This window comes from Pyrgilauda ruficollis, unplaced genomic scaffold (assembly GCF_017590135.1).
Source record: "Pyrgilauda ruficollis isolate IOZ18807 unplaced genomic scaffold, ASM1759013v1 scaffold65, whole genome shotgun sequence".
Taxonomy (NCBI): domain Eukaryota; kingdom Metazoa; phylum Chordata; class Aves; order Passeriformes; family Passeridae; genus Pyrgilauda; species Pyrgilauda ruficollis.
The window spans coordinates 4,924,711-4,996,799 of record NW_024528266.1 but is presented as its reverse complement, the minus strand read 5'-3'; positions in this window follow the sequence as shown (position 1 = coordinate 4,996,799).

The following is a 72,089-nucleotide window of genomic DNA, read 5'->3' as shown; positions in this document are numbered from 1 at the left end:
GACTGTGGAATCTCACGTATCCCTGTGAGGTTTCTGTCTGTGGAAGGGAGGGGGGGATGAGCTATTTCTGCCCCTGAGGGCAGAGGACCTCGTGTTCAATGATCTTCTTGCCCTTCAACATGAAGCTGTGGGTCCTGGTCCCCTCTGGAATCCACCTCCACTGGCTTCTGGCTTGTGAGGACACATAGGGCTACTTTTGTGGAGAGAGGGACAGGAACGCCCTCTGAGCACACGTCAGGGCAAAGGAGGTAGCATGCTATGGATCTGCTCTCGCTTGTATGTGCTAACTTATGTGGAAACGCAGTGAAGCCTTAACACGCAATCACCGGGAAACTGAGTGTCTCCAGCCAAAGTGGTACTCGGTTACTGAGGCAGATTTAATCAACAGGAAGCAGTGCTGGAGGGCAGTGACAGATAAGCACAGAAATTAGTCCCAGAGTCATTGTAATTAAAAACATCTGGGTCACGTCAGCCTGCCTAAAAGGACGTTTTCATGAAGAGTTTGTGAGTACTCCTAAACCCCTCATACTAATTGGCAAGAACAAGCCTGTGCATTACCTGCCACCCTTTTTTTTTCCCCCTGTGTGCCTGTGTGCATGTCTGTGCAATATTTATTGGTTTGGATATCCCCACAAATAAAATTTCCCATTTTTCAATGTTGGAAAACCAATGCTACTTAAGAATTTAGAAGGACAAATTGATGGCCAGACTCCTCAGCAGATGGAAATGTTTAACAAATTTCTATATCCACTGGAAAGACTTCCACAGATGTATCTTACACGGAGACTTCAGCCAAGTCTTTATTTGTACATGGGGAGATGTCCTTTTTTTATATGAGAATTTTATTTTCATTGACACCAAGCAGACACAAAGAAGCAGTACCTCTCACCCCCACCTCCAAGGCAGCAGAGTTGGCTCTAGTGGATGCAATTCAAATGGGAAATGGGGAGAGTTCAGCTCTCCTTCCCAGGATGTATGGCAAGGTTTTCAACATCAGTGCCCTTCAATCAGGGAATATGTCCTTTGCCTTATTATTAAATAGGGAGAAGACAAATGGGTTACTTCAGGCCAGCACAGGAGCAGGAGTTTTCCACTGGGACACTGGGAGACTTGAGCTGAGTGCTGGGCATGGGTAGGGATGTTGAGCTGGGTGCTGCTCTGGTTTTCTCCAGCATGGGAAAACAAGGCCACAGAGAAGGAGCGGATGGGCAGGGGACATTCTCATCAAGGCACCACAGTGCACAGGAAGCAGGGCTGACTGCAGACAGGCACCTGTGCTGCCCTTCTGGGGATGGGCAGCTTAGGGACTTGCAGAGGATTTCCCTGCCAGGGAAATCAGCCAGGGCAGGTACAGCCACAGGATGTTTTCCTTTTCCCAAGATCAGTAACACTTTTGATGAGGCAGGACTAGTATGCTTAATGTCTGAAAGGGTTTTTTAATTTTTTTTTCTTGGTTTAATTGACAGCTGGCTGGGATTTTTATTGTTTGTAGGACATGCTTTGCCCCTGCTAAACCTCACATCTTATCGGTTTAGTTAGCAGTCTGAGCAAGAGTCATGCTCAATAATGTTAGCTTGAGACTGTCAAGTAAAAGAGAACTCAGGCCTTTTTCATATGCTCTCCTTGTTATTTTGTGGAATCCAAAGCAGGGGAACGGATGCTTCAGTGCAAACTTGCTGCTGCTGCCAAGATTGGTGTGAGAAGGGGCTGTGAGGGTCACTGAGAGCTGTTGCAAGACATGCCAGTGAAGTGTTACTGACATCTCCATTAGTGAGCTGCTGCAGGAAACTGTAATTGCACTAAAATTAACCTGGGGTATTATTTAAGTATTTTAACAAACTGATCTAATCCGCTTTTGCAAGTGTTCATATCATAACCATAGTTTGGGGTATTTTTGCATGCTACAGAACTCTCTCAAACTCTGTGAACATGTTACATTACAGATTGAGCTTTCTCTGTGTAAGCATCTCCCTGGAGCAGAGAGAGCTCTCCTTGTCTTTCCTGTACAGAAAAGTGGAAGGGTTTTTGTTTTGATGAGGCCACTATAATACATTCCAAGCTCATTGTGACTTTATAATCTCTGCAGCAGAGAACCTCATCCTTTAGTCCCACACTTTCAGGAGCAGCCTCTAACATGGGTGCTATGTGCATCAGGCTGGTTATTCTGGCACTGGCTCACAGAGGTGTGGGGCTCTGCAGCTCTGGAACACGCCCGTGGGCTGAGCACACCACAACCAATTTTTCTCACTCTGTGTGAGAAAAACAGCAGCTGCTGTTTTTCAAACTGTAGGTGTTTTCAAGCTGTAGGTGTTTCAAACAAAAGGGAGGGAAAAGAGTCACATTCTCTGACCTCTTTGCTGCAATGTGCTCACCATGTTATTTCTCCTGGCCCACAGGAGGTCATGTTTACTAAAGTGCACAGATAGCTGTCCCAATAGGCAGAGCTATTTTGAAGACACCTTTCTGTTATTTTTTTCTCTGCCATGCAGTCTCTTGAAAGTACTTCAACTTTCTGCTAAATAGAAAGTAAGTTTTCTTAAAGAGATTTGTGTTGTAGAAGTACACACAGAATGAAACCTGCCATGCATTAGGAATACCTAACTCAATTTGTATTAAAGTGTGTCATCAACCCCATGAGATGAATGGGCTACATCTGGGCAAGGTCAGACATGCTGTCTTTTAACCAAGCTTCAAGAAAGTCATGTGGTGGCAAAGTCCACCCAAGCAAAGAAGCAGTCAGTCAGAGGGAGGCTTGTTGGCAGCTCTGCTGCCTCATCCTGCTCTTCCTTCCCTTGCAGCCCCCAAAAGCTTCCTCTGTGGAGGGGGTGAGACTGTCCTGCCAGAAATGCTGCATGGCTGGGATGGAGTAGAGTTATCATCTGCCCTGCCCTCCCAGAGCTAATTCCCACCATGTGTCCCCAGGCTGACCATAGCGCATTCTAAAAAAACCTGAAGGACACCAAAGGATGCCCATAGGATGGGCTGGGGGAGCTTGTCCAGCTGCATTTGTTGCTGCTCTACCTCCAGAGATGATGAGAGGTGCAAACCCTAACTTTTGTCCAGCTCTAAATCTTTGTAAAACATAATATAGCAGATCAAAGATATCTGCAGCTTAATAGCCACTTCCCTCCTTCCCTCCTAGCTCTTTGCTAAGGCAGTGCCAGGAGCACAAACCTGAACCAACAGGTTGAGACCAAAATCACCTGTTTTCACAGGGAATGACGTTTGTGCTTCATCAACCAGGAGTAAAAAGCCTGAGACCAACAATTTGCTGAGTGCCACAGCTAGTTACTAGGCATGTACAAACCTGAGGGAATGGCTGCTCCCACAGCCTCATGCTCAGCTGGAAGTGGGCAGGGGAGGTGGTGATGCTTTTCCTGCCCTTTGCATCGCTCATCAGCCTCAACCCCCCTTGCTCCAGCAGTGAAAACTGGTGGTACCCGCTCCATTGGGATCCGGGATCTGCCATTCCTAACAGCAAAGCACCACGGGCACTGGTGGTGCTGCACTGAGGGAAAAGAGATGAAACTGCCCTTTCTTGTCCCATTTTAAAATGGGAATACTTGGATTGACTAGAGGAGTCTGTGCTGGTGCAAGGGAGGCAGGGGATCCCCAACAGGCATATTTTTGAGTGAAGTGCTGTCTTTACCCCATGGTGTGGCTCCTGGGAGTGAAATCTATTTCATGCCTTACTGTTTTCCCTACTCCCTTGCCTGAAAATGTTATTTCTGAGCAACTCAGCCTGTTTACTGGGGAAGTTGATCATACCAGCTGGTGCAGATGGTATTGGAAATTAGAAGTTTTAAACTTTGGAATGTCACCAGTATTTCCAGTTTTCTTGTCAGGCTGGGCTGCCCTGAAAACAGTAAATGAAACATCTAATAATTACCTGATTCTTCCTGAAAACAAAGGTGCAGGGCAGCTTAGTCCCTGTCACCTGCAGTGCAAGGTGACAGATCATCATCACAAGAAGGAGATCAGGATTTATGGAATGGCTTGCTCTATAGCAAGTGGGTGAATGTAGTGTGATGCTTCCATGAATATTCATTCCCATTTTAAAAAGGACTTTACATCGGCCATTCTGGGGTAGTTGGTGTCTCTGGAGATGATTACCCACTTAAGGGTACTGGCTAATTTATTTGCCTTGAATTTTTAAAAAGCAAAGGTCCCTTGCAGTGTGTTTTCCAAGTGAGATGTTTTTTACAGAGATGGGAATAGTGAACACTGCCCCGTGGGGTCCTCTCCCCCAGCCTGCCTCAAGAACAAATCTTCCAAATGCTGGGGGGATAAGGAAGGCTTTTTACCATGGCAGTGAAGGGAACTGAGGGTGAGCCAAATTATGGCTGCTACTGTCTTTCTGAATTTGGAAGGAGATTATCTTGATATCAGGTATTTTATAGCATGCCTGAAACTTCCTCTGAATTTTTTTTTTTCAAATTTCATGCAACAAAGTTTTATTCCAAACACGGACATCAGAGTTTAGATTGGTAACAGTGCTGGGTTAGGGCTGTGTCCAAATATTGTGCTGAAGCTGAGTAACACCGCTTTGCTAGGCAGCAGTTTTGCTCTTGGTATCCAGGATTGTGGCAGAAATGGGAGCACACAACACAGGTGGAACATCTGTCTCGGGAGAGGGCTGGCTGCCAGCATGCACAGTTGCAGGTTGCAGCATGCACGCTGACCAAGCTCAGCCTGCACAGGTTGTAGGAAAAGCAGCTCCATCACTGCAGAAAAGCTGGAATTCTTTAAAAGCTAGAGGTGCTGACCATCCTTGGGAGCCCCACCTGGCTCCTTTCCCTGCTCCCACAGCTGCCTGGCAGGCAGTGACAGCTCTGCCAGCCGCCTGGAATACATTTGCTCTAAACACTTCTGAGCTGCTGTTTAGATCGTTAAGAGCCTGTTTGCATTAGGAGAGGGGGAAAGGGGCCATGGAGTGAACAAAAAAGCTCCTGAAAATCTTCCAGTGTTCTCTAACTTCAGGAGAACTGGTTACAGAAAACCTTTGTGTGACTAAAAGCACGGGGCAGCTGCTGTCTGAGACATGAAGGGGTCTGTGGGAGTTGCCAGCCCTGCCAGCATCTCTCCTTGCACTGGTCCTGCTCCTGGATACTGTGAGGCCAAGTGTGGGACCCAGAGGCAAGGATGCACGAGAGGCAGCCCAGCAACCCCCACCAGTGCATTTTTCTTGGGGTAGGTTGGTTATTTAGGTTGCAAATTTTTTTTTCTGTAAAACATTTACTGCATTAATAAAGAATGTTTCACAGGGCTCTGCTTTTAAAAGAAAAGCCAAAGTAACTTTTCAGGGTGTTGCCAGCCCTACCCACTCAACTACTTTTAGCTTTGAAAGACCTTATCAAGTTGAACACAACTGACAGGTCATATTTCGAGGAAGCGAGCCAAAAACGTTTTCACTATTTATTTGGGTAAATTCAAGTGCTGAGCAATTTAACCCCAATGCACCCTCCTCATCTGCTCTCTACATGCATTTTAAAATTGGTTTTGTAAAGGAAAAATGTAGCTTGACTATTTATGCCCTGAACCACAAGTGTGTGCTTTCTGCAGTGTTATAAATATGTGGGTGATCATTTACTAAAAGGTAACCAGGGGGAAGGGGAAGAAAACCCCCAAAGGTGATTTTCATCAGTGCTTCCAGGCTTCAGTTCCACTGTTATGCAATTAAATCCAATTCAGTTGATGCATTAGTTACCCGAAATGGAAAGACAGAAGGTTTCTATCTCTTTCCATTATTATGAGTATGATGAAAGTACCGCAGGACCCCATCCCTGATAGGGACCGCTATTGTCTGAGACACAAAGCTGAATAATAAACACAGTCCCCAGGGGAGATTCTCAGCTGGTGTAAATTATCACAGCAATTAATGTGCTATTTTGAAGTATGACAATTTACAACAGATGATAATCTTCCTCCTGGCCAGGAAGAATTACTGATTTTAGCACACGATTCCATAAAGCCAGCTACAATTGCAAACTGCACTGATTTACACGCTCAGCTAAAAACCACCTTCTCTGTCATGTTCCTCTGAATTAAAAGAATTAAGTGCAACATTTAGGTTCTCCTTCTTCTTTACAACAGACACCTGTTGAGCTCCCACCTTCCAGGTGCAGCCAGTAGTTTTTAGGGATTGCACTTCTGGTGGAGAGTTGTCTCAGCCTCCTGAAGGCAGCCTGGACTTGCCCTGTTAACCTCACCCTGCCTATTATGCTGTTTTCCTGCCTGGTGTTATCAAGGTTTGTTGGTCTAAAGGTGTGGGGTTTTATAGTTGCTGCCTTAAGAAGTCTCTGAAATGCTCTTTGGAAATGATATGGGAATGCAGGCTTTGAAAAGCAAAACAGCAGGCAAAGGTAGTGTGTTTCTGCAGTGGTGTTGTGGCCTGAAGGATAAGCAATGATGAGGTTAGTGAGAAACCCTTGCAGAGCCCTTTCCTTGCCACAGTACCTGCCAGCACTGGCTTCTCTTTGCTTTACAGGCTATACTCACCCAGCACCTTTGGGCATGTGAGTATTTACTGCTATTACTTTTGTTACCCCCTTTGGGCTTTGGCACATGTAGGACACCAACATCACAGAATGAGCTGAAGTGACCCACAGGGATCATTGATTCCAGCTCCTGGCTCTGCACTGGAACAATCCCAAGAGTCACACCATGGGCCTGAGTGTGTTATCCAAATGCTTCTTAAACAGGCTCCACCCTGGGGAGCCTGTTCTGGTGCCCAGCCACCCTCTGGGTGAAGAACCTTTTTCTGATATCTAACCGTGATTGCTGCCATGGCTGAAATACTTCTGTCTCTCCAGAAGACCCTTGAAGAGCACTGCTTTTTTAAAAGACATGCATACAGATTTCCCCCAACATCTAAAGCAGAAATTTTAGAGTCTGGCTGTGTGTTTAGGCACCTAAATTATCTAAACACATCTCAAGCAAGGTTATTTTTTAATTTCCTTTTACTTTGTGGAGGTTGGATCGCTATTGTTTCTTCTGTACATGTTTATTTCTAAACCTATGAATTACATTGTAAACTCACTAGAGTGAGGACCCCTCAGATGTACTTTACACCTAGCACAAATACACACTAGATGGAATCCTGTCTTGATTTGCTTTTTTTAGTGTGGCGATGTTCCAGATGCCAGTGCTGTTACCTGTGTGCAGTGAAAACAGGATTTCTTTATCTGGTTAAGCACTTTTGGATCCTGCAGGATGTAGACATTACTGTTATAATAATGGTTATGGTAATTTCCAAGGTAGGTGATAAATCTATCACTTAATCTATCTCTTCTAATTAGACAGCAAGCATAACATCACTATCTGGGATGGAAGGAGTCTCAAATGAGATCAGTGTTTAAAATCTAAAATTCAAATTATCCTTTCCTTTCTGAAGATGGGGTGGGGGACGCTATTTAAAAATAACTATTTAAAAATCCAGTGAGTTATATGGTATCCTCTTGTCTTATCAAAAAAACTGCAGATTCAAATTGAAAAAGCTTTAGTGGTCCTAATGGAGAAAAATCTTGAGTTTAATCCTACCAGGCATTTTAAAACCATGAGATGATACAGAGCACAGATTTTAAGAGGCAAAATGAAATACTTAATCTTCATCAGTTTAAAAAAAGCCACTTCAGTAACACAGAAGATTATGTAACTTTGAGGAGAGGGTTTAAGTGGTTACTGCAGCCTAAGTAAACTGGGATTGTGGGAGCTGGGAACAGGAGATGTGAGTGGGGGGTTTGGGTTTGACTCACTGTTGGGGGGTCAGTGCATGTGAATTCTAGACCTGTCTGTGTAAGTTGAGATCCTGGCTCACCCAGGGCTCCCGTTGTGCAGGAAAAGTCCAAAATGTTTGAATAACTCGAAGGAGCAGGACCAGCTGTGCATGTCCCTGTGATGCTGCAAGGGCCAGCGCGGTGGCTTGGCTGGTACAGCTCACGTGGGAATGGATTGCTGGTCGCAGTCTGTCTTGCATTTTACTGCCCTCATTTTAATCTGCTAGAAATAGTTCTTTTGGAAAGGTTTTTGCAGTCAATTTTACTGGTTCAAGAAACCTTTCAGGCGCTGGCTTAGAGATCTCCTGCCCATGAACTGGAGCTCTTGTAAAGAGCTCTGTGCTCCTGCCTATGGCTTCTGGATTAGGGCTGTAATTATTGCAGTGCACTTGGCATCAAACCCACATGAGCTGCTTTCTCCAAAAAAATGAAAATAAATTCCAGCTTTTGCGGGAAAAAAAAGAAAAAAGATGAGTCAATCAGTTTTAATTTCACCTAGTGGGTTTGCAGGTGGTCTGCTAGTTCTGTGTAACTTTTTATTCCATGGACTTTTAGTGGGATGCATATGAAGCTGGGTTGTGGCTGCAGTTCATAATTTTTCCTCTTATTTTTACTGCTCTAAAAGTTTTATTTGATTAGAAAAAACAAGGTGCTTCCTACACACAATCAGAATGTTCTGAATGCCTCTGATGTAACAGGTGGTTTTGAGAAGAAAAAAAAAAATGTTTCTATTTAGGGTATTTTTAGCTGATTTGAAGCATAACAAGCGGCTTATGTCTGTGGCCCTAAACATGAGTGGCAGGGACTTGTCACTCATAAAGCCTTATCTGATGCAGAAGTTTTCTTCCATCTGGAGCTTCTCTGTTCTGCCAACTTATATCCTACTGTGGAGAAACTATAAGGATTGGATCATTAATTAATAGTGGTATCCTAAGGATGTTGTCTTAATCTAATGCAGTAAAATGGAGTACTGATTTATTGAGTTGTTTCTTTCCCCTGCCTCAAAAGGCTGAAAAAACTCCTCCCTCCCAAAAAAACCTCACCAAAAAACCAAACCCTGGGACTGGAGTTTTTTATAGTGGCAAAATCTACACACAGTGAAACTGCTGCATGGGTTTGAGGATGGGGGAAGAGGGAGGAAAACCTAATTTTGCTTCCCCTTCTATCAGAAACAAGAGTGTATAAATCAGCTAAAGGAGCTGTTTACAAAGAAAAGCTATTTCTTACAAAGAAAAGCTCTGCAAACAAAGCTGAATGCAGCATTCACCCCTGCCTCAGCAACAGCCTCTGGGATGTCCTGTGTGGCCTTGCTGGCTGGGATGGACATGTCCACTCAGGGTCAGTCTCTGCAGAAGCACTGCTTTTGGAGGAGATGTGCAGGTTAATACCAGCCATGGACCTTCCCCCACCAGCCATCAATTTTTTTTTTTTTAATTTTAATTTGTACTGGCTTAACTCAGATCAAAATTGGGACCACTGTGGCAATAAACCCACGACCAGTGTCCTGATGGGATACGAATTGGTGGCCTTTTACTTAGACCTGCTTTCATTGGTTTCATATACCAACATAATCATCTGGCATTAGCATCCAGATGAGGGTCTTAAAACAGGAAAATTAACATGACATATTGGAGGTGACATTCAAATATAAAGTCCCCATCATTTTCTTGACTAGAATTCTGCAATTATGAAAAAATGAGCCCATTACGTGCTGGAGGTCCTTTCAGACTGCAGGAGAGCCTTGCAGGCAGGGAGTGCAGCAATAACACAAACCAGACTTTGTGTTCCAACAGTATTTGACGGCATTAAATATAACACAGGCTCATCTAACCTTCACGTCTCCATTCAGACGCCTGACAATAGCAGCAGTGTTGTTTTATTGTGGATTGAAGTGCATCTTGACTGGCTTTTCTTTGCCCTTCAGAGCATGCATTTTTGGTGTATTGAAGGAACTGAGGTGATTCTCTTCACTCACACGCCTTTCCCATGGCATGGACAGCCAGCTGTGGGGGCCAGCATGTTTACAGCCCTGGCAGGGGCCAAGCCTCCTGCTCCCAGTTCAAGGGCAGCGCTGAGTATTGGCTGAGTGACAAGCAGCTGTGAGGAAGGGATGGGAAATGAAGGAGGAACAAATTTGCCACACTGGTGCTGTTTGACTTTTCACACAATCAACAGGAGCATGGAGGGGATGTGGGGGTCTGTGGCCATGGGTTAATCTATCCTGACAGCAGAGCTGTCAAGGTATCTTTCCATAATGGGACCTAGAGGTAATTAGATTTAGCACTCAGGGCCAAGCTGTGAACTTCTGGCGTGAAGGGGCTGGTAACTGGGATTATTCCCCGTGGTGGGGTCAGGGTGTCTGCCTGGCCAGGAGGTGGCTGAGGTGAAATATTTGCTAAAGCCCCCCTTGCTTTCTGCTGAGCTTGGGGTAACGAGCCAGAATCCACAGCTCCTTCCTCAGAGTGAAGCTTATTTTGTTCCTCCTCATCTCAGATGACTTTCCTGCCCCCCCTCCACCCTCCAATGGTTAATCTCAAAGGAATATTTTGAGAAAAAAATGTTGATATAAAATCGTTGGGGGTTTTTTTCTTTCTTTTTTTTTTAATTGTGGTCTTATGCAGCATTTCAAACCATCCTTAGGAAGTAATAAAAGTTCCAGAAGTCAGAGTGAAAAGAAAGATGAAACACAATTATGCCAAAACGTAATTTAAAATGCAAATTTGCGTGAGAAACGACAAACCCCTAATTGTGGTGCTCTCTCTTCTCATTGCTTCAAAAGCTCTCTGTGCTCCCTTCCTCCCTCCGGGAAGGGCCTCAGCCGCGGCTGTGCTGCCACACTCTGACCTCTCCAGTGAAATACGGGTGACCCAAAATAAAACCAAGAGGGGAAGGGGGTGGCTGGAGCCACCCCCAGGGGGGTGCCACCCTCAGGGGTCTGCGGTGAGCCCCCCGGGGGGAGCAATGGTTTGCAGGGAATAGTCTGTGAACACATAGGTCTGGAGAACACCAACCTGCTGCCTGCACCTTCCAATCTGTAATGCCAAAAAAACCCCATAACTGCACTTTAAAAGAAGTTTAGCTGAGAAATTTGAAAATGCTGCAGCTGTAGAGATGCCTTTTCACAGAGGCTGGTAAGTGAAATTTAAAAAATTTAAAAAAAAAAAAAAGTTAGTTTTTGAGAAAAATGTTTATAGCTCTTCAAAGTTGTCCTTGGTGGCTGAAATCCCTGGTTGGACTGTGTAGCAGACAGCCTGATGTGCTCCACACACCACCACGGCCTCCAGGAGGGCACCTTTTGCCTCTGGTTGGGTGGCCAGAGGCAGAGGGGCCTCTCCAGGGTCCTCTCCCCTGCTTTTGTGGGCTGCCACTGCCCAGGGTTATGGTAGAGGTCCCAGTGTTGCACATGGACCTGTGGCCATGCTCTGGCCATCAAAGATGCCCTCAAGGACAACACAGAAGTAATTACACCCCATGGTCTCAGGCAGGCTGGCCTCCTGTGAATATCTCCAATCACTTTCTGAAACTGTGTTCTAACCTTTGTCTTAAGTAGCCCCCATAGTTTTACCCCATGGTTTTACCCTGATTCTTGTGTGGCATTGGAGGATCTTTGCCAGGCTCTGTGCTCAGCATCTCACAGTGAATTCAGAAGAACTGAGCATTTATAACCTGTTCAGCCTTCCTGTGGCTTTTTCTGCTTGTGGTCTGTCTCACTTTCTCTTTAGTTATGCTTTATGAGATGCCCTGAGACTAATTGCTGACAGGCAGTGGAATAATTTTGGAAGCTCTGATCACTGTGGGAGGGGCTGATGCCTCCATCTCCCTTGCTCAGGCTGCCCAGGGTGGTGACAAACACAGGGGTGTCACCCTGCCTGCCACAGGACTGTGAGGTTTATTTAGCACAAGGGGAAACAGTCAGATCTCCACTGAAAGGCACCAAGTGGTTGGGGCCTCACAAAGTCTCAGATGGGATTTGCTGGTCATGTACTCACCATGGTTGCAGGACACATTTCCCTTTCCAGTCCTCCCTGTGCTCTAGAGCTCTGTAATTTCCCTAGATTTTGGCAGTGCACTGAGCTGAAGCCCTTGCTTTGTCTTTTCAGTGGCAAGGTTTGTCAGAGGCTGGGGCACATCTGGGATGCAGGTAGGATATGTCTCTGGTGTTTGCCAGAGCCTGAAACTGGTGCGTCTGATGGAGCAGGAGTGGGAGGCTTTTCTTGTGCCTCTGACCCAGCAGGGTGATAACGTGAGCAGTGGAAAATCCATTACCTTTTTAACAGTCCTAGATGGCATTTGGGAAGGAGTAGGTAAAAAATAAGATGCAGGCAGATGTATGACACTGTAGTATGAGGTAGGAGAGCCAAATCAGCCCATTTGGTGACTAATGTTTCAGTTTAAATCCACTTTCATTGGTATTATGGACTCAGATCCTTGCACTGAAATGTCTGAGCTGCGTCCTGCAGGGCTGGCATCCGGGGAGGAGCTGCAGGATGACAAGGACTTGTAGGCCCAGCTTCTGAGTAGCCACATGTAGGACCTGCTGCTGCAGTGGCTCCTCATTGCTGCTTAGTTTTGCTTATCATTGCTCTGCCTTTTGCAGACTCTGGCCTGCTTTTTAGGGTTGCACCCTGCACAGCTGCTCTTCAGCCATGGGGGGCTGAGTTCCCTCTGTGATTCCCCATCAAAGGTGTGTCTGAGCATGAGGATTTCACAGCCTCTGTGCTGTGGGAGCATAGAGGATATGGGATAGAATGGTCATGGTAAGGCATTTGGGATGCTCTAAAACAGTGGGAAAAGGGTTTCTTGGCATGGTTGCTGGTCTCCCCTCTGGGCTTGCACTGTGGGACACCTGTGGCACAGCCAGTCACACACTACTTTAGTCTGCCATGGAGAGGGGACAGGGCTTTGCAGGCAGGCTGGCACGGGTAAAATCACTCTTGCTTGGCACATCCAGCACCATTTAACTGCGTGAACAGCTTGCTGGCAGGTACGGCGCCAGCTGGAAGCACACCTACAAATGTAAGCACGAGGAAGAGGCATTCACATCATCTGAGAATCAAGCCCCGACTCTTAAAGGCCAGTGTGTTGTTTTTCCTGAGCTGGGATCTTGAATTATTCATGCAGTTTTATGCTGGAGATATATATTGGATGTGGACATTTTTGGCATTACCACTTGTTGGTGACATTTCTGAGCTGGTTTTTGCCAATGTTGTTGACTTGATCAGTACTTAATTGATTAGTGTCCTGCCTTTTCTCCTGAAATACTCATACAGTGCTGCTTACCTCGTGGCCTAATGACGTGGTTTAATTTGGCACATCGTTAATGCTGCTGCTGTTAGTGTGTCCTCAAAGCACCACAGCAGTGTCTCAAGCCCTCAGTGTGCCACACCTGGGCAGGAGGGTGGCAGCAGCAGTAGCTGGCTTAAGACCCTAAAGCAGCAAATTAAGTTTCAAAATGAGCTTCCAAATGTTATTCCTGCCCCGAACCTGGGTTGGATGCTGTGCTCATTCAAACACAGGCATCACCCCACTCCTGAAAGCTCCTGATGGCTTTCACTCCAAGAGTCTCAGAAATCTAACCACAATACATAAGAACTAGTTGAAAAGATGTTTCTAAAGCCAAAATGTGGGTCATCCTTAGTTTGTGTAGATGGCTGAAGGCAACAGGCGCTTGCTCTCATGCTAACTGCAATGTGACTTTCAAATTTTGAAGCTGCAGGTTGGCTGCTTACACACAGTCCAGGGAGCTGCAGCCAATGGTTGTGGCTTGACAGCAGCAGAGCTGAGCGAAGATTATTTATTTCCACCTAGCAGAGCCATAATAAAAAATTTCTTGCCTCAGACAGGCGCGGTGCTCACCTGGCTCCTTCTGTGCTGATGGATGGGAAAGCAAATGAGGTTTTACTTGCCTGTGGAAAAAATATTTTCAAAGAAAGCCAGCCTGAGCTCAGCTTGTTGGAAGAGGTGCCAGAGACTTTTAAAGCCATTTTTGGGGGTAGGGCAGTAGTGAAGTAATTATTGTCTGAACGCATACACACCGTAAAATGGGTATGTTTTCTAAATGGTCTCTTAAAGCAAAACTGAGTAGTAAGTAGGAATGCTTCCCTGCAGGCTGGCAGAAGGACACAGTTGGTATCACACATTTTAGCAGCTGGCATGTTAATGAGGCCATTTTTATTGAAATGAGCTAAATACTATTAACATTTGTGGACTCCCAACTGATTTCTGAAGCATTTATTGAACTTCAAAAACTGCCTCAAGAATCAATTAAAAATAAATTTTTAGATTTGATAGAAAGAAGAGGAAAGAAAATCCTGCCATCACATTTATGTTTGTCTGAACAGATCCTACCTTTCTGTTGCTGACTTTAAAGAGTTTCCTTTCTTTTTTCCTTTTTGTGCTTAAAATACCACTGAAAAATATCTCTTTGGAGAAGGTGGTAAGGTAATTTGTAGACAAGATTTTTGTTGGTGAGGGTTCTCTTCTGCACGGAAAGATGGTTGGTGTGTGGTTGAAAATGAACATGAGGCTCTGTTATACAGTGATTGCACTTGGTCATTTTTACCAGTGAACGAAAAGTGTATTTAAATTATTAATTAAAATAGTAAAAAGTTTTAGAAAGGAAGAAAGCAATGAAGAGCTGTCTGGCCTAGCATTGTGGGGGGTTGCATGACAAGCAGTGCTTCCCATGTGTTTTTTCACCAGGCAGATCTGGAGGAAATGCTTGAGCTTTGATATATTTTGGGAAGCCTGAGCAGTCAAGTCTGGGAGCAGTGGTGAGGAGCTGCTTGTCCTCACCAGGGCATCTGGTGGTCCAGCACGCCCATACCCACCATGGCACAGGCAGGTGTGGCCTTGTTGTCTCCTTGGCTGCTTCCCTTGGCTTTGGGAGAGCTGCAGCCCAATACTTAAAACATTGTGACAAGCTCTAGTATCTTCAAGGCAGAGTCAATTATTCGGTGCTAAGGTGAGGGGCTTGTTGCTAAAGACAAATATTAAAAAGAAAAATCAAGTCACATTCTTGAAAGCGACATTAATCTAAGTGGTGTGTCAGCCTGCAGATGCTGCTGGAGTCATTACCCTGAGCTGAAACAACAACCTTTGCAATTTTATTTCCCTTGTTTTGTATTTTTTGTCACAGCAGGGATTCATTGCCTGAAAATCCGTGTAGTGTTCATCAAAGACAGTCAAAGGTTGCTCCAAGCCCTGGCAGTGTGTTTGGGGCGGCAGGAGCCAGGCACAGTGTGGTGGCTGAGGGCACCCCCGAGCGATGGGCTTGGGGTGTCCTGTGCAGCTGCTTCAGGTGGGGGACAACTGGCTGGTTTGTTGGAATAATCTGAGTAAGGGTGGCTGGGCCAGCACTTGGCCTCCCCCCAGGGACTGCAGGGCTGTAGTCCTTCCTTGCTGTCAGGGGTGCTTTATAGCTGGGGCAGAAAACCTGCTCATCAGCAAGGCTCCCAGAAAAGCAAGTTTGCACTGAACGCTGCTGGAGGGACCGACATAAAAAACTGGAGTGGGAATTTTAGTTTTTATCCCAAGTGCATCTTGCCCATTTACTGATGAGTCCAGTCTGTGGCAGAAGAATCCTCTTGGCTCCATTTGACAGCTTTGGAGAGGAAGGCAGAGCATTAGAGTATGATCTACAGTTGCATACCAAAAATACAGGCTGTTAGGTCTGTGTGCGGTGTGTGAGACCACAGCCTGCCACAAATGTGCAGCCATGCAGCAGCTGAAATGAGCAGCATTTCTGTTTCTGTACACCCTCCAAAAAGTTGTGTCATTGCTTCTAATTTTACCTCATATCTAACCTGAAAATTACTAGCCACTAGGATGATGTTTTTTTTTTCATTGGTTTCCTTTTAAAGAAAAAAAGACAACAAAACAAACCCACAAAGCAAGCAAAAAGATCCCATTATGAAAGAACAGCCTGTGCAAAAATAAACCAGTAGGCAAAAAAAAAAAAGAAAAAAAAAGAGAAATGTCTACTTGTTTTATAAGTATGCCTAGAAGTGGTTGGGATTTTTTTTTTCTCATCTGACTTGAATCCTTTCCCAAACTTTAAAAATATCCTCATCTGAAGGAAGGATAATGAAACTAGAAGAAACAGCATTTCACCCCAGTGCCTTTAATAGTGCACCTGTCCTTCCCTAAACTGCCAGGCTGTTGCCCAGCCCACACTTAGGTGGTGGGAGCGTGACACATAAGCAAAGGAGACCAGAGCTCACCCTGAGGTGAAGGAAGGAGCTTCTCCCGCCCTTAAGTATTGGAGATGAGATGTAAGACTGGCAGGCCAGGGCGGTGTGGAGAAGAGCAGGTGAACATCTGTGTTGCAGGCTGGAGCTGTGGCAGCAGCATGGGGCGCTGCGGGCTCACCACAGCAGCAGAGGAGCATCCCTCGCCTGCCTCCTTCACCCTTCCTTGCCAGTGGCATCCCCTGTGTGCTCATGCTTCTGGCTGTTAGGGGAACAAGCTTGAAACACTCTGCATGGAGGTTTCAGGGATCTAGAACATGACTGACAAAGCACACTACAGCTGGAGAAATTACTCAATGTACATTTCTTCACTCTTCTGAGTTCAGTTCTGTCATGTGAAAAAGAAACATGGATGATGCTGTTGCCTAAGTTACTTGCTAAACACTGATCTTTCATTATTTAGCCCTATGGCAAAATCTGGTTTAGCTGCTTGTTATCTCTGAGGCTGCACAGTCACTTCAAGCCTCATCCAGGAAGGACTTTGTCCCTTTGCCGTTATGGAAATAGTGAACTGTTTCTCAGCATGTGAGACAGCCCCCTCAACGCAGTGGGGTGACTTACCTTCTGTGGGGCACAAACACCTGTGAGCACCCAAGATGAGCTTCAACTTCTCACTCTGTCGCTCTCTCTGTGAATGATTTCTGTATTTTTATATTGTATTTATTTAGAGTCCAGGGTTAGTGATCTGTCTGGCATAACAGACACTTTTAAGACACTTTTAAGACCACTTCCATTCTGTTGGTATAGTACACCTGTGGATCTTGCTCACTCTCTTGAACGTGTAGATTCAAAATAATCTTAAAATGCTTTCTGATCACTTTTGACTGACCAGAAAGCCTCTTTCGATTCCTTTGTGCTGAAGTTCACATTACCCACTCAGTTTCCAGGAGAGGGGCAGTGTGCAGGTAATCCTGCTAAATGGAGGCCATGAGCAGCAGTGTGGCAGAAATCCAAGATGAGCTTGTAGCTGTGCTGCAATTACAACACTCAAGTAATTAACACATTTAAATAAAATCCCCAGCCAAGGTGTTTGCTGATAATGGCAAAGTTCAAAAGCTCCATCAATTAATCCCTGGGAAGGGCTGATGCTCCCCAAGCCCAAGGGCTGCAGTGGGGCTGGAGGCTGGGCAGGGGTAAGGGCTCCTGCCCTGGCATTGTGCAAGCAGGCACAAATCCAGTGGGTTATTGTTGGTTGGTTTTAACATTGGTTAAACAATTTGTATAGGTCTCTTCAGATGCTGAACAGTTTTATGGCAGCTGCTGCCTGGAAAGCTTCATGTGCCAGGGCCCTAGTCATGCAATAGTAATTGAGGCGCTAACTCTTACTAAGATTAGTAGCTGTGTTTTACTGGGATGGGATTGCTCCCAGTAGTTAACCACTTGAGAGTTTGCTGGAAGATGAGCAGCTGAAGATCAGAAGTCAGTGAGAGGATGTGATGACTGATAGGTGTTGAAGGAAGCAGAAAGGATAACTAAGATGATGGCCATTAGTGAGACAGGATTTCAGCATAATTCTTCTTACTGCCATACAACTTTCCTTATATACTTTATCCTTGGTCTTGTTTCTGTTTGGTTTCAGGGTTTTTGTTTGGGGTGTTTATTGGTTGATTGGTTGGGGGCATTGTTTGCTTGTTTCTTTTTTGTTTCCTACAAGTCTCCATTTTCACCTGTTATTGTTCAGGGAAATCCATCTCATCCAGCCCCTGCCTGTCTCCGTGCCTTTGCTGCTGCAGGGATGTTTCTGCTCCTCTGCCCAATCTGGCCAATGACGAGCACTGGCAATGTGCCTTCTTGGGAAGCTTTGCAGTTTGGATGCTGTTTCACTTATATTTTCATTAAAAAAATTAAAAACGTACCAGCAGCAGGAACGTTGCCCACAGGACTCCAGTATGCCAAAATGAGTGGAGCCAAATGGCACTGGTTGCAGCTCCCTGTTCACACTGTGCCACTGAATCCAAGCATCATTTGCTGAAGCTGGACAGATTCTGGGTGAGATTGCTGGCTCTTACATGACACAATGAGAAGTGTTAAAAAGCAGGGCTGGCTCTTGCCTACAGAGAAAGTAGGTGGCTGCTGAACAGCAGCAAGAAAACACCCCTGAACATAATGGCCATTTATTGCCTGAGAGGGCAAGTTGCTATTTTCCTTGCAAATGAGAGTTTAGAGTTGGCATGGGTAAAGTCTATCTTTCTCCCCTGCCTCCTGTGCATGAGTGTGCCTGAATGAAAATCTAGGAGGGAAGGGTTTGCTGAGCAGGGAGTGACCTGTACAGGCACTTGAGATGGGAAATCCCAAAACAGACCTCATGGCTAAACCTCTCTCCTCTGGGCTTGGCTTTGCTTCCCCATTTGGTGGGGAGGTGTCTGCCTTTCTGGGACAGGCATTCCTCACCCAGCATGTGTGACAAGCAAGAGCTGCAAAGAATTACCAAGATGAGTGAGTTCCCTGAGTGCCAGAACAAAAAATGAGTTCAGATGGGAGCTGGCATCTCCTTTATTACTCACTGAGTGACAGCGTCAGCCTCAGCTGCTGTACACAACCCAACTTTAACTCGAGGTGACTCATTCAGGAAATAACATTTTCCCTCCCTCCCCATCCAACCATTCCAACTCTTCCAAAGCAGTGATGCCCTCTCTGTCTGCTTGGCTGTTCCCCATCCCAGCACCAGGGGATACTGGCAGCCTGGAGCTCACCTCCCTGCCCGTGCCTGCTGGTGGCTTGCCCAGGGCAGCAGCAAGGAGCAGGCAGACATGCAAGGGACACCACAGTCATTTGGCAGAGACTTGTCCAAAACCAGGCAAACTTCTCTGTATGATGCTGCTGGAATCAGCATCACCCCACACCTGGACACGTGCACAGTGCTGAACTGAGCCCCTAATTTTCAAGCTGTGCTTGGTTGCATCTCTCTGCCTCCCTAAAAAAAAACAAGCAAAAATCCAACAGAAAAAAAAAGCCAATCCCACTTTCCCCTCTTTCCACCCCCCAACTCTGGCTCTGTGAGATAGAGAAGGGGTGTTACAATGAAATGAGTCAGATGAAAGTGTTTTCTTCTGAGCTCTATTCTCTAATCTTGCAGTGTGGTCAAAGCAAAGAAATCAGAGGTGAGACTTTTTAAGGCTTCAATAATTATTCTTTTAGTGCAAACAAGGCATTAGGGCTGACATGGCACTAGACTTAATGATTCCTGAGTAGCAGTAGGTGTGTAAAACCAGGGAAAATGGGACTAGTTGAGGAGCTGGTACTGTCTGTTGATGGCAAAGCTGGACACAAAATTTGCATTCAGGCCAAAATCAGTGCAATTAGTAAAAGCAACTCTTCTCGCAAGCTCAACATTTTTGCAAACACTCACTGTCTCATTGCAACCCACTCATTGTGACAAATACAAGGGGCTGCCTTCTGAATTATCTATTTCATTTATATATAATCACCTTGAAATCATGTGATGGTGCTGTAGTCTTCTCCAGAAAAATGCTGCTTTAAACAGAAATCTCTCTGCCTGTAGAACTATAAAAAATGTATGACTCTGTAAAAACAAACTAAAAGGGCTGAATTTATCTTTCCTGTAACTTTGCTAAAGCTGATGCTATGATCTGTGTCTGTATGAATGAAATCATCCTGAACAGCAAGGGAACCAGCTTTACATCATATTATTGCAAATGTTTGCAGATATTCCACTTTGCTGCCAGAAGAGCATCACTGTCACAGATTTTAAGTATAATGTATCACATAAAACCAGAAATAGGAATCTCTGTTTTGTTAAATGACTGAATATCAAGTATTTATTTTAAACACCCCACTTTGTGAGGCATTGGGAAACTGCTATCACTTACATTTTAAGAGCCTACTTGCAAACCAGCAGTCACTAGGAAAACACAGAGTTTGAAACTTGTTTTTGTAATAGGGTGGCTTAAATAGTTAGATTTGGTGAATTTTTGCTGTTCTGGATTGAGAGTAAAGTTATTGTTCTGCTGCTGTCTCTTCAGGAATCATGCTGGTTTTTTTCACTTCCCTGTGAATGGGAAAAACATAAAGCAAGCTGGCATCAAGGACTGTGCTTTATAAGAAAGGAACGAGGAAAGATAAAATGGCTACATATGGCAATATGGACAGTTTCCAACTTAATGGAAATAAAAGAGTCCGATTTTTCCAGCATATAGTGAGAATTGAACTGTATTTTTATGCAAATGCTACAGAAAATGCAGCTCAGCAAAGGCTGTTTTCTGACTGTTGTCTGGAAAGTATTTTGAGTGCCTAAAGACTTATATTTTCCACAAGAACTTGGTGAGAAATAATATAACGGGGTAATAGAGCATTTAAACCCATTATACCTACCAGAGGTTTCTTTTTTTAAAAATCTAAGAATAGGAATATAGAATAATATAAGCTAGGAGGAGGAAACATTACTGCGCCCTTAAGCCTAAATAGTGATTCTTCCTTGCTATTTTGTTTGTTTGTTTGTTGTTTTTAAATGCAATCAAACCCAAATTTGTTTATAGAGTAAGACACTAGGAAAAGTGGTGTATGCTTGCACAGCACAATCCAGCCCTGGGGGCTGCCACAGGAGATACTTCAGGTGCAATGTAACTTTGATCAGGTGGAGCTTTCTGTGTCCTAGAGGAAAGCCAAAGTACAGCAGCACAGCACAGCTGTGCAGCGTGGACCCAGCCTCATCCCGGCCCTTCTGTACTGAGTGATGCTGAAAACTCATCGCACGTGATGAATAAGGTGGTATCGCTATCAGAGAGAGCTCTACCATCTGGAAAAGCCTTTGGGAGAGGGTAGGTGGGACAGGCCTTGGATGAGCATGGCTCAGAATGAGGGTGCTCCTTAGAGTAAAAGCTGAAGGGCCTGAGCCCTTTTAGTGGCATGGATGGGATGGGCTGAGCTGACTTCCTGTGTATCCTGTTACTGTGAAAACAAACCATGCGGCTTTAAACCTGGGAGGCCAGCAAAGAAAAATTTCTTGAGTGAGTTTGAAGGAAATGAACTTGTTGTTAAGGTGTCCCAGAAAGGGGAGAGAAGGAGTTTTAAGCTGTGTGGTTGTCACAGCAACTTCTCTGTGTACCTGTGTGCCCTTAGAGTTAGCTGGGACTGAGGGAGACGGTCTCCTGCCCATTGGCAGAAAGTGACAATGTACTGAAGTGTAAACCAGAGCAAAGAGCAGCACACTGCAGACTTGCCAGGGAAGGGGAGCCAAGAGTTAAAATGTAGAGCCCTATGTAAGGCAGACATTTGTTTCCTATGTGGCACAACAGGAAAGATGGAGGGGCCTGCCATGCTGTTTCTCAGGTGCTGTGGGTGAGACTTGTGCCATTTGTGTAGGGGAGGGAGGCTGCAGAGAGGTGGTGGGATAGATCAGAGAAGCAGTGGGATGGATGGCAGAGGCTGTGTGTAACTTCACCTGCAGATTCCAGGGCAGCAGCTACACCAGCCATACATGCTCCCAAGACTGGGTTAGGATTTGTGGGACCTATAAAGTCACTGTGAATCCTCATTTACAAATGGGTCAATACCCAATTCTTACACCGTAAGATTCATTCACAGCAGTTTTGAGAAGGGGGAAATGCACAGCTCCCAGCTGGTCCTGGGTCTTCCAAAATGATTGGATGGTGAAGATACCCAAGGGGTCATTTACAAACATGTCAGTAAACCTCAGAGTAGCCAATCTGTATGCCACAGGATGAGGTGTGGGAGTTATCTGGGCTTTTTGGGAAGTGTTTTAATGAACAGGATGAGTCCAGAGGAACAGTTCTAAAAGTTGGAGGGAACACTAAAGAGTCTGCAAATACATGGCTGTACTATTAAGAGAAGTAGGCTCATTTCACTTGACCAGAGTTATTTGCACTCTGTAAGAGCAGGAGCAATCTGCTTATTAGAAGGGAAAACAAAAATAATTAAGAATGTACTGGTACCACAGAATACTGTTTCTGGTCATATTAACCTGTTACAGTTTAAAAGTTTTATTAAAATATATTAACCTTGATCAGCTTGATGTCTGACTTTTTTAAAAACAGAAAGAAAAGCTTAATTCAGAAGAGCGAAATTAGGTATTTTGGCAATCAAATAGCTTGAGCCCTTTGATGCATTTTATTCTTTAGCATTAACATTAGTACCTGTACTGGAAGGATTGGCTCCTGAAATTTCAAACAGCTATTAAGAGATGAGTAAAAAAACCCTGTATTGTTATCTTACTGGACATCTCAAAACTGGCCATCATTCATCTTAAATAACGCTGCTTTGCTGTGCTTCTTTCACTACAAAACCCTTTTGTCCATCATTTGCAGATGAGTGCTAGAATGACTCGTTGGGGTGAAAAGAATGTCCTCATCACCAATCCAAAGCTACTGCTGGAAGTATTCAGGCTGAGAATATGCATTTTTCCACTGGTAGAGACTAGATAGCAGGCACTGAGTTTTGTTGGGTAAGCATTTTACCAAAATACCTTTTAGAATAGACCCTCAAAAATGTTGTCTTGTACTCATGGAGGGGGGGAAAAAAAAAAAAAGAAAAGCAGTTCTGTGTACATTTTCTATTCTACAGACCTTTCTTAGCAGTGCTAAAGAAATTGTTCTGGAAACAAGAAATAACTTCATTTTGGTTATAGTTGTACACTCTGGACTTTAGGGATGGCCACATTACATCACTGGCGGCCAGCTTGAGCCAGAGTGCTTTTAGAAAATTGATGTTTTCCTTAGTTCTTTGCCAGGGGGAATACTAGGGACAATAAAAAAAGCTTACAAAGAGACACACTGGTATAATTACCTGAGTAGTACCAAGAGAGTGTTAAATTGAAAAGGAGGAAAAACCTCATTTCGTGTGCCTGCTGCTTTCCTGCAGAGCACACACAGGCAGCAGTTTGTGCCCTCACAGCGGATCTGGCCCTTGCAGAGGCTGGGAGTGCTGTTACCTGGGGACGTGTGCTGTGCCACCACGTGTTAATTTTTCAGGGGGGAGAAAACCTGCTGCTTTCACTGCTGGCTGGGGCACATTACTGGTGACAGGACAGGATATGAGGGATGGGAACGTGTGCTGTAGAACAACCCAGGCACTTCATGAAACAAAATTTGCTGAAACCAAAGCCAGATAATCCCTGTGCTGCCCCCAGTCTTGGGATGCCCACCTTGCCAAGCAGACCAAGTGCTTCAGGAGGGAGAGGGACAGAGCTGTTTTGGTGCACTGCTGCAGCTTCCCTTGGCTTGCACAGATTGGCTGCACAGAAAGTGTCACCAGGTACCCCTGACATAAAGCATTCCCTGTGCTGAAATCAAGCAGACTCTTCCCCCTGTGTGATGCCCCAAGTGTCTGCTCAGAGCTAATGGTGCCTGTATGCACTTGGATTGGACAGGGAAGTTTGGGACAAGGGATGGTAAAACAGATTTTGTTGCCAGTGACTTACTAAGCAGAGTTAAAGGGAGTGTGATGAAGAGATGTGCTGATTAATTGAACAGCTTGGAGCAGATGTAATATGTGGCTCCAGAAGTCAATGAAAACGGCTTCAGATTTACAGATTTTTGTTGTTCCAGAAAATAATACCCAAGGAAAGGGAAGAATGGAAAGATATGTAGCCTTGCAGAAGGAAAAGGCAAGAAGAAAATTAGATGCTTTTGTTCCCTCCCTGATGCCCTGGACTGACCATTGACTTCAGAGTGCTTCTCCAAGTTTAAGCTTGTGATTTATTTTTCTGTTGGGGATGTCACTGGGTAATGTATGAGGGAGAAACTTGCTGTATTGACAAGCTGTGCTTTAAAGCTTATGGGGCTGCTGATTTCTAGTTCACTGGGTATAAAGCATCTAAGATTTTATTCTGTTTCAATAATGATTATTGCATAGTGAGATTTGATAGACCTTCTGTGTCCACTTCCTCTCGAGAGTTAGTGATTTTTAACTTCTTCATGTATATCAGCCACCTAACTGGAAACAGATTATAGAAATGAATATGAAAGATAACAGCAGCAATATAAAAAAACTGTAGAGAAATTAATTGAAAAAGCAAATTGAAATAACCTCATTTAGATTTTTGCAGTGGGCAGCACAAATTACTTACAGCTGATAATGCTGCTCATCAGATAGACTGTACCTCACTCACTTGGAAGACAAACATCCACAAGCCTTAAAGAGTCAGGTCCCTGACAACCTGGGAGGACCCATCCTTCCCTGTGGTGTGACTGCTCACTTGAGAATGAGCCAAAATTTGGCCCTGGTAAAGGAGTACTACCCAGGTGATGGCCTGGAGGGAACTTTGTTGGTTTGTTTATCTCCAGCAAAGGGAGGGCAAGGCCTGGAAGATACTGACTGTTGGTTTGTTGATCCCCAGGAAAAGCAGGAGAGGAGCTGTGTTAGTACCTCTGTGTGCCAGGTTTGGTGCATGAACAGAAGGCTGAGGATGGCCCTTCCCTGAAGGCAGAAGGGTGGCCCTGGACAGCCCTTTGCCTCTTCCTTTAAGGGCTAAGCCTTACAAGATGTGTACACTCCACCTCTCTGCTTTTACAGTCTGCCTCATTTTTCTACTACATTATTTGAAAAGAAAAAAACCAATAGTTAGATTGTATTTCTCAGCTTGCTGTTCTTAGAGGGATGAAAATTTGCTCCTATGGAGCCCATTAGTATTGCCAAAGGTTGCTTATTAAATGCTTACCTCTTATGGACTGTCCCTATAAGTCTCAGAACTGTCTGGCTATACCTTTAGCACTGCCAAATCACAAACTGAAGGGGAAAGAACCTTCCTTGAAGCTTTAGCTCTGGGATTTGTGTGATTAAACTGGATTCTCATTTTCCATTGTGAAAATATATGTTTCTTGCTGCTGTGATTGTAAAGAAAAGGTTGAAAGTCTAAGCCCAAAGTATACAAAGCAACAGAAGCAAATAAAAAGAATATGAGGGGTTTTTTTCATTTAACCCTGTTTTGAACTACTTTCTCCAGGAGGCTGATTAATTTTTTTGAATGGATTGCACTGGTTCTACCGTAATTTTTTGTTCCCATAAGGCATAACTTCAGAGCTTTTCTTCCAAAACTTCCCTGCCCAGTTTAGACATCTCTTAGAAAAACTAAATTACAAGGAATTTGTAAGAAAAATTAATGATCTACTATATAAATTTTTCACAACTTTGTACATGGATGGAGTGGCTTTATAGAATTACAGTGACTGATAATAGTAATAAAGTATCTGATTGTACTATGTAGTTAAAGATAGTCATAATAGTCTCATTGTCTTGTCTTCCCACTCCTTGCTGTGACATCAGCCCATCCCAGACCATCACATCCTGCGAGTGGCTGTGTCTTTGTTGATAAATAGTGAGTCATTATATGCTCTGCTCTATGACTCTTACAGCTGTATTACCCAATTTTCCTCTCTCCAGAATGAAATCCCTTTTTGCAAGGATTTAGTATGCCTTTAAAACAGCCAAGTTTGTCTTGTGACAAATGTGCACTTCAGCAGAAGTGGGAATGAATGAAATAAGGGGTTTTTTTCTGTCTGATACCTGAAGTAGGTTCACCTACTGTAAATGCTGTATTTTTATTAATGACAGAACTTCACCACCACTATGTACTGATGGCACAATCTACCGCATGCTGAATGCATCATTTCCATGCCTTGTCCCTGCAGGACACATTTGACCTGTAGAGCCCTGCTGCCACACAGGCATTAAACTCTGCTCAGAATATTTGGGTGCTTACATGTAAACAGAGACATGGAAGTTACACCTTTTTACCACAAATGCCCAACTGATTTAGTTATACTGAATTCAAAACTTCTTGCTCTCCAGCATGCTGCTACCTACATAGCATACTCAAGGAAGCTCTTCTGAAACTAAAAGGATAGCAAAATATTTTTTTTTTAAGTACAAGAAATCTGGATGCCTTCCAAAAAGAAAAAAGTATGTGCTAACACTGAGAAGATACCATGATCATTCTGGCACTCTCAATAGCTGATTTGCATAGTTGGGAGATAGTTGGTTTTTTTTTTCAATTTAAATTTAAAAGTATGATCAAGCATGTGGCATAGCAAACTTTGAATTCTGCAGATCTACTGAATTAATAATGAATTTTTTACCAAGAACCAATGAGCAATTCAGTATGCCTACCTTGTACAGATGAGTTAAGGGGAAAGATCCAAAGGTGTAACAGATCCTCAGTGAGGCAAGATACACCATGTGTTTGTTTTAACTTGTTGCATTTTACTTGGTTATTTTGTAACTCACCCTTGCAAAGTCTGAGAGCTGGGTGGCCCAGGGCATTTCGCCGTTTATGGATAAAGGAGGGTTAATGGAAACCAGGACAAAATGTGGTCCCTGGGATGGATGGATGGATGGATGGATGGATGGATGGATGGATGGATGGATTGATTGTCTTTAACTCATATTCTCGTCGCTGTTGCCTTGCCCTCCCTTTGCCTTCCCTAGGCTGAGGATCCCAAGCCCCAGCCCAGCAGCTGCCAAACAAGCTGCACGCAGTCAGTGATCTGGTGTAGACTAGAGCATCGGCCAAAACCTTGGCTGTAAATCTTGCTGGTGACCTCCTGTGGGGCTGCACCTGTGTGCCTCAACAACCCTTTCCCTGTGTGGAAGCACAGAGCTGGAATGCCTGTGCCGGGAGCAGGGTGTGCTGGTCTGGAGCAACATCTGCGTTTGGGGAATGTTGCAAGTGCGTGTTCAGAGGTTGCTCTGTGGAAAGCCATCACCTCTCTGGCACAGCCTGTGTGTTGCACTGAGCCTGCAGAGCATCCTTAAGAGCATCTCTTTTCCACTAGACCTGAAGTGATCCAGGAGAAGTCCTGTCCTGATTATCTCCCAGAAGGATCCTGAGTGAAACTTTCTCACCTCTGCCCGTTCACCATGAGCTGGCCTGGGGCAGGTGCGAGGATGCTGCTCTTACCTTGCCAACAACCCTCCTGAAGAAATGAAAATGTTTTCACTGCACAAAGCAGTGTATTTAATTGAAAAACAACTCTGCTGACTGCTTGCACATCTGTTCCTCTCTCCCCTGTATCACAGTCTCCTCCTTTGGTTTCTGAGTGCTGGGGGCACCATAAAGTACTGCTCGTGGTACACCAGAGCTGCACAAGGCACCCCTTGTTCCCTAGCCCCAATTAAAGAGCCATTCTTGTGCACAGGAGGGACTGACTTTAGATAAACAGAGTAGAGCCCCTGCAGCCCTGCATGGGAGATAATTCAACTGCCCATTTGCTGCCTCTTTCTTTCTCTGTTCCTTCTGATGTATTTTTGGGTGGAGGGGTTGAAAATTTGATTTGTTAAATAGGTTTAAGAAAGTGTAAATGATAATTATAAAATTCCCTGAGTCTTTTTTTTTCATGATAGATTTTATGTAGCTGGCAGTTAAAATAAGTGATTACCTCATAAATATCATTTTAATAGCCTAGTCAATGGTGTAGCCTCTGCTGTTCTGAGATTTTTATCTCAGAAAAGGGAGGGAAAAAATCCTTTCCCATGGATTTATATCACTGTAGTGGCTGCTGCTGCCGCTCATTACTTGCTGAGTAATTTGAGGGGAATGTATTCTTCTCATGCAGGCAGACACAGAGTGAGTGAGCATGGATGCTGCTGGGGACTGGCCACCCTGTGCCCACACAACCAGCTGTGCCCTGGCCAGCAGCGGCCTTGGCTAGCATGTCAAGTGCTCCAGCTGAAGCTTTTGGGGTGACAACCTCATGTTTCCCAAAGCCAGTCATTCCTGCACATGAGCACGATTATTTGTTGGACAAGGAATTGGCTGGATGGCTGCATGCCAGTAATTTTGCAGTCAGTGGCTCAATGTCCAAATGGAGGTTGGTTAAGGGATCTCAGGGGTCTGTATCGGGACTGGAACTGATCAATACCTTTCTTATTGCTACAGACAGTGGTGGCCAGTGCTGCCTTGGCGGGTTTGTGGGTGACAGCAAGGAGAGGGTGCAGTGGATTTTCCTGGGGAAAGGGAAGGACCTGCACAGGCTGGAGGGGTGGTTCTGTGTGAACCTCATGGAGCTCAACAAGGCCAAGGGACACCTTTTTAACTCCTTTCAATATATACAAAGGAGCTTGTAAGAAGAATGGAAAAATACTTATTACCAAGACTGGCAGTGACAGGGCAAAGTGCAGTAGTTTTAAACTGAAAGAGGATAGGTTTAGGTTAGATGTAAGTAAGAAAGTCTTTACTCTGTGGGTGGTGAGGCACTGGAACAGGTTGCCCGGAAAGGCTGTGGGTGCCTCATCCCTGGAAACGTTCGAGGCCAGGCTGGATGTGGCTTTGACCAACTTGATGTAGTGAGAGGCGTCCTTTGCCCATAGCGAGCTGTGGGAGCCCATACGGTGGTTAAGCTGCCTTCCCACCCGAACCATTCCGTGAGGGGGGCCTGGGTAGCTGAGATTCCAATCTGAAAGTCGCTGAACCGCGAACCGAGCCCGCCCGCTCCCGCGATTGTCCCCGCGATTGTCCCCGCGGGAGCGGCGGGCGGCGGGGCGGCGGCAGGGGGCGCTGCGGTCCCGCCGTTGCGGCGGCGGCGCGGGGGCGGCGGGCGCGTTGATCCTAATTGGAGCCGACGCGCGGCTCCTCCATAACGGGCCGCGCCGCGCCGCCCCTGCCGCCTCCCGCCGCGGGGGGCGCGGCGGCCATGTTGTCCCCCGGCGTGAGGGAGCGGGAGGGTGCGGGAGCGGCGTCCGCCGCCCCCGGGTTAATAATAGAGCGGTAAAAGCTCCTTTGTGGCGGTAATTGGCGCACGTAGCCCTGGCGCTGCCGCGTGCGAGCGCTGGCGTCATTCCCGCAGAGGCGAGGGATGCCTCGGCTCGCCGCGGTTCTCCGGAGGGCAGCATGGGGATCCCTGGGGTGCGGTGCCTCCGCCCGCGGCCGGGCTCGGGGCGCCGCCGGAGCCTGCCCTAAGTAAACGCAAGGTCGCTCGTGTCTCGCCTGCCGCCTCACAGGCCGTGTGTGTTCCGTGCCGTGCTCAAGGCGGTGTTTTGCTGCAGATGCTGCTTGTGACCGGGTGGTATTTGAGGGAAGAACTGGAGCAACTGGGGCCGGCTCCAAGCCCGTGTATGTGTGGGTACCAGTGCTGCCAGTAATGATACCAGTGACTTTCTGGGTTGTATTGGTGCTCTTGGCATGGCTCAGGAGAAGAGTTGAGGTGTTCAGCATGGCCGCTGGTTAGCAGGAGAAGCTGCCGAAAGCTATCTCTTCCCTCCCGTAGCATCTACCTGGGTTCTGTCTAAGACGTAGAGTTCCTTTGCTCTATGCACTCCCTGAACAAAGGGTACACATTGATTTTGCTCCTGGGCTGTGCAGGGCCCCTGGACCTCGAGTGCTAGAGTCGCTGCAATGTGTGTATGTATGTGCTTGGGGCAACGGGGCAGAGATACGAGGGTTTGCCTGCTGGCTCCAAGCCCTGCTCTCGGGCTGGCTTATCAGATGACCGCTATCTGTCTCTGTGTTCACGTAGGCACTCATTTTTTTCTCTCCCTGTGAGCACACAAATTCATCCTGCTAGGGATGGTGTGCTTCTGCAGGTTTGCCAGAAGTAGAAATATGAATTGTTCAACCTCAGCTTTAAAGGTTTGGACTCTATGGTTGTTTCCACATTCATTTTAAACAGATGTAAATCTAGAGTTAACTCTGCTGAAAGAAGAGTTATGTGGCACAAAACCATTGTGCATTTCTGTGAACAGATATAGCTGACTGTCAGAGAAATGAAAATAATGAAGTGGTGGTGAATAAGGCAGGCACCTTGCTTTCAGCTGTAATACGCAGAGTTTCTGAGGAGCAGATGTTCTTCCTCTTGCAACTGCTGCTCTCTAGCTGAGCATGGCTGAGGAGGCAGTGAGGTCCCTGGAGCCTGTGTGAGGTGTGAATGTATGTAAAGGCTTTAATGGTGTCTTAAAGGCAGAGTCCCCACAATCTGATCCTTAGATGTAGAATTACAATATTAGATGCACTGCCAGACTGCTATAGACATGGACTGGCTTTACAGGGACCTGCCTTTGCATGTCTCTTGATGTGTGCAGTAAGCTATCGAAGCAAGATTAATGGACATGCTCTTTGGCAGTTCTGTGCTTTCAGGGCAGATTTATATCTCTAGGTGGGTCCTGTAGTCGCTGGTGCCATGCATTACACCTTCTGCTGATTGCTTGTGCCATAGCGTAATGTAAGGACTCTTTCAGTCCTTTATAACAGGTAGTAGTGCCATTTCTGACAGGACTGGGCTGCTCTTCCACTGCCTGGGCTCTTGTGTGTTAGCAGGATCAATGAAGGTTTCTCCCATCCATTCACTTTAACGTGCTCCCTGATCCCAGCATATAGCTGTGTACTGAACTGGGACAAGGAATCTTTGACCTTTACATGAGCCTGGAGCAGGCATGAGGAGAAACTACGCTAGTCTGCTCCTCTGTTTCTGCATTTGGACTTGAGGTAAACTTGTCATCCAAGAGTATTCCATTCTCAAATACTTCTGTTTTTCTTCTAGTGGCCTCCTAGAGAGGACTGTTTATCATACACCTCAAGGAGGTTTGCTTTACAGAATTTTCTGACTATTTTCTGTATTTAAATAGCTTTTCTCTTTCTTTGCATTGACCCTGCTATAGTCAATGGCTGCCTGATCTGGGGTACTGGACTGTATTGATTTGGGATTGACTTGAACACTTCTGAATCTTTCCCACTTCTGTCATTCTGAGAAAATTTTGCTTCAATTTTTGTGTATATCCACTTACATATCTGTTTCCTCTAGTGACTGTTACTACTCATTTGTACTGGTGGCAGTTGTAGTACATATGTGCTGAATGCAGAAGTCTGAGGACTTAGGAACTTTTTTCTCTTTTCTCCTCCTGAGCAAATTTAATTCTGATTTTGGTGTATGTATTAGAGGGTATCTCTTGGTATTTAGTAAAGTCAGTTTGGATGCAGAAGCTTTTGAATCCAATTTAGCTAATTCTGTGGAAGGGAAAGAGCCAGATACCAACCCCACCAGCTACCAAGTCCTCATAGAGGGTAGGATAACTGAGACACACAGGGGTTTCCAGGTGTGCTTTCTGCCAGCCACACATGCAACAAGCTACTGAAACTTGTGGAAATGTGCCTGTGGTATCTCATGGACTTTACTGCCACCAGTGGAATCCATCTGTACCTTTCATTTCCCATAGGTACTGCAGCAGGAGCTTACAGGAGAACTAAACGAAGGGGTCACTACTTATGGTAAGTGAGGCTGCTTGTCTGTCCTTCAAAGGATGGTATTTGGTCCTCTTTGTGGGGGAAAAAATCCATCAATCACATTTTTGATTCATACTGATGGAACTGGTGAGTTTTCTTACTTGAAAACTTGATTCTTCTTGGACAAAACTGTGCTCACTAGATTTCTGTAGTTTGGCCTCTACAGTTCTTCCTGTAGCTAGAGCTCAGCAAAGTGGTCTAAGTAGTAGGTTTTCTCTCTGGGAGGGCAGATCTGCTTTGGTATGACATGAAATTTGGTGATGTTTCTTACAAAAATATTTTAAAAAATTAATTTTCTGGGCATTTTTTTTCCTTTTCAGGTAAAAAATAAGGAGCAGAGTAAATAATAGGGAGCAGTAAACATTTGCTATTTTAAAGGCAAACATTTCCTTCTCTGTTGTATTTTTTTGTTTGGTGTGCTTTTTCTTTCCCTTAGCCAAACCACCCTCTTAGCTTTTATTTCAGGTAGATTCAACTGAAAATTTTTCTGCCCATGATTGTTTTTTGTTTGGCCATTGAACCAGATAATCCAATATTTGCACAGCACTCCCTGGAGCTGCATGAAGGGGTAATGTTGTCATTATGACAGGTAGACCTCAGGAGATTACGTGAAAGCACAGGGTCTCCTAGCAGAAGCTCCTTGGCCTTTAAATGTTCACTCTCAGATCCTTAGGATTTCCCTGCAGATCTCTGAACTGCTTTATATTAGAGGGGGTCGAAGTGTTGAGGGGTCTGTGGTTTCCTGAAGGAAGAGCAATAATGGTATTCAGCAACAGGGCATGGAGTTTTTGGACTGCTCATGAGTATTTTTCTCTTAAGGGAAAGATAAGGCTTCTAGTGCTAAACTTTGGGATTTACTGCTATGCATATTAGAAATTTATTTTCTTCTAGTGTGTGGCTTTTTATAGTTCTGAAAATACAGTGATATATATATATATATATATATCTTTTCTGCTGTGGGTTCTTGCTTAGGTCAGTGTACCTTGTTCTGTTTGTACAAAAATATTTGTTCCTAATTAAACTCACCTTCTTCTGTTTGTACCAAAACATCCTGAGCTCATGAAAACTGCCTGACCTGTGAAGCTGTCTGCTTGGACAAGGATTTTGCAGTTCACTCCACACACTGAAATCTGAAATTTCTCCTGCCTGGCTTAGATGGTTAGTAGTATAAATTTTTTAAGAAAATGCCCAGTGTTACAAGCAGCTGCAGGTTTTGTGCTTGTGAAACCTATTTGCACAAATATTAAAAGCCACCAAAGTCTCCACCCAAATCTGCCACAATTGCTCAGATCTCCAAACAATTACAATCTAATTAGAGCCGGCATTCAAAGTTGCCTCCAGCATTTGAAACAAAAGTAATTTAGCGGTAATAAAAGTGGAGATTGGCAGCTCTGGAGGCTGAACTCTGCCTACCCGCAAAACGTACCCCGGGTGGGAAAGAGCTACAAGAATCACCACAATGACTGAAGGGCCTGACCCCCTGGCTTGAGATGACAACCCCCAAGGGATGAACAAATGGGCAATTTTCTACAGGTCTCTTTACTGCCACTGCCAAGAGTGCTGCTAATTACTGACAATAATTAGTATGTTGTCTATGCCATGAATACTTTTCTGCTGGGAAAAACACCTGATTCGTTGTATGATAACAATCAAATGCCCATCATGTAGTGATGGTGTTTATGAAGTTAAGGATTATTCTGAATTTGAACCACGGCCTTTGAGGTGAAAGGCTTTATCCTGTTACCAGCCTGCCGTGTGTGAGGCACAGGGCTGTGATTACCAATTCATTTCATAAAGGCCAACCGTTTAAAATTCTCTCAAACTAGAAGCTGCTGGAGGAATGAAAAGGCAACTGGGTCTGGACAAATATCTTTTTTTTTCCTCTGTTAATTTAAAAAGAAACCCTGCAATTCTTCCCCCTGATGAATGAGACTTTCAATCAGTGTTGAGCTATCACTGCTGAGTGATAGCTTGTCTGTGCTTGCTTGACATAAGGAATTCTTCCAGTTCCAGAGGTGGAAGTCATGTTTAGGCTGAAGAGCACCTGAGAAAATAAGCTGCTTCATGTTACCAGTTAGAGGAGGAATCATTTGGATTTGATGTGGAGGTGGGTTCTACATGAACCTGCTTGAGCCAGGGGTGTTGCATTTGATGATCTTCAGAGGTTCTTTCCAGCCACAACCATTCTGTGAAAAGAACCCGCTTGCTTCAGTTTCTTGTGGTGCTGCTGGATTCTTTTATTGCTGTCAGTTATAACCAAAGGCAGAGGAAAGAATCCCCTTCCCTTCCCTTCCCAATTCCATCCACTGGTTTTTATACTCTAAAATACTGTGTTATAACATAGAAAGGATCACCAGTGACTTCTGAAAACTGACAAGTCTTAGTTTTCCTCCAGCCAAGTTAGCATACACCTTACTGCAGCAGGCAAACCTTAATTCAGTTGGCAGTAGCATTACAGCAGGTATATTTACCCTCAAGAGCACTCATTTTCCATTTATAATTATCTTCTTCTCTGCTGAGTCAGGAGGAAAATCAAAATTATCCTCTTGTTTTAGGTTATGTTTTCCTTGGACTGACATGAAAATTCTGGGTGACATTGTCAAAAGCATCCAGTTTATGTAGGATCAAAAGACTGCGGCTTTCAAGATCATCTGCTCCTCAGATGTATAAGGGACATTAGAAAACAGTTCCTTTGGTTTCTAATGTTGAAGATGGAGACATAGATAGAAGGTTGCTGCTTCTATTGCTGTTAGTATGGGATAAAATCATAATTTATGTTTTCAGATGAGGCTTTGAATATGATGATCTTATGTGTTCTAACTAGAAGCCAAGTTGCCCCTTGGGCAGGTTTCAAAAGTGTATGAATATGCACTAATAGTTCCAGTGTAATTTTTTTCTTTGTCCCTCTGCAATATGTATTTCTGGCAGAGACAATCCTTTCCAGAGGATGAAGAAGAAAGTAGGAGACTTTGTTGATGCATGTGAGAAAAAGTATTTTCTGGGGGGGAAATTGTAGTTTGGTTTTCTGGTTGTTTTTTGGTTTTTTTTTTCTGTAACCTTCTTCTCATGGTTGTTTTTTGTTTTTTTTTTTTTCTGTAACCTTCTTCTCACCTGCAAATTACTACTTCCTGTTTGAAAACTGTGCATAGGCAAGATGCTTTTATGCCTCCTTTGTCATTCTGTTCCACTTCCCCTACAAGCAGATTCAGACAGAGGATGTCCCTCATTCCAAGGAGTATGTATGCCACCAATATCCATGTCTCAGTGACCTAGAAATATTATGCAAACCCACTCAAAAGCCAAAGCTGTTTAGAGCAGTTGTACCTACAGACATGTAGTACAGGTCCTTTACTTTTCCAGCTCTGTTCCCTGATCCCTATTTAAGAAAAGCAGAATTCTGTGAACAACTATGACAGCCAGCAACCTGTCTCCTCATCTGACTGCTGGGAGCTATATCAGCAATTTGGCCCAGCATCTAACCCAACACCTCATGAATCTCACCAAAATACAAGATAACAATACAGATGGAGTAAGATAACAATACAGATGGAAGCATTTAAGTTAGTATATGTATGTAGAGTAATTTGGGTTGATAAATGCCGCAGAAGTTTGAAGCACTATTTAGTCTCACGCTCACATAAACGTGCATTCCTTGGCTTTGTGTTTTGTTGTGTGGATTAAGTTATAGCAGATCTGTCTGGAACACCTGTTGAGGGTAAACAGTGGTGCTTCATTGTTTAATATCAGCTGCTTTATTATGGGAATTCAAATAAAATTTGACCTAAACAAGGCAGGCCTTCCCACTATTTTTAGAATGTTATGCCATATCCTATGTCCGTGTTTCATAGGCCAGTGTGTAATTAATTATGTGTGTCCTTCCTTCTCTAATGAATTGATGCACAAGCTTTTGGAAGGTTTAAAATCATGCAGAAATGTGAAAATTGGAAAAGGGAAGAAAAGAAGAAAAAAATCTGCATGCCTTGATACCACAGTTGAAGTGGGAGTGGGGGTGGGTTGCTCTAGGCAAGTTCAAAACTGCACTGCCTCACAGCATTGCTGGGATCCACGAGCTTTGAACATTGTCGGGCTCCAATGCCTCCATGATCCTGTTCAGAGAAGTTGCTTCAAATGTGTCTTTTCCTTCTGTTGCCCCTTGCCCTGGCATCTGGCAAGAGGGCAGAGGAGCCTCTCCTTCAATTTTCTCCTGAGTGATCTCCATCTCACCGCTCGCTTTCAGGTTGGAGGCAGGTGTGCAGGAGACCATAGGTTCCTTTAATCCCTATTAAGAACAGCAGATCACAGTTGCCCCTCTGGCCTTGTTCCCTATGACTATGAAACTAGCTTTAGCAGCAGAGAGATTTAATCTTTCTAGTGGAAATGTAGTGCTGGTCAAAGGTCTGCACTGCATCTTTTAGGACGGTTTCTTAGCTGTGTGAAGTTAATTGTGAGGCAGCGTCCATTCCAAGGCACAGATTTTGGCAGAAGGCTTGTGCCTTCTACACTCTTGCCTTTCTGCAGCTCCGCTTCCTTGCCTGGAAGAGATCTCAAAGAGGAAAGCCACAAACTATGCCAGATGTGCAAAGAGGCCTCCAGCCCCTCTTAGAGGCTCCTTTATTTGCCTGCCTCCTCTTCCCATTACCTATCTGGTCACCAGAGGGAGGGAACAAGCAGTTCTGGGATGCACTGCAAGCTGCGTGGGGATGATAAGCAGCTCTGTTTTTCTTTGTTATCTCTAAAACCTACCTGGTGCAGTCTGTCAGCTGCTTCAGGTGTTCTCTGAGAGCACGGACGAGGGTGAGCCAAGGTGTCTGTGCTACATAGTACTCTGGCTGTACCCTTGCTAGTGCCTGCAGCAGACAGGACAGGCTGATGTGAAGCAGCCAGTCACTCCTTCAGCACTTGCTGCCCAGTTTTGTTCCGCCATCTCCAGTTAATTTAGATCATACCTTAAGTGCGTCCACAACTACGTTTAAGCAAAAGCTGTTACCATAGTAACGCTGGAGATTTTCTAAATGCAGTCTATGATGTAAACAACTAAAATGACTGTCACCCCAAATAGTTTATTTCTTCTGTGTAGTTTATCGAGTATTTAAATATGTTTTGGCACACACAGATTTACCACTTCTAAGTATAACTTGGAGGAGTAACACATCTTTTCTTACTGCTTCCATTTCAGCAGATCTGTTTCCATGTCAACAGCTCACATTGATAAAGAATTGACATTCTGACTGCATTTGGCAGTGTAGGATAGAAGGTGACAATTAAAATAAATCAATGTTTCTAATGATGCTGATGCTAAAACCATGCCAAAATACTGGGATTCCCAGGCACAGTAGGCAGAGATTGCTTCTTTTAATCTGCAGAGAGGGAGGCAGGAATTCTCATGGGAGCAGACTTTCTTTGCAAGGTTTTTAAGCCTTCCTGCTTACAGATGCAGAAAGACTGGAAAAGCAAACTCTCTCTCTCACACAGAAAAATGTACCTAGCACTCTATGTGTATGTGCACACGTGTTTGCTTTGGCTCATCCACTTCTAATCTAGGTGAGGTCTAGGAATGCATAAAGCATGTAATAAAAAATAGAATGCAATTCTTGGATTAGAAACCTGTTTTGAGCCGAGTTTCATGCAAAAACTGTGGAGCAGGTGCCCCTTCTTTCCACTCCTGATTTCCTTGTAGTGAATATATGTGTTGAGATTGCTGAGGGACAAGAAGAATGGGGGCCCAGAGGGGCATTTTTTAAAACTTGCAAGCCTGTTCAACAGACTGGCGCTTCAAATTGTGTATTTTGGGGAGTTTTTTCTGTGTCTCTGTGAGCAGCATGTAGATACACAGTAGTTACTGTTGAGGTGCCATCACTGTCCTTGTTCTCCCTTAGTTCATAAGGGCTGGGATTAGTGTCCCAATGCATTAAGCACCCCAGTTATTCATTATATGAGAGACAGAAACATGACCTCCATTTTATAGGGGCAGAGAGGGATTGAAAGAAGTTTTTCAAAGCTGCAGGTTGGATTGGATGCTTCCAGGTGGTGCAAGCTCCCTACCCGTGGCTGGGATGCCAGAAAATCCTTTGTCTGGTATTGGCTTGGGTTCGTACTGAAGCCTTGTTTCAGACAGGGAAATCCAGCTTAGCTCTCCTGATTTATAATGTACTCATCTTCAAGGGTGAGCAAAATTTGGGAAAATATTTCCATGGAGGCATTCAACTTGTCTGAAGGTACTATGTCTAGTTTGAAGTAGGTTTAAATCTATAATTTCTGTTACAACTTGGGATTATAAATGTCTTCTAATGTTAGGCATGTAGGTGAAGTGCCTAGTGATCTTAGTTGCTGTGGATTCTCCTGCAATCCAATGAAAAGAAATAGTTGTGTCCAAGCAACAATATCACTTTCAGCATGTGTCTAGCAGTGCCTGATACTGCTTTGTGAATTCACTTGTTACTTCTTTCATATTATGGAATGATATAATTTTTGTGGGTTTAACAAGTGCACAAATTTACTTTCACTAGTGAGGCTTCTATTTTTGAATGAAATTCTTAGGTGTTGTTTTAGAGAAAAGAATATAAAGCAGAAATACTGGTAAGAATAATGTGGTTCCCTGGTACTACTGAGGTATACCAAAATCTGGTGAGATTTGCTCTCGTACACAGAATCTGTCATTTCTGTAATGGAGAGTGGAGATTAATATAATAAGTCTCTCACATGTAGTAATGACTATTTTATTTCCAAATTGCATTCTTTGGAGGATCTCTGGGCACTTCAGAAGAATTCGTGGATTATGTCTCACAACAGCCCATAAGATGGTAAGTATTATTACTGTATTTTGTAAATGTGAAAGAATTGTGTTTTATTAATAAACAGAGAACTTGCAAAATTAGTCAAGTCCATGGCCAATAACTTTTCCCTGTAGAAAAATCCCAGTCTTTCAAATACAAGTCACATGCAATGTTTATATTTAAGCAAATGAGCCATTCCTGAATGACTTTAATTTGATTGTGCAGGAGTGAGACACTTTTAGGACATATCCTGTGAATGTCACTGAAGTGCTGTAGCATAAAAAATAGATTGCAACCGAGACAGGATGTGTAATCTCTGTTCTTTGGTCTTGACTATTGGCTGTGGCTGACAGCAGAATAGCAGCTGGTTAGATGGGGCTGCACAATAACTAGAGCTAAGAAGATCCAGCACTCTTTGTTGAACTGCATACTTCCTTACTGTATGACCTCATCTCCTGGCTGCAGGCATTGGCAATCCTTCAAGGAGGTGTGCTCAATATTGTTTTCCCCCACCTTGAGTTAGAGGTATAAAAGTACAGGCTGTATGTGCTGCTTCTCAGAGATTGGGTTGAGTGAGGGGTCCTGTGAGGGGGTAACTTCCAGCACCTGTGGGAATTGGTTTTGTTGGACACCAGGGTCAGGCAGGTGTTCCTCCTGGTGCCACAGCTTTCAGTACCTGGCTCTGCCTGGGTTCTGGTGTCTCTAGACACTGGAAGATTTTACCACACACTTGTGGCTGTTCATTCTCAAGCTAAGTTTCAGTACCTATAGCCATTGTTCCATGGAGACACGATTAGCCATATGGTAGTGCTGCTTCTATCCATTTTATTACCTAAATTTGATTAACAGGCAATTATAATATCTAGACAGACAAATATAATAACCTACTGTCATGCTTCATTGTAAATACTGTCTGTAGTAGCCAAAACAATGTTATTTGACTTAATATGAATGTGCTTGACATATGCCATCTAGAGTGAGATGAACATGATGCCTAAGACAATCTCTGTAGTAACATGTGGTCCCTATTGTTCAAAAGCTCTGGAAACCCATCCATAATCAATAACAGTAAAGTTCTAAAGAATGAAAGGGTGGTCATAATCATTTATATATGAGTTAATGCAAACCAGAAGAAATGCATAACCAAACACAGACTGGAATTGAAGAACATCTATAACTTAGTCCAAGAAATTCTGTACTAAAGACCCTGACTTTAATAAGATTGTAGTGCCTAAGACACAGCTGAGAAACCTTTGTGCAAAGCAGAAGGAATATATGAATTAAGGGTGTTAAATGGTACTTGCCTGTAATTTGATACAGCATAAATGCTCTGAAAATGTTAACCTAATTCTGTCCAAATCTGAAAATAAAGTTTGTTCTTTCCACCCAAAATTTCTTCCAATTTTGCAGAGGTGCACTTTTGGACCACTAACTGAAAAAAATGCTATAATTCTAATAGCTGAGCAAACCCTGTTCGAATCCAACACTAGAAAGTGGAGCAGGAAACAAATTAGTTACAATTAGATCATGTAAGGAAAAAAAAAGTGGAAAATAATAAAGAAAATTCATTTTCCTAATAAATCAAATGTATTACACTTTCAGCTTCTGCCCTTCTAAAATAAAAGAAAGCAAGAGGTTGTCAGTGGCAAAATACTGCATTGTTGGATTTTAATAGAATTGTAAAACCTATTCCTCAGCCTTTGTGAGGATATAGTGGAAATGCAAGATGCTACTCACAGTTCTGCTTGGTTTCATTCAGTGTCAGAGTTGCCTTTTGTTGTCAGTGGGGTGCACTTCCTATGGAGTGAAACAGCGCATACAGCATGGACTAAAGTGCCTCAAAACAGCTGTGTGCTGCCTTAGGCAGTACCTCAGTGGTTAACAGGGATAATGAATGTGCACACTAACACCAGTGAACACAGCCAGTTTAGGGATCAAGACCAAAGGTTATTTTTGGGTAAAAGAGAGAGAAGAAGGTGAAAATACACAGGCGTGCAGGAATACAGTGTTGTAAGCAGATTTAGGGCCTTGGCAAAAAACAAAGACTTCTTCCTCTGCTGTTACTTTGCAACAAAGGTTTTAACCAGAAACACAGGTAGCTAAAATATTGCTTCAAGCTGCCTTAAACTTCACAGAGGCTCTCTTCTGCTGAGGGCTGGGCAGAGCAGAAGGGAAGGGCAGTAACTAGGGCTTATTGAGACCTAGTGGGGCTTTCTGCTGGGGCACACATTTGTGAGCAGTCACTTTGCTACCTTTTGGAAGGATAGGGATGCTCCTCCTAGACTCTTCATGCTGATTCTGGTAGGTGTACAGGCACAGAAACCTCATACCAGAGAGAATGCTGCAGTTCCAGTGGTAACAGGGTTTTGGCCAAAAAGAGAGTGAAAGAGCATGCAGTGACACATGCAATAACCCTGTCTTCTTCTGCTGTCCTGGGTGTGGCAAGTCTTCCTTCTAGTCCACAGCAGAGGAGCAATACAACAAATTGCCTGCTTGCTCCATTCTCTCTCCTGTAGCTGTAAGATGATGAGCTGTTGCTACCACTGGAAGAGTGGCACTCGGTCTCTGGTGACAAAGTAAGCAGGTACCAGTGACTGGCAAGTGCACTCTGCAGCAAAAGGGAGATTCCAGGGTATCAGAAATGTCTCACCTTGGTTCTGTGTTTGGATGTTTAAACGCTGAGTCAGCATCCCAATGCACTGTGTTATTCTGGAAGAAAGTTACTCCATTTACTCCTCAGGTTCCTAATTGCTGGGGTCAGAGACTGGCCTATAATTGCAGCTGTCAGCTCACTGTTAAATAGAGAGATGTAAAATACCTCCTTGCACATCATTTATTAACATTTAAAACCCATCAGGGGACATATAAAACATCCCTTTTTTTGTAACATTTATAAACTACTGAGGAGCGCAGAAATATTCCCCTATATTAATTACGGTAATTTAGGCAACGTCCGTGGAGGGCTGGTGAGCACAGCAGCTATGATTCTCCCCCACAATTCTTTTATTTCCAGGCACTGAGGTTCCCCTGAGCCCCTTCCAGCTGCAAATTCTCCTGGCATGAAGCAGGGTAATGCTGGAGAGTGAATGTATTTTCAGACCATGTATACATGAGGGAGTTGCACGAAGATTACTGGTAAGCCTGCTTAGTTAAACCAATGGAAAATGTGGCACGGACAGTCTTATTTCATCTGGTCACTTCTTTTAGATTTGGATTAGGTTTGAAATCAAGTAAACTCCCATTTAACATCTTTAAATAAAGATGTATGAAGGCATTCACATCAGTTTAACTTGAATTGTTTCAGTCAGATTTAAATGAAACCGGTGAAGCTTTCTTGTACTGAGGTGACCTTAGTAAATACAAATTTCTGTCTGTATTCTACAGACCAAAGGAGCTGCAGCTCTTCTTGGTTTTCTCAAGGCATAATTTTAGTCACCCATGCCAGTAGCCAGTGGGCATTATAAGCTTTGCTGGATGAGGGTGAATCAAGTGAGGGACATTTAGTGGTCAGAAAGGGAACATGAAGGAAGGCAGCTTTACTTGTCACTTGATGAAAATGAGCACAGCAGCTTATTTGAACTTCTCCAGGTCTAGTGCTGTGAATGGTTGGGCCTGCCCTAGGCCCCCTGTGTCCTATTATTGTTGGAGTATCCGGTGGGGCTAGCCCAGGCACACATGGGGTAGTCCAAGTGATTCATCTGACTGGGTAAGGGTCAGCCTGGAATATGTGTAGGTGGCAAATTCCCTTTAGAGCATTCACTCCTCTGCTGGGACAATACAGAGCTCTTGGTACCTGTGTGTGAGAGCAAGAGAATGGGCAGGTACCTATTGCCTTTGGGTTGTTTCAGCCAGCTGATGCAAAGTAAGAAATGCAGCTACTTTCAGCTCATGAAATGTTGGTGGCAGGCATGTTCTCCTGCAGTAGTGTGACATTTGGAGAATAGAGTATGTTATGCTGAATGTCATCTTGAGTTTCTCCCATGAAATAATATGAAGAATGTTCCCCAGCTGCACATGCTGAGCTGTGAGAATTGTTGCTGAAAGCACATAATGTGGTGTATTCTTAATTTTAAATGACTCCGTCATGGAGAAGCATTAGAGAATTGCTGTGGTTTTGAAGGGTACAGATAGGTGGTTTTCTTCATCAGAGGTAAAGCCACATAAACACTGCTTGTCACTTTCTTGTTATGCACTTTCTGTGTCACCTGTGTTTCAGTGAGTGTCCCAAAACAGTGATGGAAAAGCACTGGATCTAAAACAGTAGGGTTCTTGAGCCAGAGGGAAGCTAATTAGATCCAGTGTCTGAAGGAGAATTCTTCTGCAGAGGTATTCTTCTCATTACTGTGCCACTAGGCCATATATCATTGGAGGGCTGAAATTTGTTTTTATCAATTCAGGAACAAGATCCTACATCTGTTCCTAATTACAGGTAGGGGCCTCAGAGGAGGTCTGAGTTACTGTGTATGGGGATATCAAAATGCCTAGCTCTCATTACTTGAATAGGTAAATAATTTTATTCATCATCTGTGCAGGGACATAGGAAGCGTAGCCCAGGAGATGTTAACAATTAACAGCAATCTCATCTGCATTAGTGGCTATCAATATCTTCAGCTCTTCTGCTTAGTAGTTTAATATTGACTGTGTAAACCCTCTGAAAAGGGATCTTTTTCTTTTTTTTCATGTGAATTGGACATTTACGAATATATTTCTGGCTTTGTTCAGATTGAATTTACATTGTATTTTTCTACAGAGGATATGATTTATGTTTTTGCTCTGTGTGGGGGAATGAGGGACTAAGTGTCTTCTGTAAAATGTGTGCTACCACAGCTTGTGACTGGCTTCCATTCAGGTCAAAGTGCTAACTGTCGTGCAGTACTGTTTCCTGTGCCTGAAATGGATAATTTCTCTGGACCCAAAATTTTACTTTTGACGGAGCTTGAATTGTTGCTTTTCATTTTGAGGGCATCTGTCCTGTTCCATACAGTGTACAGTTTTACTTTCCAGTAAATGCAAGGATTTGCTGTAAGTTTTTAAAAGGCCTTGCCCTCACTGTACAGTTACTCTAGTTGCTTGTAAAAAAAAAAAAAAATCACGTGTGAGAAATGCACCAGCCTGTATTGATACAATTTATTGCTATAGATTCAAACAGACGTGAGAGAAAAATAACAAAGTGCAGCTACTTGCAAGTAAATACACTACTATTGATATTTTTAACTTGAGCTGGCTTACACTGGTGCCTTTTACTGAAGTCATCTGCATAGCCAGAGAGTATGGGCAAGAAAAAGAGCTAATACCACATACCAGATGCTGATGTGACTCCTCTGTATAGTTTTACCATGACACTACAAGGTGTCTCGCCTCCCTGTAGAAACTGTAACTCAAGGGTTGTTAGCTCAACCCCCTATTAAACTGTAACTGCTGGGAAACTTTTTTTTTTTTTTTTCTGTTAGAAATTCAACTGTATTCCAGGCAGTAGAAAATACTGCTGACAGATTTGTTCTGCCCCCTGCTAATTGTGGTAGCAAAAATGCTTTGATGGTTTCTATGTATGAGGCTGGGAAATCCCTCTGAGAAACTTAACACATGCAGTAATGTAAAATACACTGATGCTGTTACTTGAATTTTTCAGTTTGTTGAGGCGAACAGCAGTTACCTGCCAATGGGAACAGGAGACAATCTGGTGATTTCAAATCAGTGCATTGAATTTGAATTCAGTACCAAGCACATTGCTGGAGTTATTAGTAAAGTAATCCATTTGGAAGCAACTACAGCAATATGGGTGGTAAATAGATGGCAGCATGGATTAATTAAAAGTAAGTCATACAAACTGATTTCTTTCTCTGATATGATAAAAAGCTTAATGAATAAGGTAAATCCATCAGAATTATATATCTCCGTGTCATGGACATTTTTCTTACAGTTCCATATGACAGTCTCATAAGAAAATTAAAAGTGTGGATAAGGCATAATATTTTATAAAAGATTGTGAGTCATTTTGAGTGACAGTAAATATATATGTCAAGGTATATCTGAAGTGCTTGTCGCATTGGTACTTATATATGTATTAATAACTCAGTTTTGAGAGAGGACAGTGCTATCTTCTAGGAATCAATTCTGACTCAAATACTAAGTTAATGTGCTCTATTTTCATTAATTGCTTTGATGGTAGGATTAAGACTTCATTGTTTCTATGTGTGAATGATATTAGTCTTCTTGGGACTGCAAATACTATGCAGAGAGTAGTCATTAAAATATCCTCTTCTCTGTATGTGTTCCTGGCATACACTATAGAATCTTGGACAGGGAATATGTGCATAGTTGCCACTTCAGAATTTTGTCTATAAAGAAAACCTCCTTCCGTCCTACCTTGGATTGAGAAATTTGTTTCCTATCTACAATTACTCTAAAAAACCCAACACCCCTGAAAAACCTAACATTGAAAACTTACATTAAAAGAACACCGAGGTTGTAAAGCCAACCACTGAGTAATTAGGAAATAATAGAATTCAAGTGGCCTGTATAATTTTATTTCAGCTTCCTAATGCATATTTATTATGAAGCAGTCTAATTCCAGGAATTCGCACTATTTTTGACTCAGGATTCTCCTGTGGTAGCCGTCAGCAAAGAGAGGAATTTCATCTAGACAGCTTTTGACTTCATGAAATTTCATGAAAAATTCCTCAGAACTTCATTGCAGGCCAGTTTGCAGGCCACAATTCCTAATTATATTCTTGCAAAATGGAGATGTGCAGGCAGAGACATTGAAGCACTTCAGAAAAATGTTTCAATAAAGAAACATATGGTTCTGAAGTGCAACAATGATTTAAGAAATTGGTGAAATCTGACTTTAAAAAAAAAACCAAAAACTTCAAAAGTCCTTCCAAATTCAAGTTTCACTGCAGATATTTTGTAAGGTCTGTCGTTAAAGTCACAATATGATCTCTATGTACACTGAATCTTTGTGTCTGAAGGTTTGCACTGTTGCCTTAGATGCATGACAAGTAGGCATTTTCTGTTGGATGCTCTGGATAATACCATTAGATGCACAATAATTAGGTGTTTTCATCTCATTAATATTCATTTTCATACATTTAAATGCCTCTCTTATAGCATTTGTTAATTAACATACATTTACAATGGTATCTTCCTCTTCCCCATTCACCCATTCTGACTAATTTAATGAGCTGACATATCAGATGACTTCTCATACAGGATTCTGCTGTTGTGTCTTTGGTGGGAACAAAGGAGTGGTTTTTGTGGTGTTTGCAGGCAGTATTAGCACAGCTGTTTTTTTCTCATAAGGAATCTGGGCCATGGGGAGTTTGTTCTCAGTGATGCTATTGCAAAATAGAGAGCTCCTTACTGTCTACTTCCTTTTATTCATATTGTTAAAACCTGCATTGCAGAAGCAAAGTTTGTGCTGTAATGCATTATTCAAATTGAAAACAAATACAGTTTTTACCCTTAAAAGTTGTGTTTTGTGCATCTCAGAGAGTAGAGTGCAGCCTGTGAGACTGTAGTGAGGGACATATCAACATTAACAGAAGGAAACCCTTTAAACATTCTTGTAAGTAGGGCTAATTTAAAAGGTAAACTAAAACATTCAGGGAGTTGAAGGAAATCCCCATTTCCTGATAATGTCTGCAAGGAGGTGAAATAGTAACTGAAATGCTGCTGTATAATTACACCTGCTGGGGATATTCATTATGATTCTTTGGTTTCTCTGGAGTCTGACTATTAGTAGTAAGTTAGACAGCTTGCCTGTGTATCATACAAATATTTTAACAGACCATGCACAGCACCTCCCACAATAAAGTCTGTGGTTTCAGTTCCTGTGTTGCTGCTGAAGGACAATAATAATAATAATAACAATAATAACAATAATAATAATAATAGCAGCAAAACACATACAGAAAATAGACATAGTTCCTTCTGTAGGTTTAGTAGATAAAGTTTTTGTGCCACTACAGTTTTTCTAATGTCGTTTCACCAAAAATTAAGGTGAAAAACTCCTGTAAAATTCTTCATACTGATACATGAAAAAGCAATCTCAGCAGTTAACAGATTATTCAAATTCAAAGGGAGAAAACACACCTGGAGGGGAATTTTCAAAAAGGCTCAATGTCAACTTAGTTCTGTTCCCACTGAAGTCAATGGGAGTTAAGCCAGTACAGAGTGTTTTTCAAAATCTTAACCCTGGGATCTGCATACCCATCTAAGTTCGATGAGGTTTACTCTTTAGGAGATTCCAAGTTATTAAGAGAGAGATTTTCAGTAGCACCTGAGGGATTTAGAAGCACAGTTCAATTAGTCTTTCAGTGCAATTTGTGCTTCTAAATACCTGAGACAGGTTTGAAAATCTCACGCTAAAACCCTGTCTCAGCTGTTGGTTAAAGCCTCAGTGCACATGTCTATTCTGATAAAAATAGGATTGCAGTGTGAGGCACATGCGGAATTTTGCGTGTGGTTGGATGGTACGCCAGGAGAATAGGCTGTCACATCCTCGTTAACTATAAATGAAGGGCACTGTCAAGTGAGGAGCGTTTGAGCAGCACTGCAAACACTGCCGCCGCCGTCCTCTGCTGGGCTCTGCTAATGCTGAGGAGTCACGTTCCGTGACCTGTGCTAAACTGAGGCACAGAACTCCCTGAAGATGCAAGGAGGGTAAGTTTGTATTCATTGTGAGCACGGTGGAAGGATCTGGTGCCCCACTTTTTGGATTGGCATATCACTTAGGAGTGATGGATGTGGTTGTACGTCAGTGAACATGATTTACATGGGTTTAAACGGCTCCTTTTGACGTGGTTTTTATACTGCAGCCACCCAACAAAACCTTGCCCTGCTAGTGCACTTGAAGATGATCAGATTTAGGTGTCTTGACAGCCCTCACTTTTTCTGCTGGCAAGAAGAGACGTATCCCTCCTTTCCCAAATTTCATGGAAGAGAAAACACACTTCCTTTTAAATATCTGAAAGAGAAAAGAGTAGACAATTCTGTCAGTGTGTTAGAAGCTGGGAGATTCAGCTGTGGCTCTTAGGAGAGAGGTTTCAAAGTCCAGTGTTCCTTCATTTAAGGGCAGCTTGGCTGGCAATGCCAAGTTAACTCCCTCACTGTTTGGAAGCTCCAGGTATGAGATGCCAGTGGTTCAAAGGTTAGTTCTTTGCTCATAGGATGCAGCATGTGTTTCACACAGAAATGAGCAGTATGCCTCTTTCAGAGGTCAGGTTCTCCTTAAGATACATCTAAGCACTCCCACTGATGGAAGCAGTTGGATGGCTACTGAACAACATTACTGCCAGAATGATGTTTTGAACCATACGGTCTTCCTCAAGACCTCTTGTGAAGGTGCCTTGCTTTACATTTTAAGTCTGCTGTGGTGTACTTGAATGGGAATTTGGGGATCAGGAAGGAAGAAATGGGAGTAAGAAGCTGATAAAGAAGTTGTTTTCCTTTAGGAAGGATGGCTAAAAAAAGGATACTAAATTTGAATTAGTTCAGTGTGCAGTACACCACACAAAAATGAAGAGGAAGCTTGTAATTTATTGCAGGGGCTGTCCTAGTCTGAAATTAAGCCTAACAGAAAAATCAGTCTTAGTCTTTACTTGGGTAGGCAGATGGGTGAAAGAAAGTAAGTCTGTTTTTGTACCATCGCTTCTTCTCAGCAAGCCTTGTACTCATGTCACAGGGAGGAGCAGCAGGAACATTACAGCAGCAGACCTAGAGAAATGCCAGATGCTCTTCTGTGAGCAAAGGGGGGTGAAGCAGCAGGAAATGAAAGGAGCCTCATCCTGATGAATGCATAGAGGTAGCAAGCTCTGCAAAGCAGGGTGAAATAGCTTCCCACTCTGTAAAAGGAAGGAGTCTGGGAGGTGAAGTAGTGGTAATTCACACAACCCATGCCAGCCTATTCAAGGGACTACTGCGTAATTCAATACGGAGTGAAGAATTACTGTCTCTATACACTATTGAACCTAAACCAAGCCCACAGCCAAACTGTTTCAAGGGAAAGCATTTGCACTTGTACTGGAAATAACAGTTAATGAATGGCTCTAGAAAGCTTCAGATTACATTAAGAGTTGAGATTTACTGTCTGAGTAGGATATCTCTTATGACAGTTCTTTTGTTTAAATATAGCCCTTTGGAGCTGCTGATAAAGGAAAATATGATCAACAATGTTATGGAGCTCACATTTCAGAGAGAAGAACTCTGCACAGAACTGCTGCTTCTGAGGCCTTCTGAGTACACCAAAGTAGGAAAGCTCTGAGTGTCAGAAGGGTGGAAAAGGATTTGTAATAGGCAGTTCCTAAACTGAATAAGGCAGGGCAGTGTGTGGCTGGCTTATCATCAGGACAAAAAAATGGTTGTATTATAGGGAGGCTAATATCATGGAACCTAGGATAGGTCAGGAGGCAACTGAATTAGAGCTGAGAAAAGTGAATCAAAGAATGGTTTGGATTGGAAGGGACCTTTGAAGGCCATATAGATCAACCCCCCACACATCTTCAACTATATCAAGTTACTCAGAGCCCTGTCTAACCGGACCTTGAATGCTTTCATGGGTGAGGGATCTACAGCTTCTGTGAGCAACCTGTTCCAGTGTTTCACCACCCTCACAGTAAAAAATTCTTCTAATATCTAGTCTGAATCTACCCTTTTTTGGTTTAAACCCATTCCCCTTGGTCCTATCACTAGAGGCTCTATTAAAAATTCTGTCCCCATCTTTCTTATAAGACCCTTTCATGCACTCTAAGGCTACTGTAAGGTCTCCCCAGAGCCTTTTCTTTTCCAAGCTGAACAACCCCAAGTCTCTCAGCATGTATTCATAGGGGAAGTGCTCCAGCCCTCTGATCGTTTTGATGGCCCTACTCCCGACCCACAACATCAGGGGTGTGTCTTTCCTGTACTCAGCTGGATGCAGCACTTCAGCTGGGGTCTCACCAGAGAGGGTAGATGGGGAGAATCAGCCCCTTTGACCTGCTAGCCGTGCTCCTTTTGGTGCAGCCCAGGATTTGGTTGTCTTCTTGGGCTGCCAGCACTCATTCCCATGTCGAGGTTCTCATCAACCAACACTCTCAAGTCTTTCTCCTCAGGGCTGCTCTCAATCCATTCTCTGCCCGGTCTGTATTTGTGTTTGGTATCACTTGAAACCACATGCAGGATCTTACTCTAGATCTCGTTAAACTGTATGAGATTCCTATGAGCCCATTTCTCAAGCTTGTCCAGGTCCCTGTGGATGGCATCCCATCCCTCAGGTGTTTCAGCTGCACCACATAGCTTGGGTGTCACATGCAAATTTTCTGAGGGTGCCCTCAGTCTCTTTTTCTGTGTCATTGCTGAAGGTATTAAATAGTACTGGTCCCAGTATAGACCCCTGAGGGACACGACTTTTCACCAGTCTCCATTCGGACACCTAATCATTGGTTGCAACACTTTGAGTGTGACCCTTCAGCTAATTCCTTATCTACAGAATAGTCTATCCATCAAATCTGTATGTCTCCAATTTAGAGGAGGATATTGTGGGGGACTGTCAAAGGCCTTGCAGAGTTCCAGATAGATGACATCTGTAGCTCTTGCCTTGTCCACTGAATGGATGAGCTGTTCAAGTAGTCACAGGAAAATGTAGCATGAAGAGAAGGATGTAAAGAAGTGAGGAGAAGACAAAAGTATCCCCTCCACCCAGATAAAAGACTGAAGAGCTCTGGGTAACTTTTCTGATTTAGGCTGCAAAAGTGTCTGATGCACAGAGACTCCTGTGTGGTGGTCAGTCTCGGAACAGGCACTTAATGCAGTCTTATTTTAGTTTCAATTTTGTGAAAAACTGCAGCCTCTGATAATCAAACACTGGAGATATCCTTTTGATTCTGCATGGCTTGCCTGCCCTGGAGGCTAGACCCAGAGTGATGGGTAATGGGAGCTTTGACAGAAGCGCTGCACAGATTGGTGATTTGGAGAGCAGCATTTTCTTCACTTGTGGTCTAATCTTGGAGGAAGTGAGTCACTGCTATTCTTTTTTCATTTGCTTGGAAGTTGTGCTGGTAGCAAGAACACATTATAGAAGAGTCAGATTTGCTATCTATCCTTCCTATACTTGTGTCTCTCTTATGCTAACTTATCCCACTTAATGCAGAAGAAACCACTCGTCTTGAAATAGGGTCCATAAACAAGTGGCTCTAAAAGGGACAGGTGAGCTAATTAATTAATGTCTTCTGTTCATCCCTGCCACCCAGCCTAGCCTACTCCTGCCTTTACCTGGCTCAAGGGGAACAGACGACAGGGCAGTAGTGCTGCAGAGTTCCTTTCCTCACAGAGCCTGAGACCTGTTCAGCTTCATGGGGAAACAGTGACTCTGCAGCAGCAAACCCTCTGTGAGATGTTAATCCTGCTGTGAGGATGACAGTGGTGCAAAGCTGTCTTAATGTCAGCATTATCAGGATGGACAGGTGAGGTGTAGAAATAGCTGATAAAAGAATTTTGGGAGATTCCTTGGGGCCATCTGTGAGATTGTGTAAATCCACATCCTCTAAAGATGCTTCTCCTCCCTAACCCCCAGATGAGCTGTTCTCATGATGCTGAGGCCAAGGGCTGGGACAGAGTGCATATCCCTAAGGTAAAGTGGAAATAGAAATGTATACCACAATTTGTGCTGTACTCCTTCCTGACGTAATCAAGTACTGTAAATTTTACACACCAGTGCACAGATTACTGACATTTACTAGGAAGAATGAGGAGCAGGCTGGCAACTGCTTGAAGGCACATGGAATATACAGGCAATTGCTCTGGAGCATGGGGAACACACAGGCAATTCAATTCCCAACTGGTTTCTAGGCAGGAGCTACCAATTAAAATTAAAAGAATAAAAGACCACAAGCTTGGGACTGATGATACGCTCTGGAGAGTGGAGTTGCCAACAGCTTGTGCTACAAAGATGCCTCTCTTTCAATGGATTTCAAATGGTGAAAGAAACTCAGGTAACAGATCATTCTTTTCTTCTGGCTTCCCTGATTTTCATGTACTCAGTCATACAGCCAAAATTCCTACAAAGACAGACGGGGCTTCTCCCCGTGAATTCCAAACAGTGAGCCAGCCGTTTGAGAGCTGATGCAGTGAATATGCCAGCAGTCAGCTAGACCTAGGAACTGAGATTTTAAAATCAGGCATCAGGTACCTGAGCAGAGAATGCTGAATGATATGGCTCAGATAATCCACTAATCAGAGCATGCTATTTATATATATATATGTGGAATTATTTAGGAATTTAAAAAAAATTATCCACCTGACATGTCTTTCACATTAATTGTTCATGAGTCTCTGAAGCAAACCTCCCCTTCTGATGAAGAAAATTGAAGCCTGACTAGTTAAGGTTATTAGACATATGTGGGATTTGCAAAGCTGGGATTTATGCTGTGTCCATCACAGTGGTCTCTGAGGATCTTGTGGAAAGTGTGTAAGTTTTAACTGTAATTACCAAACCACAGCTATCATGGGGCAGATGAAGTTGTGAATTATAATCTGTCATTGGTTATGAAGTCAAAACATGCTTTCCTTGCCTCTCTGAGAAATCATGTGCATGTTGATTAACTAGTCAGGTAGAGGCTGCTGGATAGGAGTTTTCACAAAAAGCAGTGAGTTTACTCAGTTTTTAAAATGTTTTGCATGAAAAACAATAACACAAAGACTCTTAGTGCTTCAGGATATGGAAGTCCTAATGGTGGGGCAAGGCAATAATTGTGCTCTTACCTGAACTCCCTGCCAGCCAGAGAAAAAGCTGTGCCCACCAACCACTGAAAAATGGCAACTAATCCAGTCAAAATGTCAGGAGGAAGTGTATGCATTCTTTTAAGATGCATTTTGTCACAGGTGGCCTTTGCTTGGGAATCAGAGTAAGAAGATAAAAACCTTTCTGGCACTTCACCTCCATTGGGTAATTTAGGAATGACTGGACTCCACACCACAGTTCTTCAAAGTCATTGTGGTTCCTCATGTCAACACAATTCTGCTACAGTGGGGTTTGCTTTGTGAGGGATAAACTCTGTTGCTTTTGGATTTCTCTTTTGGAGAGCTTAATGCAGAAACTGATCCACCAGCAGGTGCAGGATGGAATCATTAATTATTGCTTAGCTTAACAAACTGCATCTTAAATTATGATATCGATTACAATGCTGAATGAAAAGGCTGAGCTGACGTTACAGTATTTGACACAAGCAGCATTTTAAAGTGTTCACACTGATTGCATGATGCACCAGTATTGTTTTTGGGAAGCAATAGACTTAAAATACAGCATTGCATAAAGTGCTAGGTGCTTCTGAATTAATTTACTTAAACTTTGATTAAAAAAAAATTGTATGGCAAAAGATGCTCACCCAGAGTTCTTGTTCTCCTTAACAAGTACAAGCCAATGTTTGCTGTATCAGTCCACCAAATAAATGACATTAAAGCATGGCAAAAATACATTTGCAGCATCCCTAGTAAGTTCTGTACGATCCCCTGACAGGATAAACATGTCTTTTCTGCCCTCCTTTTTTTCCCTCCCCCCAAAACAAGCAATAAAAACATTTTGCATAAACAAATTCCAAATTACCACTAATCATAGGAAAGCTGACAAATGTATGCTATGCTAGTCTGTGAAAATACTAATCAAAGCAGTCTGTCAATTGTTAAAGTTAATGATTTAGATATGCAAAACTCTGACTAAATTTTTGTGGATAATTACATAATTACGCCTGGGTTAACACAATCAGAAGTAGCAATTGCATGCTCCATCTTGAAACCACCATAGCAGTTCCCTACTATCTTTTAAAGGCCTCTTTACCCTTGTTCCCCCTGCACACAAAGTGCAGTAGGAAAATAAAATACTGGAAATCACCTGGGAAGGAAAAGCAACGGTGGTAGGTGTCTCCTGCCTATTCCAGTCACTCTTTGCCCTCTGCAAAAACAATCCCCTGGAGAACAAAGAGCCTGCTAGCGTGGGTGGAGGTGTGGGAAAAGACAGGCAGATAATGGAGGATTGGAAAGAGGAGAGTTATCTGCTCTAACAAGCTGAAAGATCAGCACCTCCACCCATGGATTAAAATGTGTGTGACAGTGAGCTTTTCTTGTGGGAGGCATTGCAGATTGAAGGGGAGGGAGTTTATACTTGGTTTTGAAGATCTTGCGGTCATACAGGAGCCTAGGACTGGCAAGGCTCATTCATTTTTTCATTTAATTATCAAATAGCTCAGAGGTTCCTTTTGAGCTCAGACAGTCCCCTGACAGGTGTTTTGCCCTAGAAGGTGCTATCAAGCTCTTCCATGCAAACCCCACCCCCTTGAGCTATGAAATGACCCCTCCACCTGAGCACATATTTAAAGCCCTTGCGGAGGTGCTAGAGGAAGGGAGGCTTTTGATGAAGGGGAAACATAAGGAGGTAAGCAGACCAGGTCCTTGTGGACACTGGTCTTTTTTCATCTCCTTTGAAAACAGCTCTGAATTTATTCTAGGCACCTTTGAAAAGCCTAGTCCTTGGAAATCTTTAAATTCTCTTGCACCACTGTTTATTTTTCCTTCTTACATTGGCTTCATGCTCTCTTTTTATACTAGGTCTAATATATACTGTATAGAATACTGTATAGAGATCCCAGTTGTCTGGAATCTCAGGAAGGTGACAGAGTATAAATAAAATAAGTATGAGGCTCTTTGCTGAATGTCACATTGGCTGGGATGGGGTAATGGTAGTGATGGGCATTTAAAAAGTAATCTATCTCTTGTGTAATTTTTTATCATAATTTTTCTATAGAGTTTCCATTAAATAGATGAATGACCTAAATGATAAAGAGAAATAAAGTGAAAGTATAAAATCAGTCCCTGTCAAGAGCTACATAAAAAGAGCCAGCCTTCTGAAACTGGCTGCCTAAACTCCAGAATCTGCAAATGGGTGTTCAGGTGAATTGACTGTTTTTTTACTAGTGGCTTATTACTAACAGGGATCCAACATATAAAGGAAGCAAATGCTTATTGACACAGATGTGTTCACAACACCAGCCCTCTGCCCAGAATATGCTGTCAAAGTCAGCTTTAGCTCACTGATGTTATGGAGCCCATTACTGGTTTTGCTGTGTTTTCAAGTGCAACTATTAGAAAAGCACTCAGTGAGTTGCTCAGTCTGCATTAAGGGTGTGAAGTTAAATAGTAGTGCAATTGGATGTCTGAATGAAGCCCAAATTGTTGTTTTGGAAACCTCGCAAGCACCTGGAGCAATATCAGAACTCTGAGGCACTATTCACCAGTCTTACACTGCTTACTTCTGCTGCACTGATGAAGCAAAAATAAACTTCCTGTACTTAGACAGATTTTAAACATTTTTCTACAAGACAGAAAGCAGATGGAATATTTTCACAGCTGACACCAAAATTCACAGCTTTCGTGACTTCTGTAATATTGTGATTTATACAGGGACTTTCTGTATCAGCAGCCCTGAGCAGACAGCGCCTTGCCATTCAAGCTTTTAAATGCTATTTGGATTGGTAGGTCAAAGGATTGTATTAGCTGTGTGAAACATGAAGTATCAGTGGATTTAAATGATAGTTCTGTGAGCTGTTCTGTTTTCACATCTTGAGTATAAGTCATAATAATAAAATATGTTAAAAGTACACTGCTCCAAAATGGATAGCAAACCCTTAAGTCATTTCTAGAAGCAAACGAGAAATTCTTATGTCAGGGTACGAGCACAAGGCAGGCAGTTGCTTTAAGCGTTTGTTAGATCTTTTGAAGGGGGGACATGAGTGGCAGAAGGTTTTCTGTGTGGGGCTGCATATTTCACAGGCAATATTTTCAGATAAACCTGACAAAAAAGTGTTGAACACTGTATCGGCATTTTGAGGAGGTGGATTTTTTGTTTGATTGATTGTTTTCCCTGCTGGGAATTAGGAAGCCAAGTTGAAATTGCTGGTAGACCAGTTGGAAAGAACTGGTGGTTTACATGCCAGAGCTTAATGCGGGCAAAGATTTTTCTCCATGTCCTATTTAATTTGCTCTCAATTTGTGTCTGGATTATCTTGTTGTTCTTTGCAATCAAGATTTTTCCCATCTTTGTGGGTATTCATGGTTTCATGGGAAACTTGTCTTGACCTGTACCTGAAAAAAAAATTCAGAAATGCATTGGTTTTTCTGGTTTTACAAGACTTTCTCTACACATGAGAGCAGTAGTTTGGCAACCTTGTGGCTTCCTGCCTGTTTCCAGATGCAGTTCCAGATTTTATGTTTTCCTTTCACAGTTGTAGCTGATGTGACTTTTGGCTGTGTGGTATCCTTCCTAATCTGGAGCAGCATGTTGGTGGTTTTGGTTTTAATCGTATTCTAAGACTTCAGTCTGCTGAAGGAGGCAGCACTTATTTATAGCATCCCATACTCTGAAAATCCACTTACCCACTTCTCTCCCCATGCAGGAAAACTGGTTTGCATAGGGCTCCAGAAGTCAGAGAATAGTCTTTTCTTTAATCAGGCATTTGTTTAGGAAGGGTTGTGTTATTGCTAGGGAATGTAATTTCATAGATTCATAGAATGGCTTGGGTTGGAAGGGATCTTAAAGACCATCTTATTACAACCCTCCACTATGGACTGGGACACCTTCAACTAGACCAGGTTACGCAAAGCCCCATCCAACCTGGCCTTGAGCACTTCCAGGGATGAGGCATCCACAACTTCTCTGGGCAACCTGTTCCAGTGCCTCACCACCCTCATAGTGAAGAATTTCTTCCTAATATCTGCTCTAATCCTGCCCTCCGTCAGCTTGAGGCCATTCCCCCTACATGGCTGGGAGCCCCAGAGCTGGATGCAGTGTTCCAGGTGGGGTCTCATGAGAGTAGAAGGGCAGGATCTCCTCATTTGTCTTGCTGGCTGCACTGCTTTTGATACCCTCCAAAATGGAGTTGACTTTCTGGGCTGCAAGTGCACATTGATGGTTCATGTTGGACTTCTCATTAACCAACATCCTCCAGCCTTTCTCCTCAGGGCTGCTCTCAATCCATTCTCCATCCAGCCTGTGTTGACAGTGGGAGTTGCACTAACCCTGATGGAGGGCATTGAACTTGGCCTTGTTTAACTTCCTCAGGTCTGCATAGGCCACCTCTAAGGCCTGTCCAGGTCCCTCTGGATGGCATCCCTTCCCATTGATTCCAAACAGCACTGCTCCCAATACCAACCCCTGAGGAACACCGCTCATCATTGCTCTCCACTTGGACATCAAATCATTGACCACAACTCTTTGAGTGTGACCATCCATCCAGTTCCTTATCCACTGAGTGGTCCATCAACCAAATCCATGTCTTTACCATTTAGAGACAAGGATATGGAGCAGGACAGCACCAAGTTTTGTACAAGTTGAGGTAGATGATATAAGCCTCTCTTCTGTCATCTGCCAATACAGTAACCCTATTATAGAAGGTCACCAAATTTGTCAGCCATGATTTGCCCTTAGTGATGCCATGTTGGTTGTCACAAATCACCTTCTTATTTTCCATGTGTCTTAGCATAGTTTCAAGAAGGATCTGCTCCATGATGTTGGTGGGCACAGTTGTGAAACTGACCAACCTGTAGTTCCCTAGGTCTTTCTTTCCTTTTTAATAATGGGGGTTATGTTTTCCTTTTTCCATTTTCTAATTTCTTGACAGCTCTGAGAAAAACGGAGGTACATATAATTGTGGGTACTCCTAGTATGTGCACCTTATCTTTATAGAAGGATTTATTGTGTAAATCAAGGACAAAATAAATGGTTAACAGGTAATATGCAGCAAGGGCAAGGCTAAGGCTCAGTCTCCAATGTGTTTTTCCTGCCCAACCAGTTCTTAAGGCATGCCAAAGTGTCCTTTAGTCTTCTGGAACATACGTGCCAGTCTCAACTCCAATGCAATGGTCAAATGAAGTAGCATGGAACCACACTTATCCTCTGTGGTGAAATGGCATTTGATGTTTTTAGACTCCTATACACTATCCTCCCCCCTAAAAGAAAGATACAAATATGGTACAGACAGAGGAGGAGGATGGTTAATAATTTACAGCAGATCTTACTGAATTTTGTGCAAAGTAAATATTGTTTCCAATGATGTCTGCTGAAAATTGGCATACAATAAAACATTTGGTGATAACATATGGAAGGAGGTGTGAGAGACAGTTGAAGAAGCTTTCCTCTTTTCTGTACATGTTTATAATCTAGTGTCCTCAACATTATAGATACTACATATTGAAGCTGTCTGTAAGCAACCTGGTTTACCAAAAAAGAGTGCTGTTATGAGCAGAAAATACTGGCATTCTTAACATGTTATTTCCCTGTTTGGACCTTTTATGCCTGTTTCTTTCCTTTTCTTTTCTCACCACCAGCCATCTTCAATGAATATAGACACTGTTTTACAAGGTTCATGCTAATGAACAATTGTTTAAAAGGCTGTAGCACAAATCCATGGTGTTTTTCTATAGACAGTCTGTGAAATCCAGGAAACCACATTTTAAATATAATGCTGATATATATCTAGTGCAGTTTAAACCAATGCAGTCACTTTTGCAAGATACTTCCTTTGGCTACATTGATCTGGCAAGTTATGTGTGTGTATATATATATATATATATATATATATATATATGCTTAAATCCCATGTGTACTTGCTTTGAAGTCAATGGGATTACTTGTGTGTTTATATACTCTGCTGGTTTGAGGCTTTAAAACATAGGAGGACATTTGACATTTAGAAAAGTAGGGCTGGAAGGGGCCTCAAGAAGTCCCCCTTCTGCAGAATTGGTTATATTTATATCATTCCTTAAAGAACTGGTTTTTTTTCCTAGGCTGTTCGTAAAAACATCTGGTGATAGAGATTCCAGATTTCATAGTTTTCCCAGGCTCCATCCCAGTACTTCACTATCTTTGTTATTATAAATGTTTTTCTCTAATGTCTGACCTGCATCTGTCTTGCTGGAAATTAAAGCTGTTATTCATCAAACTATATAACATACAAGAACCCTGTGTGTCACAAACTCTTGCACATTCAAAGTCTTAAAATTGCCTCCCAAAAATTCTCTCCTCTGAAGACTCTAGAATTTTCAAATCTTTTCACCTGGACACATTTTCTAGCCCTCTGGTTGCTTCTACTGCTTTTGTTCTGGGCTCTCCAATTAGACCATCTCTGCCTTGCAGACTCTTCCTTTCCATCCCCCATTAAGTGTTACTGCTTTTCTTGACACCACAGTTATTCCTCAGCATCTCTTCAAACTCTGAGCCTCTGCACTTGTAGTTGTCCTGTGCATGACGTTTGTAGTCTGCAAGCACAGTAAGTGTGCTGTGTCATGGGCAGATGATTTATGGAAGTACTAAAACACAATCATATCCACAGCAGAGTATTTTAATCCTCCTGTCCCCCGAGATGGCTTTGACTATGGGCAAATGATAACTTTCTCTATGCTTTATGCCCAACCACTTTCATACCTGTCTTGCAATTTTGTTCAGACCATGTTTTGTTAGTGTGCATGAGAGTGACATTTGAGACAGCACCGCAAGCTTTACTAAATCAGGAAACGTGACATCTCCTGCTCTGCTTCTGCCACAAGGCTTGTTCCCATATGGCAGAAGGAAATTACATTGATTTGACAGGATTTATGCTCTAGAAATCCATACTAGCTGCTATTCATTTCCATGTTATCTTCTAGGCACTTATAAGTAGTTTGAATACTTGTTCTGGTGTTTTTCTGAGGATTGAAGACAAATTGGCAGACTTGTAACTCCTTAGTTCTGCTTCCCCTGCTTTGCAGAGCTGGATATTCTGTTTACTTTTCCCCAGTCTTTTAGTACCTCATCTTCTATTCTTGTATTTCAAGAGGTGACTGTCCAGTGATTCAGAGAACTCCTAAAGTGGCCATGTAAGATTCCTGAGTGGAAATACATTGTGCCAAATCAATTTGAAGATCTCTGATTTATTTAAGGGCATATTAATTTGCTCTTTTTAGGCCATTATCTTCCTCCTACTGTGTCTTCTGTTCCTTGTCTTCATTTGCATCTGTGTCCTGTAGAAGCTTCTCAGCAGGACTATCAATTCTCCAAAACTATTTATTTTGCCTTGCATGAAATCTCCGGAGTTTAGATTGACTGCCAGGGTTAAATCCTGCTGGTGTCAATGTTTGTGTGGCTTTTGGATCAAGGCTTAATTGTAGACCATGGAAAGAACCTTGCTTTTTGGTTCCTTCTTGGACAGTAGTGTTGCTGAAGAATGAATGGAACTAACTGCAATAATGGGACCTGAGGTGGACTGTGATTTGGGATGCTTGCTCACCAACTTGTGTACAGGAGGGTTTGAGCTGCTGTATTGATTTGTTTTCAACCAGAACAAATGGCTCAGCTGTCACTCTGGGAGCTTAAAGAACACTTATGCCAGAGTGCCTGCTCCTCTTTGTTAGATCTGAGAATTTATTTAAGCAAATATATAGTATGTTTAGAGAATAAATTAACCATGTTGAATTTACCTCCTGAAGTTTCTTGTTTGTGGTGGCACTTCCTCCTTTGCTGTTCTTCACTGTTGTTGGTCAGAATGGTCACTTCATCCTTTATCTGCTTCACTAAAAAAGTAAAGTAGGGAGCACCCTACTTTAGTTAGAAACTTGAGTACATTTTTGTACATAACAGTTTCTGTAATGTCAATTTTTTCATAGTCAAAAGAGGAATGTTCAGTTGAGGCTGCTCTTGAGCTGGTAAGAATTCACTGTATATAAATTAAAACTTTCAGTGCTACTTATAATACATTTATGAAGGCTTCTGGTTTCCTTCCTATAGGAGAGTATTTTCATGCCTATTATATTTTGGCATAATCTATTTTTCTGAAAGGAAGAAATGTAAAAATTCTGTAGCTAAGGTTGTAATTTTAAGAGGTGCAATGAGAGACTAGGCTAAAAGAAACTGCTATATTCTATATAAATTCATGAAGTGTTCTAAGAAAATGTGTCAATTTTGTAGGGCTCTTACAGAAAAATTCTGATTTTGTGTGGATTTGGGTGAAAAGGTAAATTTCATGGGATTTCTGAAAATGGCTGGATTTCATGAAATCTGGTTCTGTGAAATCTATGGCAGCCATGGAAAAATGCACAGTTCTTGTCACGGAGGAAATTTTTATTGCAGTTTGCAGAACTTTTATTTTCTGTGTACATCTGTTCCTCTGACACATATTATGCATTCTGGACCTCTTCCTCATCTTGTAGTCTCTTCCTCTGAATATTTTACCTTTCTTGATGGATGCATGGTGCTCTGATCCTCAGATGATAGAAATCCATGACTGCCTACAAAGGAGGTTCAGTGTACGAGTGTGGATGGGAGAAGGGCATGAAAGTAAGAAATACTAAATATTTTGTATTTTATGGTAATGCCAGCTTATTTCATGCAATATAGGAGGGAAAATAATCAGGACTAAGAAATAGGAGTGATTTATCATATTCAACATGAGATCTAAGCAAAGTAGCATCAAAAGCCACCTACTTGCAATCTGTAAAATCTGGGCTTGTGTAGCGGGTCCAGCACAAGACCACCCGAGGAGCACATAAAGCTTCAGAGGAGAGCAAGTGTATTGTGGCATCTCAATTTATCCTCTAAGCAATGCCCTCGTTGGCTAGGACACAAGTGTGACTCTAGCATGCTCACGTTGTTCCCTGTCTTCATAGAGGCAGCAGAGCTGAAATAGGTCTTGCTTTTCAGGGAGAGAAATTAAGACACAGAGGAGAAAAGGAGTGCATCCTCAGACAGGGCTTGAAAATCAATGGTGAGATGAGGTGAAAACTTACACGAAGGCTATGTCAGAAGGGCATGGGAAATGACAAAGAAAAAGCGATATTAGATAAGTAGAGGAATTAGAAAGGAAAGAGTTGTGAAGCACATCGAGCTGAATCTATGAAGGGTTTTAAATGAAGAAGTCTGAACAGTGTCTTGAGACAAACAGGGGGCCATCTGATTAGATTTGATTTAATGAGATTTTTTAACATCTTTGTGTGCCTAAGCAGCCAGAACTGAGAATATTCCTGAGAGGAGCCTCTTCTGGGAAATGCCTTCTGAGGGAAGACGTGGAGTATCCTGGTTTTGGCGGGATAGACCTCATTTTCTTCTTAGTAGCTGTTGCAGTGCTGTGTTTTGGATTTAGTGTGACAATATTTAGTGTATTGATGAAAACAGGCATGCTTTTGTTACTGCTGAGCAGTGCTTACATGGAGTCTCAAGGCCTTTTCTGTCCCTCAAGCTACCCCACCAGCAAGGAGGCTGAGGGTGCACAAGGAGTTTGGAAGGGACACAGCCAGGATAGCTGATCCCAACTGACCCAAGGGATATCCCACACCAAAGGGTGTCATCATGGTCAGCATATAGAGCTGTGCAAAGAGGGAGGAAGACGGGGCCATTTGGAGTGATGATGTTTGTCTTCCCCAGTAACTGCCATGTGTGAAGGAGCCCTGCTCTCTTGGAGTGGCTGAACACCTGCCTGCACAATGGAAGTGATGAATGAATTCCTTGCTCTGCTTTCTGGCACATGGCTTCTGCTTTGGCTATCATCATCTTTTGCTATAGTCTTTTGAAGGAGATTTTGGCCTGCTGAGACCTAGAAGGGCTTTTCCCACTTGACCATGAAAAACCTACAGTCCAGCTCTTCTTTGCATTTGTGCTGCATGTTCAAGGCCAGGTTGGATGGGGCTTTGAGCAACCTGGTCTCGTGGAAGGTGTCCTTGCCCATGGCAGGGAGGTTGGAACTCGGTGACACTTAAGGTTTCTTCCAACACAAAGCATTCTATAAATTGATGAATACTCCATGAATTTTCTTGCTTTTATTGATTCTTTTTCCCCATTCCCACCGGTGGGAAGACAGCAATTGTCTGCATGGGCCTTAGTTGCCAGCTAAGGTTTAACCCAGCATAGGGTTAAACCATGACAGGGAGAAACATCCGAAAGCACAGCAGAGGAGATGGCGCTATGGGTTATTACTCCTGCAGGAAACAGAGAGAACATGAATATCAGGGTCCTGGATGATGTCATGTACCACTCCCACTGCCATGAGAAATGGGAAGCAGAAAGCTGACCCTAATGCTGGCTATTGATGTACACGAAGGCTTGTCTATATTTAATGAAGCCAAGGGGAGGTTCTGAGGGGCAAAAAGAACAAACGGAAAGCAATGGCTGAGGTATGAGGGAGTTGTTTGTATTTGTGGACACAGGTATTTGTGCTGCATGTACACTGTTGATTATTGATTGCTATCCATTATCTTCACTGAACCTAATATGTTCCTAGGACCTGTATTCCCTTTTTCTCAGTTTCTGTAAATACTAAATAGATTTTTGCCATGTATAATGCTTTCCAGAGAAAACATCATCACCCTTTGTTGTATTATTTTGAAGGAGTTTTTGGTCTGCTGGGACCGAGAACTGCTTTTCCCACTTCCCCATCAAACAACTTGCAATCCAGCTCTCCTTTGCATAATCCTATTTCAAATACAAATAATATGAATCCTCCAGTTTATACTAGCAAGAAAATTTGTGTGGTTATATTTCATCATTGCCTTAGAGAAGAAGGGCAGGGTGGCTGCCAGGCTGTCTGTACAGATTTTCTCTGCTGAAATCTAGTCAAGAAACTGTAGTTGTCTTGATAACATATTCAAGATTTTTTTCCCCCACTTTTGCTAGCTCACAATAGCAGGAAGTTGTGGCTGTGCACTTTTCACTTGCAGTAGATAACAGCCTGCCCACCTCATCCTCAAAGTGTACAGGTCAGACAGGGTCCTACTGTCTCTCTGGCTGCAGCATCTTGATATATCTGGCTGTCTTGGTGACACTCAGATTTCTCTAGTGATGCCTAAGTCATCTCTAGTTTTAGGGAGCTTTTCAACATAAAAAAGGGGTGTTTAGCTCAAGGACAGCAAAGCCTGGAAGCAGATGTCTGTAATAGTATTGACCAAGTCAAGCCTGTGTTTCAGGGAGTCTGCACAAGGAGCTGTGGAAGGTTGGAGTAAGCGGTCTGCATCAGGCCTGTGTTGTGGTGACTTCTCTTTTGCCAGGGAGATAATAACACAGCTCTGCAGGGCTGATTACCAGCAGTGCTTTTCCACTTCCACTCTTTGTGTATGGCAGGGCAGGGTTGGAGTTTGTATCTCACTGGGGCTCCCGTGCTGCACCTGGTCCCTGTGGTGTAGGAATCAAAGCCCAGCGTGATGTCTTGTGGGGTCAGAACAGGATGTGTTGCTACTTCTAGTAAAGAACATAAATCAGTTTTATTCTCTGAAATTTCCCAGTTGATCCTTTTCCTCACATCTAGTGTATGCTTGTATGTTTTGTCAAGTCAGGTAGGAAGAAAATGTCCGCTTGGTGTAATACATTTTGGCAGACTTTTTTCCCCAGAAGCAACTTGTGCCAATATTCTATCTATTCTGTCAACTAAATATACACGGCTAATGTCTACAAATTAATTCATGCTGATGGCCCCACTTGTTAAAAGTGTGCTGTTCGCACCAGATGCTGCAGCCTTGACCATACATTTGGGGACTGGCACACTTGATTAATGTGAGTACAGAACCGGAGGTCACAGTGTGAGGGCATGGGCTATCTCAGCCTTTTATCTCAAATGTACCCCATGGGTAAGGTAGATGGATTAGTACCATCACAGGTGATAATATAATTTTACCTCTCAAGTTCATTGGTTGTATCCACCTTGGGAATCTCCAAAGACCCATGGAGAGATGTGACACCTGTGTTCACATAAGCAGAGATCCACGTTACCTGTGTTGGTGGTTTCTTTCTACCAAGGAGGAGCTAGGTGACAACCCAGACATTTCCTTTTGAGTGTTTCCTTTCAAAACAATCAGAGGCAGCGGGACTTGGAGTGCCTGACACCCTGGTTTTTGCATGTATATGACATCGTCATTTCTTCCCCAGAGTAAGCTGGCTAAATTGATTTGATTTTAAAGGAGTGAAGCACTGAGACTGTGCCTGACATTTTCAGAATTCCAGGACGCTGTGTTCCCAAATCAATATGCTGATTTAGTAACATAACTTATGCTCAGGAAGGCCATGTGACTCTCTCAGACCCATCTATCTTAGTTGAGCATTTCTATTAGAGCTGTGCAAATCCTTTCCAGGACTGCAAGTGAGATTTTACAAGTTTGCCAGTAGAAGGGGGTAGTGTGGAATTACAAACACCCTGCTATCCCCTGCACCAAATACCAGATTTGAATATACCCCTTTTCTTGTTTGAGTCTCATGCAGGCCCTGACACAGGACCATCTCTGCATTGCTACCAGTCAAATAGACAGGTGCACACCCCCATAGATGTGCAGATGCAGCAGTGGTAGCCTACTGCCCATAAAATATTCACTTCCATATGCAGATAAAGATCCATTTTTAAGCAGGCACTTTAGGGAATCAAAAGATGCACTTGAAAAGGTAAAAGGGTACCTCAAGTTTTTCACAGATTTAAATAGAATCAGAATAGTGCACAAATGTAGCCTGTGCCTGTCTGTGTGAAAACAAACCCAATGCCATTTGGCCATGTAGCTTATTTAATATATATCAAAAGTGTTTGGCTGTAGGCCATTCATGTTTATTATACCCATGGAAACAACCTGTTGGAGGCAGCAATGGCTGAGTCACTCAAACAAAAAGTGACTCTAGGACACAGACAATGTGAGTGAGCTTCCTATTCTGGCAAAAGTGTTGATAAAAGTATATCAGAAAAAATGCTACTTTCCTTTTCTTTGTTAAACATCAGATGGTGCAGCCTTCTTACATGACTTTAAGTTTAAATTTCCTTTTACTTATAAGGTACTGGCAGCTGAATCTCCTAATAGTGCTAGAAAAATCTTGGTGTGTTATTTCAAGGTGCACAGAAACTCTGTGATTTGAACAGTGGGATTGTAGCAGTGAAGTTTCCTACCTTCTAAACTGATGCTACTTGTTTCTGTGTAGGCCCCACTTTGACTGAGGGTATTTCAGTACCATCCTGTTTACCTGTAGGGACATTTGCCTGACTACAGCTTTTAAGAACAGGCTTAAATTTATGCTGGAAAGTGTCTGCACCTTAAAAAAGACAAAAATTTTCTTCTCAGTGCCTTTCCTTACTCCAAGTAGCCCAAGTATTCCTGAGGGCATCACATCTTTTTTGCCCTATGCAGTGGCTAGCAGAGCCCAGCACATCAGAATCCTTTGTGCTCACCAGGGAACCAGGACTTGAAGGATCACTAAACTTAGCCATTTTGTATATCAATCCACGAGGCAGCACTTTAATCATGTATTTTCAAGGTTAGAGTGTTCATTTTGGCCTCATACTTGCTAAGTGGCACAGAGATGTTATGCACGGTACATGGTAATGCTATAATTTATTGCTTTATAAAAGCCACCCAAAGTACTGCACTGTAATCAAATAGCACTTCTTGATGACATTGCGTGCTCCAGATATAGCCTGAAACAGACTGACACAAATAAGTCATTTAAAGGTGCACAGCCAATCAGAAATTCTTGCCAAATGGAAGATTTGTGAATAAGCAGTTTTCTGGTTTTAAATTATGGCTTTGTCTTAATGAGACATTTGCTAACAATGAAGCTATGTACATGCATTTGGTCTGTCCCTGCTACTCTAAACAAGGTGACTGACATGGCCATATTCTGATCTGCAATGTGGGACCAAACTGAGCTTAGTTTGTCTTTATGAGAAGAAAATATTTCTGTTACTCCTATTCCTTACTTGACTTTGGTTACTGACCAAAAAAACAGTTTTTATACTGGGGAAAAAAAAAATCTGAAGACTTAGACAGAAGATGAAAGCTGCACTCAAAGTGGCTGTTTGTAAGTAGGTGCTTTTTTTTTTGTTTTGTTTTGGTTTTTTTTGTTATTTTTTTTAAACTGTAGAACTGTGAATCTCCCACAATCTAATTTCTACCTCAGTTGGTCAGTTGGTTCTTACAAACATTATCAGGTTACTTTAGATAGTATTGAAGGCATTGTTTTTTATCAGGCTTGTATTATTTAAAATCTATCTTTTGTTACACTTTGAAAGTCACTGTAGACAGTCTTCCTCTTGAATTCCCCTTTTTTTGTGAGGACCCTCCACTAACCATTTCCTACCTTCCAAGCTCACAGTTTGTAATGCTCCACCTCTTACCTTCACCAAGGTGTTTCTGACTCCTTGAGTGGCCAGGCTTCTGCCTGTGCTACTTTCTTGACTCTACCAAGACGTGCCCAATGTCTGTGTGTTTACTGGGCTGTTGTGGAGCCCAGTCCAGGCGTCATTTCTGCCACACTGTCGTGCTGTCATTTGTCCACCAGTTACAGTAGCTGCTCTTCCATGCCTCAAGGTATCTTGTCCAGCACCTTCAGGTACAGAAAACAAGCCTCAATTTCTCGTGATGGTGGCACACCTGTTTGCTGTATTTCTGAGACTACTGAAGAGGTAGTTGTAGGGGTAGGTCAGCCACCACATCTGTGTGAGGCCAGATAACATTTACTGAGTGTCTGCTGGATTTTTAGAGCTCTCAGGGACTCGCATCATTACTTCATTGCCAATCATTATTGACAACAAGTAAACAAAGTTCATAGTATAGTCAGTATTAAACCTAATTCTCAGTGTAAAACTGCTCTGTGTCTTTGTAGAAAATGTAGCGTGTATCCCAGGAAACAATGGACCATATTTGACATTGGGAATATGTGCCACAACGTAAATACAATTTTGGCATCTTAATTTGTAGAAATGCAATATTTAGCTATATCTGGTATATTTTTAAATGCTTTTCAGCACAATTCACCAGAAGATAATTTGTTCTGTAAGACAACTTGGTCAACACTACGGTTCTTGGAGTCCTGTGTTCTGTAGCAGAAAGAGAAGTTGGTGTATTTATGCCTTATGAAGCCAGTGGAAGTCTGTCTGTTGACTTTCGTGGGGCTCTGGATTAGATCTTTAATGAACATCTCCTGATATCATTATGGGAGCAAATATTGGAGCAGCATCATGAAAACTTCAGATTTAGTCGATAGGAAGGACTTATTAAATTTTTTTCAAACATACAGTAGTTTGAAAATTGCTTCTTGAAAATTGCTTCTTCACCTGCTGCTCTGTTCATGCTTATCCCACAGTGACCTGAGCCACCCAAAAGATTGTTTTGTCAGAAAGAAGCTAAGGCCAAGATTGGGGCGAATGAAGAAACTATGCAAAATTAAAGCAATGGGTTGTTTTGAAACAAATAGACAAGGTGCAAATCCAAAAATCAAATCTGAATGCACCCAGAGAGATGTGGGGAGAACTTTTTGAACCTGTTAATTTCAGAAGTGTGGTGTGTTGGGTTGCAGAGAACCTAGTAGTTTTGAAATGTAAACACATGGTATGTAAAACATAGACCACAGAATTAATGAATCATGTTAATTTCACACTGCCCCCGCTTTGGACTAATTACTGCAAATTAAATGTTGCACTTGTCAAGCAGAGCAGTTTGTGCACCATGTATTGCACTAAGAATTATTTTTGGATCCATTTGCACAATGTGAAAATAGTGTGAAAATATTTTTATTTCAATGAGCAGTAGTTTTACAGTCATTAGAAGATTTCTTTAATAGGCTTAGACTCCCATGGCCTCACAGCTGCATGAGGTCTGGTTTGCATTTAAAGGTGGGAAAAGATGTAGTGGGAAGGAGGACATGTAGCTGACTGGATTTACTTAATTACCCCCCACCCCATTCTAAAATGCCAGATGAGGCTGGTCAATTATCTATCCCTTCGTCAGAGGCCAATTGCTTAATTGCAAATTATCCATAATAATTACACAGCCAAATAACTACTGGATTTATTTTTAATGAATGTGGAAGCCCTTAACAAGGATTTAAATGTACCCACCAGGATTAGTCAAAATCGACAGCTATCAAAGGGCTGGAATCCGCCACTCTCACTTCTGTGGAGAAGAGCATCGCTCTGCTTATTTTCTGTTCATTTTCTGTGAGACTCAGAGAAGTGAGGATGCTGTGTCCATGCTCTGTAATGTTTTCAGGGTCTAATATTTCCATTGTTTCAGTGAGACAGACTGAAAAAGAAGGATTACTGAAAATGGAAAAGGCTGTCAGAACGTGGGATGCTGTGAAGCCGGGGCAGAATATAGGACAGAGTGGAAATACTGCCTTTGCTGAAATGAGATGGAGCTCTGCCAGGCAGCAAAAAAAGGGATTGTCAAAACAGCAGCGCGCTCCCCCTCGGAGGCATTCCTGGCGCGGGAGAGGAGGGTCTGCCCACTGCAGGGAGATGGAGGCCTTCCCTCTCGGTGGGATGCAACGCTCGGAACTGGCCGGCAGCAGCAGGGATGTAATTAGCGCTGACACAGAACACAAGGCAAGGCTTTTGACGCGTGTTTTTCAGTTTTGACAGAGAGGAAAATCATAAGAAAGGTGGCTTTTTTTTTGGTTTGGTTTGGTTTTTTGTCTTTTGCTTTTTCTTTTCTCCTCTCTCCCTCTCCCCCCTTAAATAGCTTTCTCTCTTCAAATTACCTGAAATCACTGGGTGCGTGGCCACATTCCATGATGCTGCCCACTCCTCCACACTTGTCAGCCTGGGAAAAAAAAGGTGTACTTTATTGAAATACTAAATGAAATGAGAACAAGAATTTAAATATAATGTTCTGTCTGCTCACAGGCAGACGAAGAAGATTCAGTAGTTGGAGACGTAACAGAAAATTTGGAGTGTGAAGGAGTAAATAAACTGAATGCAAAGGAGCATGCAGAGGGGAACTAAACTCTATAACGTGGTGCAGGTAAATTAAAGTAGCTGAACTGTTTTTGAAATGGAAGCTTGGCATCTGCCTGTTTTCCATCTATATTGGTGTCCAGAGGTCCAGTTCAGAAATCTGTGTCCCACTGTGCTAACCCCAGTAAAAACACTGTAACTCAGTGTCTCCCACCACTCTTGCCCAGCATCTAAGCAAAAGCATTCTTTCAGTTCTAATTTGCTTTTTCACTTTTATGTTGCCTGCTCTTTGTAGGTCATGTGTAAGCAATTTTTTCTGCTGCTTTTTCTAGGAGGTTAAGTAATTAACTTGGAGGAGAATGGGAAGCTGTGATCTTGCCTCACTTTGAAAGGCCATTTCCTGAGATTTCTGCAGCATGCTTCTTCCTCCTCTGAAATTTCTTATGCTGAATTCTTGCATGGGGAGTTTATATTCTTGACATAAAAGCCCCAGCTGGGATCTCTTTTTGATTTTGAAGCATCCTATGGAATATTATACTCCTAAAGGGATTTAACAATGATAGAGTGAGGCATGATAAAATATTGGACTGTTTTGTTTCAAGGCTTGGTTTTTTTAATGGCTGAGCCCTGTCTACTTGTACCCTGCTGTGATGGGTATCAAAGTTTGCTAATGCAAACACAGCCTGAAAATTTCAGATTCTGCTTAATGGCTCAGTGGTTAGAGGACACAGTCCTGAAATTCCTAAAATGTGTCTGGATTTTCTGGATGTCACCACATGAAATAGTGGCCCCATAACTGGTAGAAACTTGACTTGTCATCTAAAATCTGGATTTATTTAAGATGAAGTTGATCTCCCAAATATAAATTCACTACCATTCATCATTTTCATCTATGACTTCGAATAGCTTCTCTAGTCTGTCTCTGCTGTTGTCAGTTGGACAGGTTTGTTCCTTACAGGGTTAATTAAAAATACCCTCTAGTTCCTACACATGGAGTTTGCACATTAAAATCAGGTAGGTTTCTACTTACACTTCTTGTTCACAGAAAGGAAATGAAGACCCTGCACTATGAAAACAGTTGCTGAATTTATTCTCTGTACCAGATGCTGGTAATGAGCTGGGGAGGAAGAATCATCCATCTATTCTTTTAAATTGAGCAGATATTTTCTTTCCTATTTTTCTAATTTATATACCTTGCCCTGCAATGTTTTTATTATCATTTTATCATTCCATCCTCCCTGGTTTGTTTTTCCTCTAAATATGCATCCCAGTCTGTACTGTTGTTTGCTCTTCCTAAGTCATGGTGTAGTCTCCCTGGTTTGTTTTTCCTCTAAATATGCATCCCAGTCTGTACTGTTGCTCTTCCTAAGTCATGGTGTAGCTTTGACTCTTAGTCACATGAAGAATATCTGTTTCCAGTATTTTCAACCCTGAAATAAATGCCTGTAATCGTTAGGGATGGTGCCAGAAAATTCCAGCACTGTTGCTTTTTCTTATATTTTTATTTTTAATCTGAAACCAGTGCATCTTGCAGCTTCCTCAATTCCTTTGTAATGTGTTTAGCATGAACACTTTTCTGAGAGCAATACTAGGTACAGGCACTTTGCTTTTTTTTTTTTAGATTTCTTTTTTCCGTCTCTAATGTGGATTTTTATGCACCAGAAATGATTGCAAAGCATTCTTTTCCTCAGCCCATGTTTCTTAATGAATCTTCCCTTCCCATGTTCTTTGTCTTGTCGCAATAAACAATCAACAGTTCCAAATAATGTTGTAATTAAAATTTCCTCAAGGAGTAGTTGTTACGGGTACTGTTATGTATACTGAGAGCGGTCGGGGGGTTACCGGGAAAGAGGAAACAGAGGAATTGGAAGCGGTAGAAGGTAATAACGCGGCCCGGCGCCCCCGGGAGGGCGGCTCCGTGTGGCGCGGCCCGGCGGAGCGCTGCCATGGGCTCCGCCCGCAGCATCCCGGGAGGAGCGCGGCTCCGCGGGCTCCCCGTGTGCGGGACACCGGCCCGCTCTCACCTCTGCATCTTTCGTGCTCCAGCCTGCCAGTGCCGGCCGGGCCGGGCTGCTTGGCTGGCCGGGGTGGCAGTCTGTGTGTGCTGGGGTGTTCTCTGCTTGCTCTGCCCGGCAGCCTCATAGGGGACTGGCAGATCAGAGAGGAACTCCCTCTTCCCTAACCTTCCCCACAGCCCGGGCTTCAACTGCTATTGCCTGTGCTAAAGTAAGGCTCTGCAGGCTCTCTAAGCCGTATACACATCTAAATTTACTTTATAGCATGTTTGTTTTGTGAAAAAAGTAATGAAAATTTGATAAAAAATAACATATTTGTTTCTGCTCAGCCATTTAACTCCTTAACTCCTCCGATTTTTTTTTTTTTAATATCATTTAATCCAACCCATTCACTTCATTAATTTGCCCTAGTACCCTGTGGTTTTGCTCTTCTTAAATGAAAGGTAAAGCCTGGTGGAGCAGCACTCTGTTGTGAGTATACATTCAGGGAGTTCAGAGAATCTCTTTGGAAAATAGATGCTAGCTCACCCAAGATAGAAACTGTGGCTTTGCTTCAACACCCTATTGCAACAATGTCAGTGCTGCTGGCATTGCCCACTAGGAAGGGCAGCGGCCTGCCCAAGAACTCTTTAACATGCATAAAATCAGATTGGAGGGAGAAAAGGAAATTAACCTTGGGCATCCTGGCAAGCCCCAGAAAGTCCTACAAACAAAAGTAAGGAACTTGTAGAATGAGCTAAAAGAAAGATGAAGCTTAAGAAACATTTATAACAGGGAAAGCACAGAATGGCCTCTCAAGTGATGGGAAGGCCTCTTGTATTTGAATACCTCATTGGAAGCTGCATGGGAACAAGGCACCTAAATATCTTAAAATATGGTCCCAAACTACTAAGATTTTAAGCTGTCTGAATAAGGAGGTGATCTTCTGTTCCAGGATATGAAATTTTGGGATGAACAGTTTCCACTCCATGTGTTTAAGATTTGTCTCATCAGTCACAAACCTAGGAAATAATAGTAAAGATTTATGTTCTGTACGGCTTTGTAGTATTTTATTCTGAGAAATACAGAATGAGAAGGGATGTTAGAGGTCCTACTTTATGAATTAAATGTAAGTGGAAGATGTGTCCTATAAGGTGATTGATTCTGAGCATGTGTAGTGCTCTGTGGTACTACCCCAGTGCTTGACTGGGGGTGTATGTGTGTGTCCCTTGTGAAATCAAGGCACATCCTAGTTCAGCTTGGAAGAGCTAGAGGCTGGGGCAGAAGCATTCAAGGTGTACAGAAATACTCTTTCCTGGTGCAGATATTTCAATCCTTTGTTCCTTTAAAAAGACAAACCCAAGTTTTTTATTCAATCTTAGGCATGACAAATTTGAAGTTTTAGAAGAAAACAGCTTTTAATTT